The 72,089-nt window shown below is 35.9% G+C and overlaps 2 protein-coding genes and 1 pseudogene across 2 annotated transcripts in view; all 3 read left to right on the top strand.

The window, feature by feature from the left end:
- The window catches only part of ALB (albumin), an 18,866-nt gene extending 1,580 nt beyond the window's left edge, over positions 1-17,286 (top strand). The window contains exons 3-15 of the mRNA XM_023198518.2: positions 599-731; positions 3,215-3,426; positions 3,964-4,096; positions 4,961-5,058; positions 6,650-6,779; positions 8,072-8,286; positions 9,704-9,836; positions 10,932-11,029; positions 12,229-12,367; positions 13,128-13,351; positions 14,555-14,687; positions 15,302-15,369; positions 17,121-17,286. Of these exons, the coding sequence (XP_023054286.1) occupies positions 599-731; positions 3,215-3,426; positions 3,964-4,096; positions 4,961-5,058; positions 6,650-6,779; positions 8,072-8,286; positions 9,704-9,836; positions 10,932-11,029; positions 12,229-12,367; positions 13,128-13,351; positions 14,555-14,687; positions 15,302-15,343 (1,690 nt within the window). The 3' untranslated portion in view covers positions 15,344-15,369; positions 17,121-17,286. The remainder of the gene's footprint in view (positions 1-598; positions 732-3,214; positions 3,427-3,963; positions 4,097-4,960; positions 5,059-6,649; positions 6,780-8,071; positions 8,287-9,703; positions 9,837-10,931; positions 11,030-12,228; positions 12,368-13,127; positions 13,352-14,554; positions 14,688-15,301; positions 15,370-17,120) is intronic.
- A 14,868-nt stretch (positions 17,287-32,154) lies between these two features.
- On the top strand, positions 32,155-51,152 carry AFP (alpha fetoprotein). Its single transcript, XM_023198519.3, has 15 exons — positions 32,155-32,283; positions 33,102-33,153; positions 34,113-34,245; positions 36,551-36,762; positions 37,928-38,060; positions 38,985-39,082; positions 40,635-40,764; positions 42,735-42,949; positions 44,603-44,735; positions 45,312-45,409; positions 46,000-46,138; positions 47,786-48,009; positions 49,150-49,282; positions 50,619-50,673; positions 51,010-51,152. The coding sequence occupies exons 1-14, from the start codon at positions 32,199-32,201 to the stop codon at positions 50,661-50,663; spliced, it is 1,830 nt and encodes a 609-aa protein (XP_023054287.2). The 5' UTR covers positions 32,155-32,198; the 3' UTR covers positions 50,664-50,673; positions 51,010-51,152.
- Positions 44,931-45,042, top strand: LOC111531298 (annotated as a pseudogene).
- Positions 51,153-72,089: the final 20,937 nt, after the last annotated feature.

The raw sequence follows: 72,089 nt of genomic DNA, 5'->3' as shown, positions 1-72,089 counted from the left end.
CCTAGCTACCTGGGAGGCTGAGGTAGAAGGATCGCCTGGATCTGAGGGGTCAAGGCTACAGTGAGCCACGATTGTGCCACTGCACTCCAGCCTGGGTGACAGAGTGAGATCTTGTCTCAAAAAAGGAAAATTGTGGGATTTGTTTTAGTTTTAAGTAATTCTAAGGATTTTTAAAATGCCTAGTCTTGACAATTAGATCTATTTAGCATACAATTTGCTTGCCTGATCTATGTGTGTGCATCTACTGACACACACATGCATATAAACATCAGGGAACTACTATCCTCTTTGCCTAGGAAGCCACACATGCCTATCTAGGCCTCAGATCATACCTGATATGAATAAGCTTTCTGGATAATGGTGAAGAAGATGTATAAAAGATAGAACGTATACCTATACATGATTTGTTCTCTAGCATAGCAATCTGTTACATATTAAAGTTTTATTATACTACATTTTTCTACATCCTTTGTTTCAGGGTGGTGGTTGCCTTTGCTCAGTATTTTAAGCAGTGTCCATTTGATTTGTTCTCTAGCTTAGCAACCTGTTACATATTAAAGTTTTATTATACTACATTTTTCTACATCCTTTGTTTCAGGGTGCTGGTTGCTTTTTCTCAGTATCTTCAGCAGTGTCCATTTGAAGAGCATGTAAAATTAGTGAATGAAGTAACTGAATTTGCAAAAACATGTGTTGCTGATGAGTCAGCTGAAAATTGTGACAAATCACTTGTAAGTACATTCTAATTTTGGAGATTCTTCCTGCTGTTTGAAGTAATCCCAAGCATTTCAAAGGAATTTGTTTTTGTTTGTTTGTTTTCTCAATGATTATTAAACGTCCCGATTTGTAAGAAACACTCAAAAGTTGCTCATAGACTGAAAAACCATTGTTTCTTTTGGGATAGAGATGCTTTAGCTATGCCCACAGTTTTAAAATCATTTCTTTATTGAGACCAAACACAACAGTCATGGTGTATTTAAATGGCAATTTGTCATTTGTAAACACCTCTTTTTAAAATTTGAGGTTTGGTTTCCTTTTGTAGAGGCTAATAGGGATATGATAGCATGTATTATTTATTTATTTATCTTATGTTATTACGGTAAGAACCCTTAATGTGAGATCTACCCCCTTATATTTTTAGGACTTTTTTTTTTTTTTTTTTTTTTTTTGAGACAGAGTCTCACTCTGTCGCCCAGTCTGGAGTGCAGTGGCCGGATCTCAGCTCACTGCAAGCTCCGCCTCCCGGGTTTAAGCCATTCTCCTGCCTCAGCCTCCCGAGTATCTGGGACTACAGGCGCCCGCCACTTCGCCTGGCTAGTTTTTTGTATTTTTTTTAGTAGAGACGGGGTTTCACCGTGTTAGCCAGTATGGTCTCTATCTCCTGACCTCGTGATCCACCTGTCTCGGCCTCCCAAAGTGCTGGGATTACAGGCTTGAGCCACCGCGCCCGGCCTACCCCCTTATATTTTTAAGTGTACCATCTGTTATTGTTAACTATGGGTACACTGTTGTACAGCTTCCTCATCTTACTTTATTAAAACTTTGTGTCCATTGATTAGTAACCCCTCATTTTCTCCTCCCCCAGCCACTGGAAACCATAATTATACTCTTTGATTCTATAAGTTTGACTATTTTAGCTACCTCATATAAGTGATATCATGTACTGTTTATCTTTTTGTGACTGACTTATTTCCCTTAGCACAATGCATTCAAAGTCCAACCATGTTGTTGCCTATTGCAGAATTTCCTTCTTTTCAAGACTAAATAATATTCCAGTGCATGTGTGTACCACATTTTCTTTATCTAGTAATGTGTTGATGGACATTTATGTTGGTTTTCTACATCTTGACTATTATGAATAGTGTGGCAATGAACACAGGAGAGCTACTATCTGTTAGAGATGATAGCATAGTTTTTATCATCAGAAAACACCAACTGATTTCTATGCTAATTTTGTTACCTGGGTGGAATAATAATACAGCTATATATTCCTCATTTTAGATATCTTTGTATTTTTACATATAATAAAAAAGCAGAATACTTAGTCATGTTGAAGAACTTTAAATTTTTAGTATTTCCAGATCAATCTTCAAAACAAGAACAGGTTTATCTTTCTCTTACCACTCAATCTATATATACTTCTTGTGGGCAAGGTGAGTTTTTATCACTGGAGCCTTTCCCCTTCTTTTTTTTTTTTTTTTTTTTGAGGCGGAGTCTCGCTCTGTCGCCCGGACTGGAGTGCAGTGGCCGGATCTCAGCTCACTGCAAGCTCCGCCTCCCGGGTTTTACGCCATTCTCCTGCCTCAGCCTCCCGAGGAGCTGGGACTACAGGCGCCCGCCACCTCGCCCGGCTAGTTTTTTTGTATTTTTTAGTAGAGACGGGGTTTCACCGTGTTAGCCAGGATGGTCTCGATCTCCTGACCTCGTGATCCGCCCGTCTTGGCCTCCCAAAGTGCTGGGATTACAGGCTTGAGCCACCGCGCCCGGCCGCCTTTCCCCTTCTTATTATGTACCTCTTCCTCATAGCAGAGTCAGGACTTTAACTTTACACAATACTATGGCGCTGCATAAGAATTCTTAAAAATACGTAAAAAAATTGATAAATTCTGTCTAGAGTAGTATATTTTCCCTGGGGTTACAGTTACTTTCATAATAAAAATTAGAGATAAAGAAAGGACTCATTTATTGGAAAGTGATTTTAGATAACATTTCTAGAAGAAAAATGTCTACATCTTAATAGTCACTTAATATATGATAGATTGTGTTACTCCTCAGTTTTCAACAGCATATACTAAAAAATGGCCCTCTAGAAAGGGGGCAGATGAAATGAGAAACTATCTGAATGTTTTTCTGCCCTAGGTGAATTCACATGCTGCTTAGAAGCTTATTTTCCCTTCATTTCTGTTACAATGATTGCTCTTACCCTTTAGTTTTAGGTTTTGAAATAGGAGTCATATAACTTCCCTTAAAGCTATTGACTGTCTTTTTGCCCTGTTTTATTCACCATAGTTATAGTGTGACAGTTAATTCTTATGAAAATTATATAGAGATGGTTAAATCATCGGAAACTCTAAACATGGGTTGGGAGGAGAAGTGAATTTTTAAATAATTTCCTCACCAAGCTTAACCAGTATATTAAATCCTTTCTACTGTTCTTTGGCTATAAAGAAAAAAGATATTGTACAGCAACTAAAACCTGCTTTCTTCCATTTAGCATACTCTGTTTGGAGACAAATTATGCACAGTCGCAACTCTTCGTGAAACCTATGGTGAAATGGCTGACTGCTGTGCAAAACAAGAACCTGAGAGAAATGAATGCTTCCTGCAACACAAAGATGACAATCCAAACCTCCCTCCATTGATGAGACCAGAGGCTGATGTGATGTGCACTGCCTTTCATGACAATGAAGTGACATTTTTGAAAAAGTAAGTAATCGGATGTTAAAAAGCATGGAGCAACTCCATAGGCCAACACTCTATAAAAATTACCGTAACAAAAATATTTTCAACATTAAGACTTGGAAGTTTTGTTATGATGATTTTTTAGGTAAGTAGTATTTGATACCCCAAAATTCTACACAGCAAAAAATATGATCAAAGATATTTTAAAGTTTATCAAAACAGGATACAATCTTTCTGAAAAATTTAAGATCGACATATTTAATGTATTATGAAGATATGTATATATAGTTGTCATTGATTTCGTTTTAGTCAGCAACATTATATTGCCAAAATTTAACCATTTAGGCGCACACACACACACACACATGCACACACAAACTTAACCCTTTTTTCCACAAACTTAAAGAATGTCAAAGACAAGACCATCATGTGCAAATTGAGCTTAACTGGTTAATTAGATATATTTGGATTTTGGAGGTTCTGGGGAGAATGTCAATTACAATTATTTCTGTAATACTGTCTGCAATAGAAAAGTGACTGTTTTTCTTTTTCAAAATTTAGATACTTATATGAAGTTGCCAGAAGACATCCTTACTTTTATGCCCCAGAACTCCTTTTCTTTGCTGCAAGGTATAAAGCTGCTTTTACAGAATGTTGCCAAGCTGCTGATAAAGCTGCCTGCCTCTTTCCAAAGGTATTGTGTGAAAGAAGAGAAAAAAGGAGTTCATAATCCAACCTGATTTTGTCCATTTTGTGGCTAGATTTCGGGAAACTGAGTGTCTGATATAAACTTCCTGACATGGCCAAAAAAGCCTTCCTCTTATCTCTCTTGAAAATCTTTCATCTTTGAAGGCCTACACTCTCATTTCTTCTTTTAAGATTTGCCAATGATGATCTGACAGAAGTAGTCACTGTGCATATGTTTAAACATTTCACCAGTTTTTATGGCAGTGATCACTATAATGAAATACTGAAACTTATTTGTCAAATTGCACAGCAAGGGGCCACAGTTCTTGTTTGTCTTTTCATGATCATTTTTATTAGGGAGGGAATTCAAAGTAGAGACTTTTACTACATCTAGAGCCCTGAGTTCATGCATTCATTCCATAAATATGTATTATGGAATGCTTTATTTTCTTTTCTGAGGAGTTTACTGGTGTCGGTGGAGGAGAGACTGAAATGAATTATATACAAAATTTAAAAATTAGCAAAATTGCAGTCCCTGGGATATTAGCATACTCTTTCTCTGACTTTTCTCCCACTTTTAAGACTCTTTTCCCTGACAATGTTTCCAGTTGGTTTCTAACTGCGTAGGGAATTCCACTATGACCAGAATGATCCAATCTAACTGCGTAGGGAATTCCGCTATGACCAGAAAGATCCAATGATCTTTCCTTTTCTTACAGAGCAAAATCGTTATTCACCGAAAGGAGTACTTGGGAATTTAGGCATAAATTATGTCTTCAAAATTTAATTTGGCAGTTTCATCTGAGCTTATGGAGGGGTGTTTTATGTAGAATTTGTCTTCTAATTTTCACCAAATTATTCCTTTTTGTAGCTTGATGAACTTCGGGATGAAGGGAAGGCTTCGTCTGCCAAACAGAGACTCAAGTGTGCCAGTCTCCAAAAATTCGGAGACAGAGCTTTCAAAGCATGGTAAATATTTTTGAACATAGTTAGCATCTTTATAATGATGTAAATGATAATGCTTCAGTGACAAAATTGTACATTTTTATGCATTTTGCAAAGTGCTGTCAAATACATTTCTTTGGTTGTCTAAAAGGTAAAACTCTAATAGAGGTAAAAATCAAATATCAATGACAATTTGACATTATTTTTAATCTTTTCTAAATAGTCAAGTAATTTAGAGGATACTGTCCTTTTTGTCCTAAAAAAAGGGGACAGATATTTAAATTCTATTTATTTATGAAAACTTGGACTCTTATTCTAATGGTTCATTATTTTTATAGAGCTGTAGGCATGGTTCTTTATTTCATTTTTTAAAGTTATTTTTAATTTTTGTGTATACATACTAGGTATACATATTTACGGGGTATATGAGATATTTTGATACAAGTATACAACATATATAATCCCTTTATTTAATTTTATCTTCCTCCCCAATCATCTAAAACTATTTGCTTGTCCTTTTATGTCTTATAGTTAAATTCAGTCACCAACTAAGCTGAAGTTACTTATTATTTTTGCATAACTCCAGCTCTGATCTTCATCTCATGTTTTTGCCTGAGCCTCTGTTTTCATATCACTTAGTTGGTTCTGGGAGCATATTTTAATAGCCATGTCAAGAAAAATACTAGCTGCCCCCTCACCCTCACTCCTTACCTGTTAGTCAACAGCAAATCAACACAACAGGGGATAAAATGAAAATAACAGACATTATGCATGCTGTCTAGAAACTGTCAATTGAACTGTATTTGCTCATCATTCCTACCATCTACACCACCAAAATCAACCAAATTTATAAACAAAACAACCCCAACATAAAATTATACACAGATAAACAGGCTATGATTGATTTTTGGGAAAGAAGTCTTCTTTACCCGATTTTGGCAACTGTGAAATGACTAGAGAATGAAGAAAATTAGACGTTTACATCTTGTCATAGAGTTTGAAGATGGTGCTGGATCTTTTTTTTTTTTTATAAGTACGATCAATAAAAACTCCCTCATTCTGTAGAAGTTATAGGATTTCTTTTCTAAGAGATCTTTAGAAGTCAGAAAGAATGTATTTCAATTGAGAAAAAAGATAATTGTAGTTTATGTAGTAGTTCCTAGATTATAAAATGCTTTTGTATGTATTATCTAATTTAATCCTCAAAAGAATTCTTCAATTTAGCATGTTGTCATGGCACTGCAGAGGCTAAAGCTCAGAGAGGCTGAGCCCTCTGCTAACAAGTCCTGCTGCTAACAAGTGATAAAGCCAGAGCTGGAAGTCACATCTGGACACCAAACCTGATGCTTCTCAGCCTGTTACCCCTTTTAGAGTTCCTTTTTTATTTCTGCTTTTATGACTAACTAGATTTCTACCCACCACACACACTCTTAAGTGGATGATTCTGCCCTAAGGAAAAATGATTACCGTTTGGTTCAGAACTAGAACTAATGAATTTTAAAAATTATTTCTGTATGTTCATTTTGAATTTTCATTTGAGAAATAGTATTTGCCTAGTGCTTTCATATAAAATATTGCATGATAGTATCATTTTGATTGGTGATTTTCTTTTTAGGGCAGTAGCTCGCCTGAGCCAGAAATTTCCCAAAGCTGACTTTGCAGAAGTTTCCAAGTTAGTGACAGATCTTACCAAAGTCCACAAGGAATGCTGCCATGGAGATCTGCTTGAATGTGCTGATGACAGGGTAAAGAGTCATCGATATGCTCTTTGGTAGCTTGCAAGCTCAAGTTGGTAGAATGGATGCGTTTGGTATCATTAGTGATAGCTGACAGTGGGTTGAGATTGTCTTCTGTGCTTTTGTCTGCCCTATCTTCAATCTTTCCCTGCCTATGGTGGTGATACCTTCCTGTTTTTAACCTGGCTATCAATTACCTGATAAACCCATTCACTGATTTGTAACTCCTTTCACTCATGCTCTAATTGTAAATAAAGGCTTAAACTGAAGTAGAGCAGTTACAAGGTTCTACTTGGTAGAACATCTGCAAGGTAGATGTCTAAGAAGATTTTTTTTTCTTTTCTTGAGACAGAGTTTCACTCTTGTTGCCCAGGCTGGAGTGCAATGGTGTGATCGTGGCTCAGCACAACCTCTGCCTCCTGGGTTCAAGTGATTCTCATGCCTCAGCCTCCCAAGTAGCTGGGATTACATGCATGCGCCACCATGCCTGGCTAATTTTGTATTTTAGTAGAAGCGGGGTTTCACCATGTTGTCCAGGCTGATCTCGAACTCCTGACCTCAGGTGATCCACCGCCTCGGCCTCCCAAAGTCCTGGGATTACAGGCATGAGCCATCGTACTCGGCCTAAGAAGATTTTTTGAGGGAGGTAGGTGGACTTGGAGAAGGTCACTACTTGAAGAGATTTTTGGAAATGGCGTATTTTTCTTCTCTATATTCCTTCCCTTAATTAACTGTCTTTGTTAGACATGCAAATATTTGGAATGATATCTCTTTTTTCCAAACTTATAATATTTTCTTTCTCCCTTTCTTCAAGATTAAACTTGTGGGCAAATACTAGAATCCTAATCTCTCATGGCACTTTCTGAAAAATTTAAGGCAGCTATTTTATGTATGTAAGCAGGGACTATGACTATGATCTTGACTCATTTTTAAAAAATCTTCCATATTTTATTTGGTTGTTTGGTTTCAAAAGGCCTGCACTTAATTTTGGGGGGATTATTTGGAAAAACAGCATTGAGTTTTAATGAAAAAAACTTAAATGCCGTAACAGTAGAAACATAAAATTAATAAATAACTGAGCTGAACACCTGCTACTGATCAGTCTATTTTAATCAAGTGAGAATGTTTTTGTAGTCCTATCTACATCTCCAGGTTTAGGAGCAAACAGAGTATGTTCATAGAAGGCACATGTGTATGGTCTTAGAATACAATGAATATGTTCTGCCAATTTAATAAAGGTCTGAGGAGAAAGTATAGCAATGTCAATTCGTGTTGAACAATTTCCACCAACTTACTTATAGGCGGACCTTGCCAAGTATATGTGTGAACATCAAGATTCAGTCTCCAGTAAACTGAAGGAATGCTGTGAAAAACCTCTGTTGGAAAAATCCCACTGCCTTGCCGAAGTGGAAAATGATGAGATGCCTGCTGACTTGCCTTCATTAGCTGCTGATTTTGTTGAGAGTAAGGAAGTTTGCAAAAACTATGCTGAGGCAAAGGATGTCTTCCTGGGCATGTAAGTAGATAAGAAATTATTCTTTTATAGCTTTGGTATGACCTCACAACTTAGGAGGTAGTCTAGGCTTTTCTGTGGAATTGCTACAATTTCCCTGCTGCCCAAAATGTTTCTTCATCCTTCCCTTTCCCAGCCTTTAACAATTTTTGAAATAGTTAATTAGTCAAATACATTATTGTAAAATAATATATGCTCATGGCAAAAGCTCAACATTCCTTACTCCTTACGGATATTTATGAAAATACCTCTAGGGTATATATAAATTATGTATACTTCATTCATTCATTCCAGGTGTATTTCTTGAATATCTATAATATGTGTGTGACTATGTATTGCCTGTCTATCTAACTAATCTAATCTAATCTAGTCTATCTATCTAATCTATGAAATGGTAGCAAAGAAGTATAAAAAGAAATATAGAGTCTGACACCAGGTGCTTTATATTTGGTGAAAAGACCATAAGTTCAGTATAATGGCAATATGGTATACAACTCAATTACAAAATAAATGTTTATATATTGTCAGAAAGTATGGTGATAAAGTTTGCATTTTTGTTATTGGATTATGATAACATCCTATGCACTAAATAATATTTCATAAAATTATGTACCTTACAAGATTTCACTCATACAGAGAAGAAACAGAGTATTTTAAGAACATATCTCTACCCATCTATCAAAATCCTTTTGAGATGTAGCTTAAATCAAACAAAATATTAACAAAAATAACAGGTATCATTCATCAAAGACTTCATATGTGCCAAGCAGTGTGTGCTTTGTGTAGATTATGTCATATAGTTCTCATAATCCACCTTCTGGAACAGATAACTTTTTTTTTTTTTTTTTTGAGACACAGTTTTCCTCTTGTTGCCCAGGCTGGAGTGCAATGGCACCATCTTGGCTCACCGCAACCTCCACCTCCCAGGCTCAAGCGATTCTCCTGCCTCAGCCTCCCGAGTAGCTAGGATTACAGGCGCACACCACCATGCCTAGCTAATTTTGTATTTTTAGTAGAGACAGGGTTTCACCATGCTGGTCAGGCTGGTCTAAAACTCCTGACATCAGGTGATTTGCCTGCCTCAGCCTCCTGAAGTGCTGGGACTACAAGTGTGAACCACAGCGCCCAGCCGACAAATACTATTGTTATCTTGTTATCTCCATTCTACCGAGAAGGAGATGAAGGCTCTGATCATTAAAATAAGTTGCCTAAGGTGATGCAGTAATATAAGTGGCAAAGCTAGGAATTGAGCCTTGGTAACTTTAACTCTGGACCACAAGTCCTTACCTACTAAGCTTTACTGCATGGGGTTTAGTCAAATTAAGACTTTTGGAATATGAGTTATTTTTGAGGTTAGCTTTGTGATTTTTTTTGGTGCTCATTTGTCCAACAAAGTCTATTTTATTTTCATCTTAATTAGGTTTTTGTATGAATATGCAAGAAGGCATCCTGATTACTCTGTCATGCTGCTGCTGAGACTTGCCAAGGCATACGAAGCCACTCTAGAGAAGTGCTGTGCCACTGCAGATCCTCATGAATGCTATGCCAAAGTGGTAGGTTTATTGTTGGGAAAAAATGTTGCTCTTTGACTGATGATTCCAATAATGAGAAAGAAAAATAATGCAAGAATGTAAAATGATATACAGTGCAATTTGGATGTTTTCTTGAGATGGTTTCAATTCTGCAATCTTAAACATGATAGAAAAAGTAGCCTTAGAATGATTAACAAAATTTAGACTAATCTAGAATAGAAAGATCTGAGTAGAGCAATCTCTGTGAAATTTTGATCTTTTTTTTCTCTTTTTCACAATCCTGAGAACAAAATAACTTAAAGTAAATTTAACTGTTAATTGGAAGATATTTAACTTAGATGTAAAGTGAGTTAACCTGATCCCAGGACTAATCAAGTACTAGAATTAGTATTTTCAGGCAAATTATAGAACCTGTCCCTTCAGAAGATTTTCAAATCTTTTTGAGAATGTTTAGGAGTATTTCTACAGGAAATTAAGTTAGGAGAGGAAATCTGTTCTGGAGGACTTTTAGGGTTCCCACTAGCATATGTGCCAGTTTCCAAACTATTCAGAATCAGAGGAAACTCATTTTTTCCTCTATCAAGAAGCTACTATATGCCAGGCACCATGCATGACCAATGACCAAGGTAAAATCTCTCATTTTGGAGAGCCCAGAATCTAACTAGAAAGGTGAACAAATAATAATAATAATATGTATAATCATAGCCATAACTTATTAAACTTTTATTACACGCAAGGCACTGTTTAATTTTATCAGCTTAACTGGTTTACAGAGCAGCTCTATGAGATGAGTACCATCTTTGCCCTCTTTTAGGGATAGGATTCTGAAATGTGGAGATGCTAAGTAAAATTGCACAATTGAAGAATGAGTTAGATAACTTGGCTCAAATACTGGTCATTGAACTCCAGAGCCTGAATATTCTTAGCCACTTACATGATGCAAGCTCACCAAATAAATCGTTTGAATGTAATGTGACAGAGTGGCATTGATATTCATCTGTTTGTGTGGCTTTGAGTAGAAAGGAGAAAGGATATCATTCTGACCAGAGGGGTGAAAAACAACCTGCATCTGATCCTCAGGCATAATACTGTCAACACAATTCTTCTATGTTTCAGTTTGATGAATTTCAACCTCTTGTGGAAGAGCCTCAGAATTTAGTCAAACAAAATTGTGAACTTTTTGAGCAACTTGGAGAATACAAATTCCAGAATGCGTAAGTAATTTTTATTGACTGATTTTTGATCAATTTGTAATTATTTAAGACTTAATATATGAGCCACCTAGCATAAAACTTCTAAGAATGAAAATACGTTACATATTTCTAGTCACTCTGTCTCAAGAAAGATAGGAGAGGAGAGATAAAATAGTTGATGGGGTAGAGAGGCCTATATTTGAATGTAGTCTAAAAATTGTTCTCTTAAGACTGGAAGTATGTAGACTGGGAGAGTAAATACGAAATCTTGGTATATCGAACTGAGGATGTCCCTTGAAGGTTAAGAACTAGTTAATGGGCAAATAGAACATGGCAATATTTTGTAGAGCAGGAAGTAGTAGGCCTTAGTAGGCCTTGAATAGCAGCCACTCAAAAAGTAATACGTAAGCTGAACATAAAATGTAATGAATGAATTTAGATTCATATTTGGATATTAAATTCAGGTTGTTTGGGAGATGCACCTAGTCTTTGATGGTTAAACCTTGTGTTTCTGTGGAATTTCCCTCCATGGAAGAGACAGAGACAGAATGGCTTGTGGACTAATGTCCCAATTCAATAGAACCTTATCTATGAAGGTTAAAAACAAGAAGAGATATATTATACAGTAGATATTTATTGTGTGGCTCATACACATAGTGCTCTTCTGATTATTGGTTTTAGGGATAATAACAGTGAACAAGACATAGTTTCTTTCCTCAAGTAGATTACAGTCATACATTGACTTTTAATGGTGACTGGCATTCTTAATACATGATTATTATATATTAGGTACCATGTCAGATTAGTTATAATACTTTACTACTTTTAATTTAACCTTTGAACTATCCTTATTGAGTCAGATATATTTCCTTCCATTTTCTACTTGTATCTTTCAAGTTTAGCACATGCTGATATATATGAAGCTCTCTCCAGGTTTTATTGACAGAAGAAATTAATAAATTTATTAATGTCACTGAAGTAGGTAACTCACTTTCCCAAGATTATACAAGTAATACAGGTGGAACTCAAAGCCAGGTTTGACTAGTTGTTCAGGAGACAGTTTTCTCCCTTCCACTAACCCACTACTCTGCAGATGGAGATAATATGATGAATGGAATATAGGAACATCTTAGTTAATTCCGGCCAAGTGTTCTCCGTTTTATCTACTATGCTAGACAGTTTCTTGCCTTGCTGAAAACACATGGACTTCTTTTTTTCAGGCTATTAGTTCGTTACACCCAGAAAGTACCCCAAGTGTCAACTCCAACTCTTGTAGAGGTCGCAAGAAACCTAGGAAAAGTGGGCAGCAAATGTTGTAAACTTCCTGAAGCAAAAAGAATGCCCTGTGCAGAAGACTATGTGAGTCTTTTAAAAATATAATAAATTAATAATGAAAAAATTTTACCTTTAGATATCGATAATGCTAGCTCTCAGAAGCAGAAGGGAGTAATGTGTGTGTGCATATTTGTGTGCGTGTGTGTACATGTATGCATGTGTATTTGTGATATTGGCAGCCAGGGTCCCAAAGATTATATATATAGATATATATTTTAGATTATATATATTTTATATATTTATTATATATAATAATATATAATGTATATATGTATATAGATTTATTACATATAATAATATATAATGTGTATATTATTATATATTACCAATACATTATATATATTTAGTTATTAATAATATATAATATTGCATACTATTATATATTATTTTTAATATAATTAATAATATTATATATTAAGTATATGGTTAATTATATATTAATTAATATGTTAAGGCAATACATTGTTATATAAACTAATTAATAATATATAATATATAAATAATATATATTATATAATAAATATGTATATTTATTATATATAAATACATATATATATTTTTTTGAGATGGAGTCTGGCTCTGTTGCCCAGGCTGGAGTGCAGTGGTGCCATCTCTGCTCACTGCAACCTCTGCCTCCTGGGTTCAAGCGATTCTCCTGCCTCACTCTCCCGAGTAGCTGGGACTACAGGCACGTGTCACCATACCCAGCTAATTTTTTTTATTTTTAGTAGAAAATTTTCAGCTTCACCTCTTTTGAATTTCTGCTGTCCTGCCTGTTCTTTAGCTGTCCGTGGTCCTGAACCGGTTATGTGTGTTGCATGAGAAAACGCCAGTAAGTGAGAAAGTCACCAAATGCTGCACGGAATCCTTGGTCAACAGGCGACCATGCTTTTCTGCTCTGGAACTCGATGAAGCATATGTTCCCAAAGCATTTAATGCTGAAACATTCACCTTCCATGCAGATATGTGCACACTTTCTGAGAAGGAGAAACAAGTCAAGAAACAAACGTGAGGAGTATTTCATTACTGCACGTGTTTGTAGTCTTCATAGCAAGAACTGTCAGTTCAAATTAGCAACATTTTCCTGAAGTAGTGATTATATTTCTTAGAGGAAAGTATTGGAGTGTTGCCCTTATTATGCTGATAAAAGTACCCAGAATGAAATGAATAACTTTTTAAAGACAAAATCCTCTGTTATAATATTGCTAAAATTATTCAGAGTAATATTGTGGATTAAAGCCACAGTAGAATAACATCTTAGGCCATGTTCAGTAGAAAAAGATGAACAATTAACTGATAAATTTGTGCACTTGGCAAATTAGTTAGTAGGAACCATGGGATAATTTATTTCTAGATGTAAATAATTATTTTAAGTTTGCGCTATGGTGGACCCACATATGAAACAAACTCCCAAGTTGTGACTTTTGAGAATGAGACTTGGATTAAAAAGCATCTAGAAATGCAAGCCCTGAAGCTCAACTCCCTATTGCTATCACAGGGGTTATAATTGCATGAAATTTAGCTATAGAAAGTTGCTGTTATCTCTTGTGGGCTGTAATCATGGTCTAGGCTTAAGAGTAATACTGCAAAACCTGTCATGCCCACACAAATCTCACCCTGGCATTGTTGTCTTTGCAGATGTCAATGAAAGAGAACCAGCAGCTCCCATGAGTTTGGATAGCCTTATTTTCTATAGCCTCCCCACTATTAGCTTTGAATGGAGCGAAGTTTAAGGACTAACTATAAAGATTCTCATCTTTATAGATGAGAAAAATTTTAAATGAAGTCCAAGATAATTATGTTTTTAAGGATCATTTTTAGCTCTTAAATAGCTATAAAACTCAATATGACATAATGTGGCACTTCCAAAATCTGCATAATATATAATTGCAATGACATACTCTTTCCAGAGATTTACTGAAAAGAGATTTGTTGACACTACATAATGTGATGAGTGGTTTATACAAATTATTTCAGTTGATCTTCCCACCAACTCCATGAAGGTGGATTTTATTTTCCTCATCATGCAGATGAGAATATTGAGACTTACAGTGGTATGCCTGAGCCCCAAACTACTCAGAGTTACCTGGCTCCAAAATTTATAATCTTAAATGATGGGACTACCATCCTTACTATCTCCATTTTTCTTATATGTGAGTAATGTTTTTCTGTTTTTTTTTTTTTTTTTTTCTTTTTTCCATTCAAACTCAGTGCACTTGTTGAGCTCGTGAAACACAAGCCTAAGGCAACAAAAGAGCAACTGAAAGCTGTTATGGAGGATTTCGTAGCTTTTGTAGAGAAGTGCTGCAAGGCTGACGATAAGGAGGCCTGCTTTGCCGAGGAGGTACTACAGTTTTCTTCATTTTAATATGTCCAGTATTCATTTTTGCATGTTTGGTTAGGCTACAGCTTAGGGATTTATATATCAAAGGAGACTTTGTACATGTGGGACAGGGATCTTATTTTGCAAACAATTGTCTTACAAAATGAATAAAATAGCACTTTGTTTTTATCTCCTGCTCTATTGTGCCATACTATTAAATGTTTATAATGCCTGTTCTGTTTCCAAATTTGTGATGCTTATGAATATTAATAGGAATATTTGTAAGGCCTAAAATATTTTGATTATGAAATCAAAACATTAATTTATTTAAACATTTTCATGAAAAGTGGTGGTTTGTAGTTTAGTTGATTTTATAGGCTAGTGGGAGAATTTACATTCAAATGTCTAAATCACTTAAAATTGCCCCTTATGACCTGACAGTATCTTTTTTTAATTCCTTTGGGGACAACTATGTCCGTGAGCTTCCGTCCAGAGATTATAGTAGTAAATTGGAATTAAAGGATATGATGCACATGAAATCACTTTGCAATCGTCAATGGCTTCATAAATGTTAATTTTGTATCCTAATAGTAATGCTAATATTTTCCTAACATCTGTCATGTCTTTGTATTCAGGGTCCAAAATTTGTTGCTGCAAGTCAAGCTGCCTTAGCCTAAAAACATCACAATTAAGAGCATCTCGGGTAACTATATTTTGAATTTTTTAAAAAAGTAACTATAATAGTCATTATTAAAATAGCAAAGATTGACTGACCATTTCCAAGAGTCATACAGACCAGCACCAACCACTATTCTAAACTATTTATATATGTACATATTAGCTTTTAAAATTCTCAAAATAGTTACTGAGTTGGGAATCACTATTATTTCTGTTTTGTAGATGAGAAAATGAAGATAAACATCAAAGCATAGGTTAAATAATTTTCCAAAGGGTCAAAATTCAAAATTCAAACCAAAGTTTCAGTGTTGCCCATCGTCCTATTTTGACTTATATGATGTGGTACACAGAGCCATCCAAGTAAGTGATGGCTCAGCAGGAGAATACTCTAGGGATTAGACTGAACCATATGAAAGAGCGCTTTATAGGGCAAAAACAGTTGAATATCAATGATTTCACATGGTTCAACCTAATAGTTCAACTCATCCTTTCCTTTGGAGAATATGATGGATCTACCTTCTGTGAACTTTATAGTGAACAATCTGCTATTACATTTCCAATTTGTCAACATGCTGAACTTTAATAGGACTTATCTTCTTATGACAAAAGGGCCCACTTTAAAATGTAGATCTTTGAACATAAACATGTTTAACCCACTTTGTTTATAATATTTTGGGAGAATTGAAAAACAGAATAACAACAAAACATGTTTTTGTTAAAAATAAGTTATTCAACTACTTTAAAAAAAATAGAGATTGGGGGGTGGGGTGGTATCTCTATGTTGCCCAGGCTGGTCTCAAACTCCTGGGCTCAAGCAATCCTCCCACCTCAGCCCCACCCAAAAAGTTCTGGGATTACAGGTGTGAGCCACCACGCTTGGCTTCAACTACTTTTTAAATATGAATTATTTTCATATTTTCCAATTTGACTGTGATGTCTATTCCACTACTATGATTTAACTTCCTCTTTGCCCATGTGATAATACCTGCATATTATGCATTCAGGCAAGAAACAAACTTTGAATCTCCACAAATTTGGTTGTGTGAAAATGTGACTTGTTTTGGTGCTCAGTGGAAAGATTTTCTTCACAGGGTTCTAACTTTGAGAAGATACGTTTTTGGCCAGGCGCGGTGGCTCATGCCTGTAATCCCAGTCTTGGGGAGGCCGAGGCAGGTGGATCGTGAGGTGAAGAGATCTAGACTATCCTGGCCAACATGGTGAAACCCTGTCTCTACTAAAAATACAAAAATTAGCCGGCCGTGGTGGCACGCACCTGTAGGCCCAGCTACTTAGGAGGCTGAAGGAGGAGAATCGCTTGAACCCAGGAGGCAGAGGTTGCATTGAGCCGAGATTGCACCACTGCACTCCAGCCTGAAGACAAAGCGAGACTCTGTCTCAAAAAAAAAAAAAAAAAAGAAAAAAAAAATAGAGAAGATATGTTTTTGATTGTAATAACTTAGATGAGAAGTAGGGGTTGAGTAAATAAGTCCAAGGAGTGATGATGAAAAGCCTCTGACTTTGAAGCTTGAGGAGTCTGATGGCACCAATAGTGTTCCCTTTCACCAATGATGAAAAAGGAACTTAACAACATTTATTGGTGTGTCCCCTTGCCTACCCCCACAGAAGGAAAATTCAGCAGCCATAAATCTAAGGCAGGCTTAACTTGTTTTCACTTATTGCAGAAAGATGATCTAAGTAATTTGGCATTTATTTTAATAGATTTGAAAAACACATGCCATTTTACAAATAAGACATATTTGTCCTTTTGTTTTCTAGCCTACCATGAGAACAAGAGAAATAAAATGAAGATCAAAAGCTTATTCATCTGTTTTTCTTTTTCATTGGTATAAAGCCAACACCCTGTCTAAAAAACCATAAATTCCTTTAATCATTTTGCCTCTTTTCTCTGTGCTTCAATTAATAAAAAATGGAAAGAATCTAATAGAGTGGTCCAGCACTGTTATTTTTCAAAGGTGTGTTGCTATCCTGAAAATTCTGTATGTTCTGTGGAAGTTCCAGTGCTCTCTCTTACTCCACTTCAGTAGAGGATTTCTAGGTTCTTGTGGGCTAATTAAATAAAACATTAATACTCTTCTAAGTTATGGATTATGAACATTCAAAATAATATTTTGACATTATGATAATTCTGAATAAAAGAGCAAAAAGTATAAGTAAGGAATATAAAACATGACTTTTACCTTAGAAAAAACAATTATAAAATTCATATGGAATCAAAAAAGAGTCTGTAGAGCCAAAGTAAGACCAAGCAAAAAGAACAAATTACCTGATTTCAAACTACACTATAAGGCCACAGTCACCAAGACAGCAAGGTACTGGTATAAAAATAGGCACATAGACCAATGGAACAGAATAGAGAACCCAGAAATAAATCCACATACTTACAGCCAACTGATCTTAGACAAAGCAAACAAAAACAAAAAGTGGGGAAAGGACAACCTTTTCAACAAATGGTGCTAGGATGATTGGCAAGCACATGTAGGAGACTGAAGCTAGATCCTCATCTCTCACCTTATACAAAAATCAACTCAAGATGGACAGGGAACTTAAATCTAAGACCTAAAACTATAAAAATTCTAGAAGATAACATTGGAAAAACTCTTCTAGATATGGGCTTAGGCAAGGATTTCATGGCCAAGAACCCAAAGCAAATGCAATAAAAACAAAGATAAATCGCCTGGACTTCATTAAATTAAAGAGCTTTTGCATGGCAAAAGAAACAGCTGAGTAAACAGACAACCCACAGAGTGAGAAAAAAAATCTTCACAATCTATACTTCTGACAAAGGACTAATATCCAGACTCTACAATGAACTCAAACAAATCAACAAGAAAAAATAATCCCATCAAAAAGTGGGCTAAGGACATGAATAGACAATTCTCAAAAGAAGATATACAAATTGAAAACAAACATGAAAAAATGCTCATCATCACTAATAATCAGAGAAATGCAAATCAAAACCACAATGTGATACCACCTTACCTCTGCAAGCATGGCCATAATAAAGAAAAAAATAAAAAAATAGTAGATGTTGGCATGGATGCAATGAACAGGGAACACTTCTAGTCTGATGGTGGGAATGTAAACTGATACAATTACTATGGAAAACAGTGTGAAGATTCCTCAAAGAACTGAAATAAAACTACCATTTGATTCAATAATCCCACTACTGGGTATCTACCCAGAGGAAATTAAGTCATTATACAAAAAAGATGCTTGCACACAGATGTTTATAGCAGCACAATTTGTAATTGCAAAAATGTGGAACCAACCCAAATGCCCATCAATCAACGAGTGGATAAAGAAACAGTGATATATATATATATACACATACACATATATATATCACAGTTTTATATATATCACATGTATATATGTGATATATATATATCTATACATAGTGTTATATATATATCTATATATATATCCATACCACAATGGAATACTACTCAGCCATAAAAAGGAATGAATTAATGACATTTGCAGCGACCTGGATGAGACTGGAGACTATTATTCTAAGTGAAGTAACTAATGAATGGAAAACCAAACATTATATGTTCTCACTCATAAGTGGGAGCTAAGCTATGAGATGCAAAGGCATAAGAATGACATGATGGACTCTGGGGACTCAGGGGGAAGGGTGGAAAGGGGATGAGAGATAAAAGACTACAAACATGGTACAGTGTATACTGCTCGGGTGATGGGTGCACCAAAATGTCACAAATCACCACTAAAGAACTTACTCATGTAACTAAATACCACCTCTTCCCCAATAACCTATGTAAATTAAAAAAATTAAAAAAAAATAGCTGGTAATATTACGAAACACCCATATGGTGCAATGTTATACCATCACTCAATAGCATTTTCAGGGCCATTTGTCCTGTAGGTGTTAAATTTATTAAATACTTATTATATGCCAAAAAAGTAAAACATGGCTTTTCTTTACTATTCAGACACTATAAGAAATTTTAGGAACAAAGGAGATAGAGATGATGATAAGTGAGGTTGACAGAATTGGGGGAAAAAATGATCTTAGAAGAAATTTAAGACAGTTTAGAATAACAACACCCAAAGAGTGTAAGAAGTTTGGAGAAGCCTTATTGGAAGAGGGAATTAGAAAGCCTGGAGAAACATACAGTAAGGAGTGATGAAGATCTACTGAAATGATGAGCTGGAGGAGTTGGAGGGTGAACGTTTCTTGTAAAACACTAAAATATCATTCTGGGCCTCTTTTTCCTGTTCCCAGAGGTAACTCATATCATACCTTTGTCTAAAAATTTACAAGTCTATCAAACCTTTGTCTATGAATTTACAGGCCTATTAGATCTTTGTCTATTAATCCACATACTTAGTCATTTTAGCCTTATTAATTTGTGTTTTTAAAGTTTATATCAAATTTGTTTCATACTGTACATGCTATTCCACAACTTGTTCTCAGTAACACTGATTAATAATTTCATTTTAAGTGTGGTGCTTACAAAAGGTTCTAGTACCAAATTACAAAGAGTTTCTTTCTATTCCTGGAATGTTCTGTTCTGCACTCCCCACCATTCCACTCTCCTGTCCCTAAGCAGCCCCCACTTTGGTCCATGTTGAATGTATCAAACATTTGTTTTTCACATTTGTTGCAATCATCAAAAAAGTCAGAGAGTGCTCAGAAAAAGAGAAACAGAGATAGTGGGCCCTGGCTGGTCAAAGGCCTCAGAGACGGACCTAGAAAATGTTCAATAAAGCACTGTCACTGAACTGGACCCACACAGCACGGGGTCTGGGTACCCTGTATCTATAGCAATGCCACCCTGGCCAGTCTCAGGCACCAAAGAGGAACTTAAAACTTTTGGAAAAAGATTCCCCCAAATATGGTAACCCTGAGCTCCAGCTTCCCCGCTTCCTATGGAGTTGCTCGACAGTTAAGCCTATAGAACCAGACCCACTGCTCTAGTTTCAGAGAGTGGTCTGGCAAGCACATCACTCTGGCTAGCTGGCTTTTTTGTTTGTTTGTTTCCTGCATGGTGTGGAAGATTGGTACACCAGAATATACCAATGGTGCAGGCACATCGATGTGTTGTGCATGCATGTGTGTGTGTAAAACGTTGTTTTCATATAATATTGGAAGGTACATGATATGATATCAACATGATTTATCATGGGGATATTAAGATTGATCACTTGGTTAAGGTGGTGTTTGCCAGGTTTCTCTACTGTAAAGTTATCACTTTTCCCTGTTCATACTCTATTTTTTGGAAGTGAGTCATGAAATCTAGCCCACATTGAAAGACAGGGAGAAGGATAAGTTCCTGAAAAAGGGAGTAGCTACATGTCTTATTTATATTTTTGTAAGAAAGATTTGTTATTTAATTGTTCATTTATGCCAGTATAAATTCATATATATATATATATATATATATACACTTTGGGTTATAATTCCATGCCACATTATTTAGTTGCTCAAATTATCCCAGCTTTGGCCTTTGGGACTCCTTTTTGGTTGGCTCCCCTATCCCTTTGACATGTCTCTATACTTTGTTTTCTTTCTGGCACTGCAAGCTGCCTCAGGCTTATCTTGTATTTCACTTTCCCAGCCCTAGAAATGGCCATTTCTTAAGGAAGTCCTGGTTCTCTTCATTAGAGAATGGTTTTACAAAGATCTGAGTGCTGGGTATTCTTATTGCTCATGGGATATCACTGCTTCTAGACCATTTCAGGGAACGGAGCTAAGAAAGGTAGGTATGAATACTAACATTCATATCTTCATTTGAATACACACACATACATAACTGTAATTATTTCTCTGTCTATGTAGCTACCTTTCTGGTTAATGATAAGTGCATACTGATGTCTCTGACTCTAATCCAGAGCCACGGGACTTATTCTAGGCTTCCCCCTTGCCTCTATGACAGCAAAAACTTCTCTTCCACTGTCTAGCCTCCACCTACCCATTTGTTCAACCTCAGGATGCATGTAAAGGAGTTTCAGAGTTATAAACCCATTCCTCCATGAAAGTCAAATTTACTAACTAGAGTGCAGTATTTATGTACGGTTCCTTTTGTCTTTAGCCATATGGTTTCCAGTCAAAACATGATTCTCCAAAGTCACGTAGGTCAGCTCCATTTTTGCCCTACCACATTCTGTGAAGTTATGACAGGTGACTTTGGGTGGCTCATTCACACTGAACACAAGATAAGTTTAGGGCTCTGGCCTTTGACTTGCCTTTGGGCTTGAGCTGTATGTGTGGGCCATCCAGCAGCTCTTTCCACCTAAGTAGCCTTTGCCTACAATTCATAAAGGTAGCAGCAGTGGTGCCGGGTATCCTTTACCCTGTGCGTTCTCTGCCACAGGTACCCAGGGTGGTCACTCCATTTCTCTACAGACTCCACATCAATTGTCATGCAGTTTTTGAGGGTGACCATACCTATCTCTTCCAAGGACTTTGAAGATCATGGGTCTGCAATGCCAGTGGATCCTTCCAGTGGATGTCCTCCCTTACCTCTATCAATGTGCTTACATTATGCTTCCCTGGCTTGGTTTTAAAGTCCTGCCAAACATTTCTTGGAGGAATGTGAACACTCTTTTTGTTTCACCTTAGGCCCCTCACTTATTCTTTCTGTTAGTGGTTGTGTGTGGAAGGCAGGGGTGTTAGGTAACATTAAAATAGGTCACATTGTAGAAATGCTGTGATCACATCCTAAGAGTTTAGGAGAAAACGTGGTCAAAAGATGTTTTGTTCTGTTTATGTTAAGAAAGTCTGAGTAGTAAATTTAACATGACAGAGATTTGCATTTGTGCTTGTTATCAGTAAAACACAAGAGTCACTGGAAGCCAGAATTGAGGGTGATGTGATGGATGATGCAGCATCATAAGTAATGATGTAACCAGTTTTAAATTAAATAAATGGTAATAGAGAACTGTAGAGGCAAGAAGATTTATTTGTTTCAGTAAGAACAACCTCCAAAGAGACATTGTGTCTTGAGTAATAACAGCATTGCTACTTTTTTCCTGAGATGGGAGACAGAGAGTTAGCCAGGAATGAGATACATTTAACAATAAAGAAAATAGTGCCAACAGGGTATGGTACCTGGACCTGCACAGGAACAGATGGTGCGTGAACATTAAGAAGAATCTTCATGCGCACCAATTGAACAGTAAGCAACTATGTCAGTCTGGCTTCTACACTCATTATTCTAAATCTTAATAGATTAAATTAATATACTTCACATGAGTGCATGCTGGTGTTGCATAAATCAGAGGGCACTATTAGCGTAAAATAAAATGTGAAAGGTGCCTTCTGGAATTTAGCAACATGGGCTATTTTTATTACTATTATTAGCATTTTAGGGATTTGGTTTATGAAAGGGCAGCTGAGATTGTGATAAGACAGCTACTTTGTGACAGATGTGCTGAATACATGGAAACTACACGTGGAAGCCCATCATTCCTGCCGTTCCCTTCTGACCTAACAAGTCTCTTTGCTCTTCTTAATTACTTTACTTTACAAAGTCCAGACTGACTACCCTTCCAATCTCTTTTTTTTTCCTGCCTTCAATGCCCTAATCAGTTTGGACTTCATACTATTCATTAGCACACCATGCTTTTCATGACTCCCTACATGGGTTCCTATTATCTGGAATATCTTTCTTTCTCTTTTTTATCTGTTTATCCAGCTGGAAGTTTACCTTCTTTGAGGAAACTTGTCTGAATAGAGTTGGTCATTTCTTTCCTGATGGTCCTTCATTCTTTGAACCTGACTTATTATAGCACTCACATTCTTTTTTAAAAATTCATACTAATATCCACATTTATATTTTTATTGTGGATTTTATAGCTACTTTAAATATAAACAATCTGAGTCCTAGGGCTTGAATTTGAACACACAAGGTTCTGACCCCTGAAAGCTGACTCATTTAGTGGTATCTGTTCATTACATATCTCTCCCTTCAACTAGATAGTGTTTCTCATCAGAAGGAATTAGAAGTCCATATATCTCCCCTGGTAGTTAGTATAACCTGGTACATAGTGAATATGCAATTAAATTAGATGAATAAATTAATTTATACCATGGGCTTTAAATATTCTAAACTACAAATCACAGAATCTTGACTTACAATGATTTCCTGGACTTCCAAAATAGCATATATAGTATATCGAATTTTATAAATATTTGAATCATGAACATTTGCACTTTAAGAAAATAACCATGATTCATTTTATTTTTAAATTTTATTTAAAATGTGAATAATAAAAATTTCCCCAAATTATGAAGCATCAAGAACTGCACGTCCAAAAGTGGCAGACTTAGTAGTGTCTCATATGGTGGTGTCACTTTTGTATCACTTTAATTGATTTAGAATTATCCAAATTGTCTCTCTCCTGTGAGTAACTGATGAATAAATACATGAATACATGGGTGGCACCAAAAAAGAACTTTGACATTTTGAGATTTATCATTTGGGAAAGGTAGAATCTTCTGACCAATGAAATATTTTATGTTAATAAAATGTTATGTGTGATGGTCGATATACAGGGAGAGTAATAGTCATTTGCCCATTTTACTTAATTCATGTGTATGCTGTGTAATGTCTTCAACACTAGAGTGTGAAGCAGTTACTTGGACAATATCTGAAAAATACTGCATACAAATGAACAAATTACTTTTCCATATTTACTATCTCCACTCAGGTTTCACTCAGTTCTTTTTGTTGCAAAAATCTTTATTCATTTGGTCAATTGATATATGTGCTCTGGAGAATGGTTTCTTAAAACCCCAGCTAAGAGTCTCAAGGGAAGAATTGAAGTAAGGAGCTATTTGAAATCAGAATTGAAATAAGCGGTGTTGTAAGTACCAAACAGAGGGAGTCCATCCTGTTTGTGTGGGGAGAGGTCCTCATCTACCTTAGGTGGAGTAATTTGGTTGGTGACTTGAAGAGCCATCCAGTTAAGTATTAGGAGTCACACATATCTTCAAATGATAGAAGAGGACACCTGCAAGGCACACACATGCTCCCAAGCTTCCAGTGAGGTTAGCCCACGTCTTTGGGCTTGGCACTGGGACATTAGAGCAGAGGCTACAAAGGAGCAGAGTGCAGAGTTTAGCTCCAATGGCTGCCATGAAAAATATGTGCCAAAATAAGGATGCTTTGCACTATAGGAAAGATGATCTCTTGGTTTTAAAAACTGTAATAGAAAAAAAAATTTGTAGAACACCACAAACAACACCAAGATACTAGCTCTGCTTATTCTTTCCATTGCCTGAAGGAGTGGCTCTTCTATACTCAGGACAGTCTTGGATGATACAGCTGGCCTACCTAACTTTGTGATGGGGCAGACAACGGATGCCTTATTTGGACAATACTGACTCAATGCAAAGATGACCGGGAGGCATTGAGAATGGCAGTGGAGATTTCTTCTGACCTAGCTTCTGACTTTTTTTAATGACAGAAATTGTGAGGCCACAGTAAAATCCACTCACAAATTTCTTACATCCCACAGAATACAAGAGAGCACATATGTTCTTATTCTTTTTTAGGAACATCAAAAATAAGAGCATTTCTCTAAATAAAACAGAGCTTGTTTAGAAATAGATAGTCTATCTTCTGGGAAGTGGCATGACTTGCTTAAGAATAATAAATAATAATTCTAGTTTTTATTCTATGTATTTTCTATCATAAGAATATATATTGACAGTTCTCTCTCTCTCTCTCTCTCTCTCTCTCTCTCTCTCTCTCTGTGTGTGTGTGTGTGTGTGTGTGTCTGTCTGTCTTAGTCTTCTCAAGCTGTCAAAACAAAATACCATAGCCTGGGTGACTTAAACAACATCATTTATTTTCTCACAGTTCTGGAGGCTGGAAAGTTTATCATCAAGATTCTGGCAAAGTTTAGTTTCTGGTGAGGACTCTATTCCAGACCTATAGTTGACCGCCTTCTTGCTATGTCCTCATATAGCAGAGAAAGCAAGCAAGCTCTTTGACATTATAGGGGTAGCAATCTCATCATGAGGCTCCTGCTCTCATGATCTCATCGAATCTAATTACCTCCTAATGACTCCATCTCCAAGTATCATCACATTGGGGGTTAGGACTTCAACATATGAATTTGGTAAGGGCAAGTGAGAGACAAAAACATCTAGTCCATAGCAGACAGTGAAATCTCTTGACCAAGTAAAGGATTTTTTCTGAAACTTCTATAACAACGAGCCATCAGTCAACCTTGTGAAATGCTATAGTTTGAATGTATGTGTCACTCCAGAATTCACAAGTCGGAACATAATAACCAGTGTGATAGTAGTAAGAGGTGGGGCCTTTTGGGACGTGATTAATCCACCCTCATGGTTGGATCAATGCTTTTATGAAAGAAGCTGAAGAGTGCCCTAGTGCCCTTTTGGCATTCCCTTCCTTCTGTGGCTTGTGGGGACACCTAGATGAGAAACAGTCCTCACCAGGCACAGAACCTATTGGTGCCTGAATCTTAAGACTTCCTGGTCTCTGGAACTGTGAGAAATACATTTCTATTGTTTTCCACTTACCCAGTTTCAAGTGTTTTGTTATGGCATCACAAATGATGTAATGGACTAAGACATTAAGAAAAGGGAATATTCATATTTAGCAATGAGGCTGATGATGGCAGATGGCCATGGACCCCCTTTGTTGTTTCTCATACCCTGTCATTGCTATAGAAGCTGGGAAGAGAAGGAGTCCATATGAAAAAGTCATTACAAAATGAACATTTAGAAGTGTTATTTTCTGTCCAAATTATTGTTCTAGGAGATGCTTTAAAAGTGTGTTTCTCTCAAGTAGTTGACAGTCTATTTGAGCATGTGGAGCAGTTAGGCTGTTTTAAGGAGCTATGCTCAGCTTAGCATAGGCAAACAACACACAGAGGAAGAAATGCTGTTAATGGAACATAGATTTTTCATTTGGCCCTTGACTTACTTTGCTCTATCTCTGCAAGACCTGTATTGATGTCTTAATTCACCTTGCTGAACTTGAGGGACTTCTATCCTTTTAAGTTTAGGAGGCAAGATCGGTTGCCTAATCTGACTGACTCCTTTGAGTTTGTTCCTGTGTGGGAGGGAGAAAAAAATGTGATTTTTTTCCCTTTACAAACCAGGGACAAAATCTCTTTGATAAAGGGAAATAATCTTCTTTTTTAAGCAAATACTTTTTTATTTATAAGTAAAATAACTCTTGGGGGGCAGCAAATGGGAAAGGTGAAGTCTCGTACTCTAGAGCATGATTCAGACAGATAGACGCAAATTAAACAAAGGGAAGGATAGTTTGTTCTGCCTAAAAACAGTAATAAGAGCGGAATATAGAAACTGGGGCTGGATGGGAAGATATTAAGAAAGAAGAGGGCGAGAGAGCAAGCAAGAAGGAGGTCGGTCAGGGCTCTACAAGAAGAGAGTCAGGTGGTGTTGACACGAGTGGAAAAGATCCTTTTATGTTTTATGTCTAGTTCCTTGATACAAACTTGCGGTGGGGGATTTTTGAAAAAGTGATTGGGGGCTATCTGACCTGGGGTTTAAGGCAGGGAGGAAACAGCATGTAAAGGAGAAAAGACAGAGTATTTGGTAAACAGAATTTAACAGCAATAGGAAATAAGAACCAATGATGCCAAGGATAAATGCAGTCCTTACTCCCCTATCACTGAATTCTTGGAAATATGGGGGTAGGGGTGGTGATGGTAATTCTGTTTTCTCCCCACAGGTAGGAAGAGCATTGGGCTAAATGTGCTTTCTCTCTCTCCCTCTCCTTTCTTAAGTATTAAAGGACAGACTTTGAGGATGTCCATCTCATGACATTTGGGTTATATCTGTTCTATGGGGCTTATTTTAAGCTCTGCCACTTGCAACAGGGTTCACTGACTTTCTCCCAAGACCTTAGGTACTGTCCTCTTTTCAGATCTGTTTTGGTGCCTCTGGGTCTTGAATATCTGAGAAAATATAAATATAGACATTTCAATAATTTTCTGTGGTGAGACGAGTATGAGAGATGTGTCATTCATTTGTATCAATGTATGAATGAGGACAATTAGTGCATAAATCCCGAGTACAACAATCTGGGGGTAGGGGTGGTACCGTTCAATTTCTAGTCATAAAGCTATTTATTTCCATTTATTTATGCTTGTGACAAATGTTTTGTTTAGGACCACAGGAATCACAAAGATGAGTTTTTGAATTTAAGAAGTTAATGGTCCAGGAATAATTACATAGCTTACAAATGACTATGATATACCATCAACAAGAGGTTTCATGAAAAAGTAATCTGAAACGTTTAATAAGTTGCCAAAGGTGAGAGGGCCCTTCTCTAGCTAGCGACTAATCAGAAATACATTCATGGATAATTATTTGAATAGACCTTAAGGGTTGGGTACTTTTTCTCAAGCATTGATGGAGAAGGAGAGTGGAGATTTGAAAACATTTTCAACCAATCAACCACCCAATCCAACAAACAAAAAATGAAAATGATCTCAGAAACAGTGAGGAAAAAGAAGGAATTTTCTCACAACCCACATGTATAGCTCAACTGCTCTGAAGAAGAATATATCTAATATTTAACACCAACATCATGCTAACAATGATAATAATTACTTTCATTTTTTAATGTCTGTAGGTACCAGGCAGTTAGAAGATATTATTCCATTTATTATCAAAATAAACTTCAGGGGATAGATTGTTTTCATGATATATGAGAAAAATTAAAAATCAGGTTAAATTATTTGCCTAATGTCATATAGCTAATAATTGACCATAAGACAATTAGATTTGAATTAGTTTTGCATCTTTCTAATACCAAAGTTCAGTTTACCGTTCCATGTTGCTTCTGAGTGGTTTCACGGACTTATGAAAAAGTAAGCGGAATCAGAATTACATCAATGCAAAAGCATTGCCGTGAACTCTGTACTTAGGACTCTCAGCAATAACACATACAGATTGAGGGTTGTTTGCCATTAGTATACAAACTCTGGTACAAAGCTCCTCTTTATTGCTTGTCTTGGAAAATTTGTTGTTCTTCATGGTTTCTCTTTTCACTGCTATCTATTTTTCTCAACCACTCACAGGGCTACGATAACTGTCTACGAACTTATGATTCTGAAATGTCTATCTCTAGCCTCAATCTTGTTCCAGAAGATGAAAAGTAGCATTCAAATGCACATCAACCTCTTCACTTGGAGGGCTTAAAGACATTTCAAAATGCAAACCAGGGAGTTTTGCCTAGAATGTTTCCTAAAATGTGTCCTGTAGCACATAGGGTCCTCTTGTTCCTTAAAATTTAATTACATTTAGCCCAGTGCTCATCCCACCTATGGGGAGATGAGAGTGAAAAGGGAGCCTGATTAATAATTACACTAAGTCAATAGGCATAGAGCCAGCACTGTTTGGGTAAACTGGTCACTTTATCTGAAACTCAATATATCTGAAACTGAACATGTACTTAGTTACTAAGTCTTTGACTTTATCTCATTCATACCGCTCAGCTTTATCCAGCCTACTTATTTGACAGTATTATTGCGAAAACTTCCTAACTGGTTTCCTTATCATAGTCTTATCCCCTTTTGAAACAAAAAAGACAGTTTCAAAATACAAATATGATTTTTATTAGCTCCCTTTTGTTGTCTATAATAGCCCCAGAAGGAGGTCTAAAGTCCATTTAAAAAGTCTTTGAGAGGTGGCCCTTGCCAACTTTGCCAGGAATTTGCCAATATCTAGTATGTTCTACTATTAAACTTTGTGCCTCTTTGAAACTGCATTTTCTCTCATTCCTTAAGTGTGCATTGTTCTCCCTTACCAGTTGGCTTTTCCACTGCCTTTTACTTTTTTCTGGAACACTATATCCTCCCTCTTTATTTGACTCACCTCTAATTTTCTTTCAGATCTCCACTAAGATGTTAGTTCCTCTAGAAAGCCTGACCTGATCCCGCTAAAGATGCCCGGAGTTCCTCTTTTCATTCTACTTATCACAGCATCCATCACACCATGTTGTGATTACTGATATAATTGTCTGTTTCTCTGATTAGGCAGTAAGCTCAACAAGAGCTAGATGGTGCCTGTCTCTTGTTGCTGATTATTTCCATCCAAAAACAGTGCCTGGAATGCAGACTTAACATTTTGTTGGACGAATAAATAAAACCCCATCTATCGAGTGCTACTTTGTGCAAGACCCAGTTCTGAGGCAATTATATTTATTGATGTATTTAATTCTCATTTAACCACGAAGGAGGTACTATCACATCCTCATTTTATAGATGATAAAGATAAAGCCCAGAGAAATTAATTAACTCGCCCAAAGTCATGTAACTAAGTGACAGGGCAAAAATTCAAACTGTTTCCCAACTTTACATAATTAATACTGTGCTATACTGCCTCTCTGATCATATGGCATGGAATGGCAGACATCTGCTCGGTAAGGCAGAATATGGAAAGAGATTGGAGGACGACACAAATGCAGCATAATATCAGAGGAAAAGTCCAAATAGGACCTGGACTGATAGAAAAGTTATTACTCCTGGTGTAGTCTCATCGACATCTTGATGAACTGGTGGCTGACACAACACACATTGGCTTGATGTGTACATATTATTTGTAGTTATGTGTCTATTTATATATATATATATATATTTGTAATATTGAAATAGTCATAATTTAGTAAAGGCCTACCGTTTGCCAGGCATTTTTGCATTTGTGCCCTCTCATCTTTTGATGAGATGATCAGATTGGATTACTTGGCCTTGAAGATTATATATCTATATCTATATCTAATCTATATATATCAGAAAACCTGAAATATGTTTTGTAAAGTTAAAAAGATTTCAGATGTTATAGAATCTGGGATTTGCCAAATGTAACCCCTTTCTCTACGTTAAACCCATGGTTGGAACAAATGCATTTATTATTCATTCAGCAAATGTTGCTGAGTCCTGACTATGAACCAGGCACTGTGAAAGGCTTTGGGATATTTTGCCCATGCTTGGGCAAGCTTACGTAGTTTGCTTCATAAAACTCCATTTCAGTTCTTCATAACTAATACTTCGTGACTATTGCTTTTCAGGTATTCCTTCCTAACAAATACTTTGGCTTTCATATATTTGAGTAAAGTCCCCCCTGAGGAGGAGTAGAAGAACTGCACTTTGTAAATACTATCCTGAAATCCAAATGGATAGACAAGGATGGTGCTACCTCTTCCTGGAGAGTATGTGAGCAAGGCCTGTTTTGTTAACGTGTTCCTTAGAAGACAAAACCTAGAAGAGCCACACATAGCAGAAAATGAGAAAAACCTAATAAATGAATGGGAATTTTACTCGATTAGCATTGAAGACCTTGTTTATACTATGATAAATGTTTGTATTTGCTGGAAGTGCTACTGATGGGAAACCCTTTTTGTTTAAATGTGTGCCCTAGTAGCTTGCAGTAGGATCCATTTTTTGAGTACTGTACTTAGCTTATTTAAAAATTTTATGTTTAAAATTGCATACTGCTCTTTCACTGCAGAAGTTTTGAGAGAGAGATAGAATTAAATTCACTTACCTTACCATCTAGAGAAACCCAATGTTAAAACTTTGCTGTCCATTATTTCTTTTATTGAACACTTTTTTTAGAGGGTGGGAGGAGTAAAGAGGAGGTACAAAGATACACAAATGAGACCACTCTATATATATTGTTTTGTCCTGTTTTTCAGTTAGCAATATATTATGAGCACATTTCCATTTCATTAAATATTCTTCCACAAAGTTATTTTGATGACTGTATATCATCTTACTTTATGAATGTACCATATTAATTTATTTCCTGGTGTGGGTCATTTGGTTTTATAATCTTACCTTTAGAATAATGAAACACCTGTGAAGCTTTAGAAAATACTGATTCCTGGGTCCCAACTCCACAGATTCTGATTTAACTGGTCTGGGTTACAGACTAAGCACTGGGAATTCAAAAAGTTCCCCCAGTGATTCTAATGTGTAGCCAAAATTGGGAACCCTCATAGACAGGGATGATAGGAGGTGAACCACTCTTAGCATCCATCATTTAGTATTAACATCATCATCTTGAGTTGCTAAGTGAATGGTGCAGCTGATCCACTTCATAAAGACACATGTGCAAATAAAATTATTATAGGACTTGGTTTATTAGGGCTTGTGCTCTAAGTTTTCTATGTTAAGCCATATATCACATACTAAATACTTTAAAATGTACCTTATTGACATACATATTAAGTGAAAAGTGTTTTTGAGCTAAACAATGACAGCAAAATTATCAAGCAATGATAATTTGAAATGAATTTATTATCCTGCAATGTAGGGACGAGTCATCTCTTTGAATTTTCTGTAGCTTGAGAATATTAGTTATATTTGCAAAATGAAGAGTCTGAATTGGTCAGACCATGTCTTGTGTGTCTGGCATGTAATAGGCATTTGATAGTTTTAAAGAATTAATGTATTAGATGAATTGCATACCAAATCTGATGTCTTTTCTTTATGGCTTCATTGACTTCTTAATTTGAGAGGAATTAATTAATCTGCAACTTAGGGACAAGTCATCTCTTTGAATATTCTGTACTTTGAGGAGAATATTTGTTATATTTGCAAAATAAAATAAGTTTGCAAATCTTTTTTTTTCTGTCCCAAAGAGGTCTGTGTCCTTGAACATAAAATACAAATAAGTGCTATGCTGTTAATTATTGGCAAATGTCCCATTTTCAACCTAAGGAAATACCATAAAGTAACAGATATACCAACAAAAGGTTACTAGTTAACAGGCATTGCCTGAAAATACTATAAAAGAATTTCAGCACGATTTTCCATATTCTGCTTCTACCACTGCCAATAACAAAATAACTAGCAACCATGAAGTGGGTGGGATCAATTTTTTTAATTTTCCTACTAAATTTTACTGAATCCAGAACACTGCATAGAAATGAATATGGAATAGGTGAGACATTTTGTGTTTTTCTTGTCTTTTCTCTATATCAAAATTTTTAAGATTATAAAATTTGCATGTATTCATTTGTCTTGATTTATTTATCATGTTTATTATTCCACATGGAGAAAAAATATTTAACTGGTGGATATATTTAAATGAAAGATAAACTTGTAACTTTACAAGAGGTTTACAAAATTATAGCAGTGTTTAATGTGACGAATGGTTTGTATGTTTCATGTTGAATTAATTTTTACACATTTATTTAATTGGTATGCATATTAACTTTGAAAAATTATATATATACATATATGTACCTATATGTGAATGTAAATAAAATTTTATATGTGAAGAAGCCAGAATTGTGCTCCTTCACATAGAAAACTCCCTCAGACTAGTAAAATAAGTAACATCTTTATTTTTAATACAGAAAATACGTCATTATTTGATGGTCTGAAGAAGAAACACTGTGACTGGGATGTGAATGGCAAACTGTACTATAACTATGTTCAAAAGAATGCCTGAAATATATTTTTAACCATTTAACTTTCAGGACAATTACAGCACTACAGTACAGGGAAAAACCAAATAACTGGAAGACAAAATCTGGGTTTTAGTGATAGGTCTACTATAAATTATGCCTGTTAACTTCATTCCTTAGTTTTCCAGTTTTCTCAAGTATAAAATTAAGATGCTTAGGTTATGCCTAATGTTCTTTTAGCTCTGAAACTGTACAGTTCTAACTGAAATACAAACATTCTTATGTAACAATGATTACTTTCCTGGTTGCAGTTGAAAATATGTTTCATAAAGTTTATTTTGCTTTCCAGCTTCCATATTGGATTCTTACCAATGTACTGCAGAGATAAATTTAGCTGACCTGTAAGTTTTGCTTATAGAAATCTACTTTAAACGTGTAAAGCAAGGATAAGTAAATACTTAAATAAAATTGGGTAGCCCTGTGAGTTCTTAAAAGCACAAAAGCAATTTGGACAATTTCAAGAAAAGTTACACATACTGAATATCAACTTGATGTTGAAGATGTTAAACTGTTGACTAATGTCTTAGACATTAACTTCTCGATTCCTTGAAATCCCATGAGGCAAACCAAATCAGATTTCCGAAACTGAAGATTAGTGTCTGATCAGTGACAGCCATATACTAACTCAGGAATTTTTCTCATCAGTATCAACAGGGTGATATTATAATGTTTTCTTTTCTGTATACTATTTAAATCTTACCAGCAAACCATAGGTGATAAAATATTCTATTTTCCATTATTTGTGGAGAGTATGTTAGTCTCTTGGATGTCTTTCCATCCCACATTTTTAAAATTTCTAACAAAGAATTTAAAGTAGTGTGTTGCTGTTACTCCTTGCACATCCTAACCTGCATAAAGACTGCTTTGAGTCAATCCATGAGCACTGCAGTCTCGGGTTTTAGACCTTGCTCATACTGGGAGTAGACACTGTTAGAGGTCTGTCTAATTACCTTTTTTTTTTGCTTAAATTTAAAAGTAACCGTAAGGAATATAGATCCCCTCAATTATGGGTGCATTGCAGTAGATGGATAGTTACAGAAGGAGGAACCACTCTTATGGGAAATCCACATAATTATTTTAGCCTTTAACATCTATATATATATTTATGGGAAAAGAAAACAAGAAAAAGACTGAAGTTTCTTCTCAGATGACTAGAAGCTAATTTTACAAATCAAATGTCTAAACAGATTACAACATAAATAGAAAAGAAAACAAACCAAACAAACAAAAAACTATACTTGAGAAAAATAAGCTTGCTACAGGTCTGTTCTTTAAGGATTCACATGTATTTTTGTTTCAGGGCTACCATATTTTTTGCTCAGTTTGTTCAAGAAGCCACTTACAAGGAAGTAAGCAAAATGGTGAAAGATGTATTGACTGCAATTGAGAAACCCACTGGAGATGAACAGTCTGCAGGGTGTTTAGAAAACCAAGTGAGTGAATAATTTCAAAAAAGCATTGTGACATTTGACTAAAATTTGGCATGCTGAAGAGAAGATACAAAAATAACAATGAAAAATGCATTTAAATATTTGAAGAGCTATTGTATGAAAGAGGGATTAGGTTACTTCTGAATTGCTAAGGAGAGCGGAAGAGAACAATAGGTAGCTATTGTAAAGAGAACATATAAATATGATGACTAAGAGCTAAGGTTCTGAAATAAGATTATCTTGATGACTATGGGCGTATTAACTTTTTTGAGCTTTGGTTTTCTCGTCTATAAAATAAGGGATAATAATAGCTCCCATTTCAGAGTTAGTATGGAAATTGATATAACAATAGTAGTAACTAACTTTTATTATACACACAATGTGACTGGCATTATTCTAGGAAACATAATGTGTACATTGATAATAAAAATATTTTACGACATAGGGGATAGATAGCAGTGATGAATCAGAATGGTTGTCCAGTGAGTCAAGAGATGCTGGCTGGGGCTTCTGGGCAGGATATCAGCTTTGCTTACCTATATTCATTTATTAAACATTTAAAATAATGCTTGAAGATAGATGCTAATCTTCCATTTGAGGAAGTTGAGGTGCAGAGAATTTAAGTGACTTTCGTAAGGGAACCACCAAATGGCAGAGCCAGGAATTGAACTAGACCATCTGGCTTGAAATTGACAGTCTTAGTAGCTTCATTACACTATAATTATAGTGAATGTAAGATGCATAGCACATCGTTAGGGTTGCGAGGGTTAGCAAACAACAACAAAACATAATACCCAGTTCAATTTGAATTTTATATAAACACTAAATACTTTTCTTAGTATAAGGATATTTCAATGTAGAAACTCAACAAATAATATTTATTATTATTTATTTTATCTTAACATAGAAACAAACTTTATAGTGATTAGAACTCTCCAATTATAAACCAACATGCCCAGTGAATACTTTATTACGGTGGGATTAATTAGGTGGCCGAAAGACAATGTACCTGGAATATCATAGAAGAGATGCCCTTTTAAATATATGGTTTAAGTACTTTCCAATTTTGAAATTTATGATTTGACAAAGATTTCTGTTTTGCATCTCTATTTTTGTCTTGTTCTGATAATCTTTTCAAAATGTGCATAAAAAACACAAAATACATTATCTATTGCAACTTTACATCCAATTAGAGGTTCGAGGTAATGTTACAGATTGCTGATTTATTCTTGTAAATTTAAAGGTCTACCTTTTAAATGAGGATTGGGAATTAGAAATCTTATGTAAGCATTCCAGGATTCTCTAAATATTACTGTAGCAGCTATAAAAGCTACATAAAAGTTTCCTCAGATGCATGAAACACATGTATTCATTGAGGCTTTCTGTGGAATATTGGTGCTGTCATCTGAGTTTGGTAAGAGTAAGTCACAGACAAGGAAGCACATACATTTTAACACATTTTCGCTAAATCTGCAATTACGACCAAGAAAAGTTTTTAAAAAACTTTTTAAAAAATTTTTAAAAAAATCATTTTTCCAGTTTAAAATCCAACGATTTCATTTCAAAATCATTTTTATTTCTAATTAAAAATAATATGCAGTTTTTTATTGCCTTGTAAGGATGGCATGTAAAATGAGCATTGATGTTTGAAATGTGGTATGTGTATATGAATATATATGTATATACCATAACATATACATATGTATTTGCAATTCCAAAAGTTACATCTTTAATGAGAATAATGAAAATATTATTTTGCTCAGTTTTTTATTATTTATATTTAAATTTAAAGTTCTGTTGTACACGTGCAGGATCGTTACACAGGTAAACATGTGTCATGGTGGTTTGCTACCAACCATGACAACCAACCCATCACCTGGGTATTACGCCCAGCATGCATTACCTATTTTTCCTCCCTGCACCCCACCCCCTGACAGGCCCCAGTGTGTGTTGTTCCCCTTCCTGTGTCTATGAAACATGGTTTATATATTTACAAAACTTATATATCTTATTCCAAATTTTTGATAACACAAAAAGGAAAAACAAAATAATTCAAAATTGAGAAAGAGAAACAAAATATTGCATGGCTTTTTTCCTTTTATTGTTTGGAGATTAAAGTTTCATTTTCCATAAGGCAGCAAAGAAATCTATTTCATCAGGCGGCTAAAACAAAATACATTAGAATCTGTATGGAAAATTTTTCAGAATCTATCGTTCTGATTTTAGACATTAGAAAATGTTTCATGTGTCTTATAGATTTTTAAAGCAAAGTTAGTGTATTTCACTAAACATAAAACATTTCTTGTAGCTACCTGCCTTTCTGGAAGAACTTTGCCATGAGAAAGAAATTTTGGAAAAGTACGGACTTTCAGACTGCTGTAGCCAAAGTGAAGAGGGAAGACATAACTGTTTTCTTGCACACAAAAAGCCCACTCCAGCCTCCATCCCACTTTTCCAAGTTCCAGAACCTGTCACGAGTTGTGAAGCATATGAAGAAGACAGGGAGACATTCATGAACAAGTAAGGATCTGGTTTAAAGGTAGATGCAAACCTCAGAAACACAGCAATGGCAAGCCTAATTTGGTATTTTTGCAATGTACTCATGTACTCCCAGCAAGAGGTATAATGTTTGTTTGGTGTTGTGTCTGCTGAGGTCCCAGGCAAGGTAATTAGGAGAGCAACATTGAGTGTAACTTTGTTTCCATAGCATGCTAGATGTAGTACAGACCACAGGACAGACCTACCAGAGGTTCCATTAGTCCCTTGAGAGATATACACTTTGTTTTCTTCTTCTTTTTCCTTCTTACCCCTTCTACTCTCAATTTTACCTTGTTCAAGAATATATTAGTATTGCACAAAATTGATGCTTTCCTGAGCCATATATTGGTGTTTTGTATTCACCTAATTGCCTAGAAATGAAAGTTAGAGATCCAAGCATGGTCAAGATACATAGACATGGCAAAGGTTTACTGAACACTTAGGATGTTGTGGAAACATGTCTGCTTGCACAGAGGATCGGATTAACACTCACAAACAACCTTGGAAGCCTCCTTCTTCTCTTCCTCTTCATTCTTCTTCTTTGCCCCATTTCGTTGATAGGAAATTGAAGGTAGGAAGGCTAAAACAACTGGCTAAGGGCACACAGCTAGTACATTTGAGCCCATGTTCTCTGTTGGAGAAGCCTGTATGTAACTCTTCAGCACTTCTGCCTTCCATGTTACTTCCTAAACCAGATAAATAGAGAGACTGCCCTTAGAACACCTGTGCTATGGTGACTATCCAGGTGCATAACCCCATTCTGCACTGACAAGGGATACAATGTGCATCTTTCTGTTGCACTTAGCAGAAGTCTGGCTTTGCTGATCCTTGAAACATATCTGAGTAGGCTTATTGAAAAGGACCTTTTAATAAGAATCATAGTTAGCATGTCTGCCTCTTTACTCCTCATAATAGAATCTGGTACCATCTGTCAGATATTTCTCCCCCCAGCATCTTTAGTGAGGAAACTTTGGCAACATGTGGAAAAAATATAACGATTTTCCCCTTAGAAACACAGTAAAGACAAAGTCAAATGCTTTTGTTGTTGTTATTTGAATCTTTAAGTAAATCCTAGAGTCCAGTTCCAAGCAGTAGTAGTCCTATTTTTAGGTGTTTATAAATCTTCCAGCTCTATTCTATTTCACAGATTCATTTATGAGATAGCAAGAAGGCATCCTTTCCTGTATGCACCTACAATTCTTCTTTTGGCTGCTCGCTATGACAAAATAATTCCATCTTGCTGCAAAGCTGAAAATGCAGTTGAATGCTTCCAAACAAAGGTATCATATTTGTGTGGATATCTGAACCAATACTGTAGTCTGATTATGACTCATTAAAAAAAACAAAGTTAAAAATGAAAATGTGCTTAATGTGAAGAGTTTCATTTTTGGAATAGAGAAATAGTTCAGCAATCTGATACTCTTTGTGTGAACAAAACTGGATTTGCTGGTTTTTATTATCTATTCATTAAGTCAACAATAATTTTATTATTAGGGAAGTGAGTTTGATGGGATAAAGAAGGAAAGACAGAAAGAGAGAAAGAGAAAGAGAGGGTGCTATAAATGGGAGCGAGTAAGTGAAAGAAAACAGAGAAAAGGAGAAGCAGAGGAGAGAGAAAAAATAAAGGACAACTATGATAAATGCTTTATACTCACTGTTTTTTTAATCCTTAGAACAAATTTGAGGTGTAAGTATTTTTGTCCTTTAACAAACTAAGAAAGAGGTTTAGAGAAGAAAATATATTTTTAGGTTTAGAGAGGTAGAATAATATCCACCATCAACTACTTGCCACCAGCAGTCCTACAACAAAAATTTCTTAAGAACTGTGACTACTCTTAGTGTCAAGCTGTGATACAATTGTATTTTTTGTAACTGAGAAGACATTTAAGAAATTAGCAGGCTTCAATTTGTCTTTAAGCTGTTTAAAAGTACAGTTTTTCATTGATGATCCCCAGTATAAAGGTTATGTTTTTGTTTCAAGGTATTTTGAGTAAATTTGTCTGGCACAGACGCATATAAACTAACCTAAAAGAATAAATGAGTCAATAATATTCTGCAATAATGTATGGCATTTATAATTTTTAGTAAAATACACATTTTATGGAATTTCATTTTACCTACACTTATTGTTTTTCTAAATATTAGAGCTCGTAAAGAAAATATTAGTATATGCTTTCATGACATCTTGTTTCTTCTACATCTAGGCAGCATCAATTACAAAAGAATTAAGAGAAAGCAGCTTGTTAAATCAACATGCATGTGCAGTAATGAAAAATTTTGGGACCCGAACTTTCCACGCCATGTAAGTTCAAGCTCTATCTAGGGAAGAGGGTGAGAGCTATAGAACTACCCTTTTGCAATTTGGATTCGTTTTTCTAGTTGTTGCTGTTTTAGAGAATGAAGACCCCTTTGAGACCCCTTTGATGAGGGCTAATGGGATTAGGACCATTCACTCGTAGGATCAGAAGGAAGCCAATGGATAAGTCAGTTTAACACTTACTAAAGCCTAGCTGAGATAATACGTGGAAAAGACTTTTAAAGTTTATGTTATTTACCTGTTCTTTAAGACACTTTAAGTTCTGGTCTGCAGTCAAATTATACTTCATCACTAGATCATATTTTTCTAGCTTTTCTACAAAATAAGTCAGCCTTCACTGAGTATCATTTAAAACTTTTGCCTTAACAAGAAATTCTTTACATTAATTGTGTTTCTTCACCTTCTATAAGGTTCTTTATAGCATTTATTGCTTCCCATAAAAATATTCCCTTGAAGCAATAATATTAGAATCTAGTGTCAGGAGAAAAGAACATTTTAAATTATATAACTGATTTAAAGTACTCATCAACTCTCTTATGATGAAACATTTCTAGTATATGAAAATATCTGAGCTGCTAATCAAATAGTAGTACGTATATATATTCAGAGTTTAGTTGGTTGCTGTTTGGTTAAATAACACTTTAAAACATATTGTAGACAATGGAAATCTATAATGAAGTTTTTATTAATGGAATTAGTTCTAAAGACTGAAATTTCTTCCTGTAAGAAGTCAGATTTATGCCTTAACTACCCTCCAACTCAATTAGAAATTGAAAGATTAATTTACTACTTACTTCATTTAAATTTATCTTAGTAATAAAATAGAAATTGAGATAGTATTATAATAACCTTATCATTTGCTATCCATAAGTGAAAGGTAAGTGGTCTAAATTTATAGAGAAGATCCATCTTTATCAGAAGCAGGAATAGCACTATCTTCTCTAGGAGCAGTGGTTTTACAAAGACAACTCTTAAGATTTAATGAAATATGCAGAGGAAACCAGAATTTTTATTTCTTACTTCTTTTTTGGCCACATTACTCTCTTGGCACAATGGTATGCCTGAAATGTTTAATCTGCTCCACTTTCTTGTCCCATTTCATTGATTTGCACATACGCCTCCTTTCCTGGATTCTCAGAAGTATTTTTTACCCCAGTAAAAAATGGTTCTCATTTCCATGGAGTTTTCCATTTCTTAATTGTTTATTCTTTTAAAGTTTTCTGTCCACTCAATACAAATGCTCAGCATCAGAGTAGAATGGCAAAAAGAATTTACCTTAATTTTTAAGACATGTTTTAGGAAGAGATAAATTACTTCTAAACCATTTGTGAGGCCAGGTCACAGTTTACAGAGCTACCACCTTGAAAGACACAGCTGGAATCAAGCCTTAAAACATGTTTCCTTTTCTTTTTAAAAAACAAGGGAATTTCACTTGTTTCTCTTTGAATCTTCTATTGTAGTAATACTCTATAAATTCTATTTCATTTTGACAGATAACAAAGAAATTAATTTCTAATTTTTTTTTTTTTTCTCCTAGAACTGTTACTAAACTGAGTCAGAAGTTTACCAAAGTTAATTTTACTGAAATCCAGAAACTAGTCCTGGATGTGGCCCACGTACATGAGCACTGCTGCAGAGGAGACGTGCTGGATTGTCTGCAGGATGGGGTGAAGAGTCTTAATTCTTAAAAAATATAATTTTCACTTCCTTTTCTTTCTTTTTGTCTCATTCTGAAAGGGAGAAGGTTGTCTGACTTGAATTGGTTACAGGGTATGGAAACTAGGTGACTCCGTACATTTGCAGACTTGTTGGTAGTAAAACTTAAACCATCTTTTGTTGATCCTGGTTTTCACTTTAGCTATACCCCCTTTTGTGAAACCAAGGCCCATCTATTTCTTACTTCTAAAAAAACTATGAGAACTTCTCAGAAGGCTTCTACATGGTATCTTAGAGGACAGGAGGAAACTAAGTTTTAATGCATTTGTTTTTTCGTTCATTTATTCTTTCATTTGATGAATAAATATATGATAAATACTTTCTATCTGATTGCCACTGTGACAGACACTTGCTATAAATGCATAGGCTGACCTCTAGGAATTCACAGTCTGATAGGAGAGATAAGACAGTGACCGGTTTACTGTTATCTCCATAGCACAATACCTGGCACATGGAAGGCATTCTATAATAGTTTGTTAAATGAACAAATACAATAAAAATAGCACAAGAAACTGTTCTACAAGGTAAAAAGCTAGCAATGCCAAAAAAAAAAAAAAAAAAAAAAAGCGTGAATAAAGGGGTCTCAGCGAATTAGAAAACGACGTTTAAAAAACCCAGTAACAGTTTCCTGAGTGTTCTCTAGTCAGTGGTGACTTAAGCAGTGTGGCATTGGCTTACTTTGGCTAATCCTAGACTTTCTAGATATTATAAGAGAGGCTTGTGGACTCCCAGATTACTCTCTCTCTATGGGCCCCAGGACACACCAAAGAGATTAAAATCCAAGGAGCTTAAAAATTACTACTCTTAGGTACTCAAATGGCTTGATAACTAGCACTGGACTATGGTTTCCAGAAGGCTGAAAGTGAAGACAAAATGCTCATTTCAGCCTACTCCAATGGAAATTCAGCTGAGATGCTTGAAGTCAGCAAGAAGCCGAGGCTGCAGGGGAGACCTGAGAGTGACAGTCCCTGAGGAGTTGGGGAAGAAGTGGGAGGAGTCAGCCTGACAGGCGACTGTACTACTTTACTTGTTTTCCTTCTAGAAGTATCTACCTGCATACTAGGAAAACCAACAAGAAATATTTTGATTTTCTTTGAGCTCAGTGTTCCCATTTTGAACTGACAATGTTACTGTTTCTCATAGTCATTTTTTAAAGTTAGTTTTTTCAATTTTTGGAGCTCATAACCACCCTTTTCCTTTAAAGTGGAAACATTAATTTCAGTATGATACATAAGGTGGATTTTGATAGCTGAAGAATGGGTTCTAATTGTCTTTGCTGAGAATGTGCAGAATTTTCAGTACCATGGCAGGTATATGTAAGCTCTGCCTCTCTCTGGCCACTTAGGTGCACTGCCGTTTTATTATCTACAGACTGCCCTCTGAAGGTCATAGTCAGTCACTGCAGTATGTTCTGATAAAGATGATTATCATTCTTACGGAATTTCTCATGGAGCAGAAAGTTTGCTCTCCATGTTATGACATCAGTTGCAAGTGTTGTTTAGTGGCAAATTTGAATGCTAATAGAAATATGTATAGCAACATGCATCCCATTTTATTTGAGTACATTTCCCACTTATTTGTAAAGGTTTTTAATTAAAATAAAATAGGGTTTAGCTTACAAGTATGGAAAGAAGAATTGAACAAATAGGTAAGTGGATAGGAATGAGAAAAGGCAAAAGTGGGGAGAAAGCACTAAAATGGGAGACAAGTTAAAATGTCTTCTTTCTTCTTCTTTCCTTCCTCCTTCCCCCCTCCCTCTCTATTTTCCTTTCCCTTTCCTTCTTTCCTGGCCTTTTTTCCTTCTTTCCTTGTTTCCTTCTCCCTCGCTCTCTTCCCTTTCTTCCTTTTTCTAAAGCTGGCTTTGAGATCCTTTATTAAAGAATAAACCTTTAAAACTTATACTTTATTTTCCCTGTTGCAGGAAAAAATTATGTCCTATGTATGTTCTCAACAAGACACTCTGTCAAACAAAATAACAGAATGCTGCAAACTGACCACACTGGAACGTGGTCAATGTATAATTCATGCAGAAAATGATGAAAAACCTGAAGGTCTATCTCCAAATCTAAAGAGGTTTTTAGGAGATAGAGATTTTAACCAATTTTCTTCAGGGGAAAAAAATATCTTCTTGGCAAGGTAACATACTCTGTAAATGTATGTTCATACAAGTAAAAATGATTATGTAGCTGACAGATTTGCATTGTTGAAATGGAAAGTGATGGTTATGGTTTTTGAGTTCAATATGTGAAGATGTTTGGCTAGAATGTTCTGAGCTAAAATAGATTTAAGTAGATAACTAGGGAATAAGTAATGGGATTTGGTGTATAATGGTGAAGCTTTCACCATTGTGACTCATTAACTGCTTTGCTTATGAAGCTGGATTTTATTTCACGTCAATTTCTCTGGAACCAGAAGCATTGTCATCCTGTAAAGATTACTCATATCAAGGCTGCCATTGAACTTTCCAATAGGATATGGATATTTTTGTAATAGGAAGAGTTCATGATTAAGAATGTACCCTTGCTACGCATGTTAAAGAAAAACTGTTCTCCAAAAGATAGCACAATAGATAATGCTAGATAGAAGAGCTTTTATAGGAATAGTTTATTGGCTATGTATTAAATACATGTTTTATATTTTTTAAGAAAATCAAAACAAGTTTAGAAGCATTTGCAGTACATTAGTTTGTTTTAATACAAATGATAGGTCACGTTCTCACTCTATTTGCCTTTAAGGGAAGCAAGTAATCAAGTTAATACATTTTCTTTTATTGTATAGTATGTAACTATAGACGCTACTAGAGGAGGGATTTGTGCAGCACTTAGGACATTACATTTGATAATTTCCAAGGGTCTTTCTAGATATGAGAGTCTGATTCTAATGTAGTAATAAAAGTAATGGTCCAATTTTCTTTTTACTATTGCCTGAAGATATTACTCTATTGTTGCATTAAAATTAAACATTCACACATTGTTTGCACTGCTAAATAAAATTATGTAAGCTAGAATAAAGTTCAGATTTAAGAGGCACATAGTGACAATTTATTGGTGACAGAACTAATCCTATAATCTGGGAATACCATTAGTAAAGTCAAGAATTATCTTTAAGTTTACACATCCATGCACATCCAAAGCTAATTATGTAATAGAAGCAGTTCTTCGGTTGCAAAGGTTCTTTGCAGTAGAATTTTCTCAGCCAGGAATGATCTTCCCCCAGATACTTGCATGGCTTCCTTCACTCAGCTGATCTCTGTTCTGATATCAGCTGCCTAGAGAGACTTTTCTTGACCATACGCAAAATTAGTGGCCTCTCCACGCTGAGTATCAACCCTTTCCCTCTTTTTCATCTTTATTTTCATTGATTTATCACTAACTGAAATGAGATGGCCTATTTTTTGTTTGTTTGTTCTTCCTCCCTATAATGTGTGCTTTTCAGAGGGCAGGTATTTATCTTACACATCATTGAGTCCATTCTGCTTAAAGCAATGCTAGCAGAGAGTAAACCCTGGAAAAATATCTGTTGAATAAATGAATATAAAGTCCATAATTGAAAAGTCAAACTGAGAGATGCAAGAGAAAACAAAAAGCCATTTTACAGGACAATTTGAAGGATCACAGTCTTCATGAACAGTTTTGCCATTCATATAATTCAAATCATATTTGATTTTCAGGTTTATTTATTTGAATTTAACTTCCACATGCCATATTATACAGGAATAACCAGAGAAGTGAGGGCTCCTTTTGTCTCTTAGTTCCAATAACTTGAAATATTTTTCTCCACATATTTCAGTTTTGTTCATGAATATTCAAGAAGACATCCTCAGCTTGCTGTCTCAGTAATTCTAAGAGTTGCTAAAGGATACCAGGAGTTATTGGAGAAGTGTTTCCAGATTGAAAACCCTCTTGAATGCCAAGATAAAGGGGTAAGTTTCTCTAGAATTTTAGGGGAGTGTGAAAAACTGGATTGATGTCATCTGTTAAAAATGCTGTTTGTTTGAAAGTCTCTAGTTGTTAACTAGTTGTTAGCCAGTTATATCTGTTAACTAGTTGTCTAGATATTAAACTGTTATTAATTAGCAGTCAGCAGCTAGTGGTTTGCTTTAGAAATAAAAATGTTAATCGCTTCTTGGCCTTTTGGCTAAGATCAAGTGTAGAAATAAAAATGTTAACCAAAAGTTCTATGATCCACAAATAAAGGTAGTATTCATTATTCATTTTTGGATAACTTTAGAAAGGCAAGAATTTGGTACAGAAAGAACTGTAATCATTTATCCAAAGATTGAGTTTTGTCATTAAATGATTTTGTGATTCATAAAGTTTTAAACTTAATCTCCCCAAAATCCATTTTCTTTAATTATCAAAATTTACACTTTACCATCTTTAATATTAACAAATCTCTGATTGGTTTTATAATAGTATATAATATTGATCAACTTTTATATACAAAGTTATGCATCCAAGAAGAGAAAAATGTATATGTAATAATTCTTCATTTTCAGGAAGAAGAATTACAGAAATACATCCAGGAGAGCCAAGCATTGGCAAAGCGAAGCTGCAGCCTCTTCCAGAAACTAGGAGAATATTACTTACAAAATGCGTATGTTTTTGTAAATGATATTTTTAGTGAATTAAAATTATTAACAGACAAGGGAAATATAAATACAAATTAGTAACTCCATAGCTACTCTAATTTCAGTTCCTATTTCAGATTGGAAGTCAGTGTAATCTGACTACCCAATATTCTGGAAGAGAATGTAGCCTTCCCCATTCTCCTCCTTTGGAAGCAACAAGGATGACCTGTGAGGTCTGATCTGTGGTATTGACTTTAAGTTCCCCATACTGTACAAATTTTTGCAGTAAAGATATCTATTCTGTCACAGTCTGTCCTAGTTAAAGCACCAAAAGATCACAGTTAACATCAATGAAGCTCTGAGGTTTGGAATAGAAGTCAGCCTTCTGCCTGGAGTTCGCTTTTTCGTTGTGACGTGCTTCTATAGTAGGAGTACAGGGAGTGGTTGTTAGAGTAAATGCATCTCAAAAGTTGGTTCAAATACCATGTAGATGAAATAAATGAGCTGACCTCATGTCTTCTGACATCAGAGAAGAGAGTCTGTGAGAAGAAGCAAGGTGGCTGAAAACTCGTGAATGACTTAGCAGGACTTAGTAAAAAAAAAATGCTTCTTTCAGATTTCTCGTTGCTTACACAAAGAAAGCCCCTCAGCTGACCTCATCGGAGCTGATGGCCATCACCAGAAAAATGGCAGCCACAGCAGCCACTTGTTGCCAACTCAGTGAGGACAAACTATTGGCCTGTGGTGAAGGAGCGGTGAGTGTCTGCTTGGTTTAGTCCCATCTCATTTCTGCCCTGTTTGACTTGAAATAGCCTCATAATTCCCCTCTAGGGAAGATGGTAAAAACCAATGGAGAGATGGCTTTAGGAGGCTTGTTTGATTAGTCACAGTTGGAAGGTGTGAGACTCAGCTCTGGATGGCAGGCATGTGGCCAGGCTTCCTGTTCTTTCAGGATGGCTGGTGGAAGTGCAGCCAGTTTAGTTAACAACATCCGAGCCAACTTTATATATCGGAAAGACAGAATGACTAAATGTAGCTCATAATTCATAACTTAATTCATAATTTGTAACTTCAACTCACAATTTCTGCTTTTTGTTCATATATTTACTTTGGTGTTTTAAAAAACTTTATCTTTGATTGATTTAAATTAGTCATGCTATTTTAGCCATACGTACATTTTTACCTTTTGTAGTATAATGTTATTATTGTGACATTAAGAATAATTTGTTCCCTTTGACAGGGTATAGGGTACAGCACAAGATAAGTATCATGTTCTGAATAGTAAAATGACTTTCGAGTCAGTAATGCCAATATTCTTTACTTCCTAATGTCACTAGTGTCATACATAAGATTACAGGATGAATTAAAAATATTTTTCCCATAAAGTCATAATTGCAAATGAAATTGTCTATTTTATCACTTTTCCTCTTGTTCATAATGGGGAGTTATTTGCTACTTAGTCTTTATGTAGTAAAATTTTTCCCCGAAGGTTAACAGTAAAAGGAGAGTTTCCTGTGATTAAAAGTCACCTCAATTGTTTCTTGAATTCCCCCTGTTGGGAGGCTGCAGGGATGCAGGATGGTGTAGTGGTTCAGGAGTGTATGTTCCAGAGGCCACCAGTCTACAGCCGCATTCTACTTTCACTACTCTTTAGCTGTATCACAGTAGGAAAGCTACTTATGTCAATAAGTTTGAGTTTTCTCATCTGACATTTGAGAATAAAAATTATACCGCCCTCACACGACAGCTGTTTTAAACAAGATAATCTGAGTAACTCACACAGCACTAGTCTGATATATAAAGTGAACACAAAACATATTATTTCTTATACAAGTTATTAATAGGTGATTAAGAAGTATCTCTGAAGTAGGCAAGGTAGCAAGATTCTACATTAGGAAAGTCTTAAAAACCCGCAAAATTGGTCCTATTTCTTTTCAGTTAGGATGATATATTAGCTGCAAGTGTATATACATGTGTATATGTATATGAATAAAAGGGGTAAGTTTGTGCTATTCTTACCTTCAGATAGTGATTCTCAAAAGAAAAATGGAAAGTTCTACTAAATACACATGGGAAACATAAAGGCAGAGATATTTTTGTCCTTTAGAAGTGTGTATGTAACTGGAAGCATGTTTTGAATAGCTGACACAAATAGCTAAATGACTATCCTCAACATCACATATGGACTACCTGCTGCTACGTGCTAAAGCTTAGCCCAAACAAATGGGTAAATGCTGGAATTTATAATATAGTGTCACATGATCCTACATAGCAAATTTTCCTGTAATATTAATTGTAAATTGCTGGACATTGAAATTATTGCAGCAGTTTTCTGAAAAACTGGACCAACTTTGAGACTAATGCCCAATCTCTTTGCTTTTTTTTCTCATTCTCCTAACCAGGCTGACATTATTATTGGACACTTATGTATCAGGCATGAAACGACTCCAGTAAACCCTGGTGTTGGCCAGTGCTGCACTTCTTCATATGCCAACAGGAGGCCATGCTTCAGCAGCTTGGTGGTGGATGAAACATATGTCCCTCCTGCATTCTCAGATGACAAGTTCATTTTCCATAAGGATCTGTGCCAAGCTCAGGGTGTAGCGCTGCAAACAATGAAGCAAGAGTAAGAAACTGTTACTTGCTAGCATGGAAATGAATGACAACCCCAAAGAGCAACTGAGACTTCTACCTCACTCACCTAACACTATTGGGCTCACTAACAGAGCATTACTCCCAAAGCACTTAAAATGTCTTTGAAAATAGTTTTGTCTCAGTGTCTTCCCAGCCTCATTGGGGAAGCAGGTCTAGAAAAATTCATGAGGGCAGACAATTTCCTGTTTGTAAAAATAATCTCTGTTGTAACTATTATCATGATATGTATTTGGAGGTTGAGGAAAAGTGGGCAATCTGTTCTGAGGAATTCGAGTGTATCTTTGCAGCAAATTTGGGTACTTCCATTCCAAGCACAGGAAACACATCATTGAATCTTTTTTTTCACATTATTTATACTTTGAAGAGAATAACTATCTTATTTAATTCAACCATGCCGTTTGGGTGTTAAGAAATGACATGTACATTTCAGTTCATTGTGGGAGCTCTTTTGTAATGGTGATGGTCATGCAAGTCAATGGAGCTTATGTTCTTCCAACTCCCATGCATTTTAATCCTCACTTGTTTTGTAAATAGTCTTCCTTCATTGGAAAACCCATTCTTCTCTTTTTTCCTCTATCACAGTCTGAGGTATGTTTCAAGGTATGATGAGAATGTTGCCTCTTCTGGCAAGCTTTTCCTATTGCTCTGATCTACTCCCTATTGCTCTGGTCTAAGTCCAACATGAAAGGCTTGCTAAATAAGTGGCGCAGGCAATTAGTGCTGCCAGTGCCTAGATAAGGGTGTGATAACTGGATGGGCAGGATGCGGAGATCTGGGTCTTCGAGTGTGGATAAGACACAGTTAAGAAGAGAGGACAGGAAAGGATATTCCTAGGGGGTGGGAGGAGATTGCCTTCCACTACACATAAGTATGGTCAAGTATGAAATAGTGTTCCATCCATAACCTGCACAACTCCAGGCCGGTGGAACATTTGGCGTGTTTTCACCCTCAGTCTTTCTACTGAAGAACTAGACAAGGTGTGTGTGGTCAGTCTGGTGATAGGTTGATGGAGTAAGGGTTTAGGCTCTGAGAATTCTCTACCAGCAAGGCTGTAGAAAAATACCATTGCATAACAGATTTCTCTTGTATTTCGTTTTGTTTTAAATCACAGGTTCCTCATTAACCTTGTGAAGCAAAAGCCACAAATAACAGAGGAACAACTTGAGGCTGTCATTGCAGATTTCTCAGGCCTGTTGGAGAAATGCTGCCAAGGTCAGGAACAGGAAGTCTGCTTTGCTGAAGAGGTACATGCAGCTCATTTCATACTCAAAATACTTGCTATGGAATTTTCTGTAGTGGATAATGAAAGGAAGACCCCACAAATTTATAACTTTAAAATATTTTCAGAGAGATTTAAATTTCATTGAGAAACAGATTGAAGGATTTTAGAAGATTAAAAAAAATCTCATTTTCTTAATATTAGGAAGAATTATAATATTAAAATATATTGATAGAATTAGTAATTTTAATTTATTTCCTAGTAGAGAAACCCATAAAGTGAATGTATAAATAATTGATGGTAATTTAGATAGTTTCTGGCCTAAAATTGATCAATTCAGCTAAATGGATAAAAGGATTTAATAGCAAATTAATTATGCAAACAGAGTATTAGGAGAATATTTGTAGAAAATGTTTTTGAACTCATTTAGAAGCTTGCTTTCGTACATCAACAGAGTAGTACTTAGGAGTTATTTTAATTACATAGTAATTTTAGATGGATAATTAGCTAGGTTTTTTTTAACTCGGGAATTCTACCTAACATTTAAAAAAATTACCTTTTTTCAGCTTTATTGAGGCATGATTGACAAATACAAATTATATCTGTTTAGGGTATACATGTGATGTTTTGATATATTTATACATTGTGAAATGATTATCACAATCAAGACAATTGGCTAAATTTTACAAATTTTTAGTTTGTATTGCTACATATATTTGAATATAACAACACTATGCTTTAAAAAGATATTCTATAACTTAGCCTTTTTGTCAATTTTACCTTTCTCGCCATGTAAAATTCAAAGACAGATGTATTTAGAAATGTAGAGTTTTTCTGTAAATAATATAATTAGATGCATTTGAGTATGTGCATTTATCAGTATATGTGTGTGTTTTTGGTGGGATCAGGTGGGGTGGGACATAGATAATCAAATTAGATAAAACTGGTAAAACAGATTTGATGTAAAGCATTTCTGAAAAACATGACACAAGAAGATTAATGTTCTATAATCTGAGAAAACATTTATTTAGATATAGAGAACATGAACAAATAGTAGCAGTACTTTATCTGCAAACCTTTTCATTTCTAATAACTTGTAATTTGTAGAGGAAGGGAAAAGATTGAGTCAGAATAGGCACAGATTTGGAGATTGTTATTAAAAAAAACTGTTGATATGAATGAATATTGTTTTCTCCCTGGCTTTTACTATCCTAGATTGTTGGCATCAGAGATGTATTTCTTCATTTTTAACTTAGTTAATCTACAAACCTGTAAATTCACCCCAGATTGTAGAGTGTTAACTGTATGATTGGTATAATAATCCATTTCTTTATCTGATTATGTTTATTCTTAATTTTCAGGGACAAAAACTGATTTCAAAAACTCGTGCTGCTTTGGGAGTTTAAATTACTTCAGGTAACAAAACATTCAGACAAGACTGAATATAATGTTGATTCTCCGGAAATATCAATCCATAATGAGACAGATCATGAGGATTGCCATTAATTCTCTTAAAAATAAATGGAATTCAAGAAAGAGTTTATATTAAAAGCACTTGAACAAAATTATGCACACAATGTTAAATTAGTGGCTCAACTATGCAAAATCCTTTTAGGTTATTTAAAAGGCTTAAACAAATGCTGTCAGAAGGCTTTCCTATGTGTACAATGTTTCTCTGATATAAAATAATAGAATCAGTTACTGCACTTATTAGTTTAATTAATATTTAATATATTTTTGCTCATATTGCAGGGGAGGAGAAGACAAAAGGAGTCTTTCATTTGGTGTGAACTTTTCTCTTTAATTTTAACTGATTTAACACTTTTTGTGAATTAATGAAATGATACTTTTATGTGAGATTTCCTTATCATAGAAATAAAATTTCTCCAAATGTTTCCTTTTCCAAGTCTGCGTATTTATGAAAAGTTATAGATAATTTCTTTAGTTTTGTATATCATTGTCTGAAGCAGATTCTGTTAAAATAGCATTAAGTATTATAGGAGATTAAAGTCATCCAAGGATGGATTTACAGTACTAGATCACTTGGTGAACTGAAAACATGTTCCCAAGTTAAACACTATTTGATGCTGCCAGGGCATTTTGTTCATTAAATGGCCATCACTGAAGTATTCTAACAGATAATCTGGAGATGAGAAAAGAAATTATTATTCTTCTATGGGATCTATGAAAATTTCACAACTACTTTTTTTCTCTATCTTACACAGTTCTGTATTCACAGACATTTTAAAACAAATATATTGTAGCTTTGATTGAATATAATTAATATTTTCATAAATTGATTTTTTATTCCACAAATGTTTACTAAGCCCTCGCTGAGTACCAGGCCCTGTGCTGGGTACAGTCACTGTTCTCCAGTCGCTTCAGTAGAGAAGGAAGCAACACAGAAAGAATGCCTCAGATTATGACCACAAGGAGTTGACAACAAATTGTTGAGGGAAACAAAGGGTGGGTGACATCGGTTCTGACTAGAGAAGGTACCATAAACATGTAAGAAGAGTCTTAGAAAATGAATGAGCATTCATCAGTTCAAGTAAAAGAGAAGTCCATTTTATGAAAGAGGGGAACATGATCAGAGGTACCGGGTATGACAAAGCATGATGAATAGTTTTAGAGGAGTACAGGGTAGGTAGGAAGGGTAGAGATGTAGAATGTCAGGCAGGATGTGGAAGCTATGCAGGGCTAAGCCAGACTCTCATGGCTCTATTCTAAAGAGGTTGGACAATATCTTGTGAGTAACAGAGGACCAAAGTGATATCTAAGCAGAGATGTGCTGTTAATAATTAGCTTTGAGGAAGATAATCCATGAGATATGGAGAATGGGCAATGGGGCAGGGAAAAGGGTAGAGAGGGGCAAAGTGAGCAAGAGGTGACAAAAAGACCAGTCCACCAGTAGGGAAGCTGTTTATCTTATTAGCTTTGAATAGAAATCTAAATATTACATGCATGCTTGGCCTGCGCTCTGGGACAAAACAATGGCTTCAGAGCAATAAAATGTGCTTTCAGTTCTTTCTTTCTTTTTTTGTTTTTGAGTTGGAGTCTCACTATGTTGCCCAGTTGGTCTCAAAATCCTGGGCTCAAAAGATCCTCCTACCTTGGCCTCCTGAGTAGCTGGGACTATAGCCATGAACCATTACACCTAGCCCTTTTAGTTCTAACTAGATCACTTTCTACTTGACATTTTGCTTTCAATTGTACTACAACATCTATGAACTTTGTCTGATTTTGGTGTAATTCTAAAAGGTATTAATTTAAAGATCACAATAAGATAAAATCACATTCAGTATAAAAGCATTAAACAGGAAAATATTTTTAAGGGAAAAGCACAATGAAGGTAAAACTGTTAAGATTTATGAGTCAAATGATATTTTGTTGAAATATATAAAGAAAAAATGATTGGAGGCACAAGGACAAATTAACATAAGTACAATTGTAAATTCGGGATTTTTTTTTTTTTTTTTTGAGATGGAGTCTTGCTCTGTTGTCAGGCTGGAGTGCAGTGGCGTGATCTCGGCTCACTGCAAGCTCCGACTCCCTGGTTCAAGCGATTCTCCTGCCTCAGCCTCCTGAGTAGCTGGGATTACAGCCACATGCCACGATGCCCAGCTAATTATTGTATTTTTAGTAGAGACGGGGTTTCACCACGTTGGCCAGGCTGGCTTCAAACTCCTGACCTCGTGAGCTGCTGGCTTCTGCCTCCCAAAGTGTTGGGATTATAGGCGTGAGCTACCATGCTCAGCCAAACTGGAGATTTTAAAACATCTTTACCTCATTAACAGAACAAGTTCGGCAAATAACAAATAAAGACTCAGGGTATTAATCTGCTGTAGTCAAGATTACCAACAACTTTCACACTGCAAAATCCAATAGTGGATTCTTAGTCTTCAGCTTATCTGAGTTCTCTCGGTAGCATTTGACACAATTGATCACTCTCTTTTCCTTGAAACATTTTCCTCACTTGGTGTTCGGACTTTCTTCCAACCTCATTGGCTGTTTCACCTCAATCTTCTTTGCTATGTCCTCCTAACCCTTTGACCTCTAAATGTTGGAGTGTCCCAGAAGATTTCTTCCTTGACCTAAATTCAATCATCCAGACTCAATGCATTAAATGCCATCTAGATGTTGACAACACATGTTTATAGCTCCAGCCTGGATTTCTTCCTCGACTTCCAGGCTCTTATGTCAGCTTCCTCCCTCACATCTCCATGCTGATAATGTATCGACAATACAAACTTAGCACATTACAAATTGAATGTGAATCTACTCCTTGTCCGAAACTTGTACCACCATCTTGTGCATCTGTCTGTTTTTATGAGTCAGACATTTTGGATTTGTTGATGACCCTTCTCTTACACACCACCCTCACATTCAATCTATGAGCAAAGCTTGTCAGCTCTACCTTTAAAAAGTATCCAGAATTTGACTATTTCTCAATACTTTGGTACCAGTCACAGTCATATGCCTCACTGGGGTTACTGCAATAGATTCCTAATTGGTCTTTTTCAAATGCTCTTGCTCCACCCTCAACCCTATTCTCCAAAGTGAACATTATGTCACTTTTCCACTCAGAATCCTCTAGTGGCTTCCCACCTCTCTCAGAGTAAGATGCAAAGTCTGTCCAATGACCCTACATGATAATATCTTTCCGACATTTTTTGTTACTCCTCTGCGCAGACACAGAGGTCTCCCTGCTGTTCTTCAATTACCAATCAATGTCCTGCTCAAGGTTTTGCCCTCATGTCCCTTCTGGTGTAGAAGACCCTCAGATATGTGTGAGGCTCCCTTCATCACCAACTTCAAGCTTCTACTCATAGTCATCTACTAAATGATGATGTTTTCCTCAACTACCTTATTTTAATTCAGAAGTGCCATTCCCAACCCCCACAATGCTTATTACCATCTGACAAACACTAGATTTTACTTGTTTAGTATCTGTCTGCCTCACTAGAGTGTAAGTTTCATGAGAACAGTAACTTTTGTCTACTTTGTTCACTTCTGCTATCTTCAGCATATAGAACAGTGCCTGAAACATAATAGCCATTCTATAAATATTTATTTGAATATGTGAAGGAATACTACATGCCATGGGCTATATATATATATATATATATATATATATTTTTTTTTTTTTTTTTTTGAGACGGAGTCTCGCTCTGTCACCCAGGCTGGAGTGCAGTGGCCGGATCTCAGCTCACTGCAAGCTCCGCCTCCCGGGTTTACGCCATTCTCCTGCCTCAGCCTCCTGAGTAGCTGGACATAAGGTGGTGAAACTAGAGGGTTGCTAGCTCCCTCTAATAAAATCCACACTAGAGAAAGAAAAAAGCACAGGCCTAAGAAATTAACATAAAAGCTATAATATACCACTGAAGATGTTAAAGACTGGTGTGTGTGTGTGTGTGTGTGTGTGCGCGGGTGTGTGCATGCGCGTATGGGTGTGTATGCATGTGTATGTGTTGTGTAGAATGAGAATTAGGGAGTAGTGGCATTCTAGAATAGCTGGCTTGAAAGATGGTATGTAGGTTTGGGGGACAGATTTTAACTTGCACTTTTGTCTATACACTAAGTTACAAAGAAGACTGCCACTTGCTTCACTGCCACTGTGAAACATAAATCAGAAGCAGTAGCTCAAATTACTTGGTGCCCACAACATAATATTGGGATAAGGCTAAACTAAACTTCAGCTGGGGCAAAAGACTGGTGAAAACAGGTGGGTGCAGAACAGCTACTGTTAAAAATTAAGTCTTCCAATTTCTTTCATGCCTACTTTCCCAGAACTTGTGGATTACTGTATAAGGAATTTGTCTTCTCCAATGATGCTGCTTTCAAAGAGTTAAGGAAAGGGCGGGCGCAGTGGCTCACGCCTGTAATCCCAGCACTTTGGGAGACCGAGGTGGGTGGATCACGAGGTTAGGAGATCGAGACGACCCTGGCTAACAACGGTGAAACCCCGTTTCTACTAAAAATACAAAAAATTAGCCAGAATGGCGTGAACCCAGGAGGCGGAGCTTGCAGTGAGCTGAGATCGCGCCACTGCACTCCAGCCGGGGCGACAGAGCGAGACTCCGTCCCCCACCCCCGCAAAAAAAATAAAAAACAAAACAAAGAGTTAACGAAGGGTCCAGAGAATTACTCCATAGTATGGAATTAAATTAATAATCAATAACAATATATCTGTAGAAAGTCCCCAAACATCTATTAACTAAATAACATGCTTGTAAACATTCATGAATCAAAAAAGAAATCAAAAGCATATTTAAAAAACATTTTGCCCGAATGAAAATTGAAAACATGGCAGAATTTATAGAATGTCACTAGAACAGTGACATTTAAATTAAAGGAAATTTATAACGCTAAAAGCCTATGTGTTATAGAAAGGAAGGAAGATCTCAAATCAATGACATTAGCTTCTTCCTTATGAATCTAGAGATGAAAGAGCAAATTAAAAACAAACTAGTCATGAGAAAGAAGATAATAAAGATCAAAGGAGAGTCAATGAAATAGAAAACAGAAGAAATCAATAGATACAATCACTGCAACCAAATGCTGGTTCTTTGAGATCAATACTATTAATAAACCTCTACCCAGATTTCTCAGGGAAAAATGTTACTAATGTTGGAAATGAGAGAGCTGATAGTATTACAAGTATTAAAATAATGAGAAGAAAATGTTGTGAAGAAAACATTATGTCAATAAATTCAATGACATGAAAAGGACAGATTCCTTGAAAGACACACCTACCACAGCTCATGCAAGAACAAATAGTTAACATGGTTATTTATGTATTAAGGAAATTGAAATTTTAATTAAAATCATTCCCACAAAGAAAACTCCAGGCTTCATGGTGAATTCTACTAAACATTTAAGGAAAAATAATATTAATTCTATACTAACTCTTCCCAAAAAATCGAAGAGATGGAAATATTTTTTGATTCATTCTATGAGGCTAGCATTACCCCAATACTAAAATAAGATGATGATAATGCACAAAAATAAAATTATGGACCAATAGTCCTTATGAACAGGGGTCAGCAAATATTTTCTGTAAAAGGTTCGATAAGTATTTTAGGTTTTGCAGCCTATTTACAGTCATCATCATCCCCCCTCCCCCTCCCCCTCCCCCTCCCCTTTCCCTTCCCCCTCCTCATCCCTCCCTCTTCCCCCTCCTCCTCCTCTTCCCCCTCCTCCTCCTCTTCCTCCTCCTCCTCTTCTTCTTCTTCCTCTTCCTCTTCTTCCTCTTTTTATTCATCTTCATCTTCTTTTGCCTCTTTCTCTTCTCTTTCTTTTTCTCCTCCTTCCCCTCTTCTCTTCCTCGTGGTCTTTCTCCTCCTCTTTCATTCTCTTCTTCTTGAATACTTTAGAATGTAAAAACCTTTTTAAGCTCATAAGCCATACAAAAATGAACTACAAGCTGAATTTAGCACGTGGGCCATAGTATGTTGACCCCTGCACATGAACATAGATAAAATTAAATCTAACAAAATGCCAAAAAGATAATATATTATGACTAAGTGAGATTTATTTCAGAAATACAGGATTGCTTTAACATTGAAAAAATCAATGAATGTAATTCAATATGTTTATTGTTTTAAAAAATTTATAATGATCTTAATAGATACAGAAAACATATTTGACAAAATCCAGTATTCATTCCTGATAAAAACTGTCAGCAAACTAAAAGCAGAATGGAACTTCCTAAACCTGATAAAGAGCGTAAATGAAAACCTACAGCTAAGTTTATATTTAGTTGTGAAAGACTGAATTCTTTTTCCTAAGGAAAGGAAAAGAGATAAGGTCATCTGCTTTCATTACTTCTATTGAACATTGTAGTAGAGGTTTTAACAATAAATCATGCAAGAAAAAGGAACAAAAGGCATCTAGAGTGGAAATAAAGAACTAAAATTGTCTTCATTTGAAGATAGCTTAATTTTTGGTGTAGAAAATCCAATGGAATCTACAAAAAAACAAATAGAACTAATTAGTGAGTTTAGAAAGGTGCAGAATAATATACAAAAATCATTTGCATATTATATACTAGTAACAAAAAGTTGGAAATTTAATTTTAAAAATATTATAATGACATCAAAATATGTTCTGCTTAGAGATAAGTGTTATAAAAGATGTGAATAACTTATGTACTACAAAATATTGCTGAGGAAGATTAAAGAAGACATTTAGAAAGAGTGAGTTATATCTTATTCACAGGTTGATAAACTTAATAATTTTAAAATATCAATTCTTTTTAAGTTGATCTGTAGATTTAATGCAAGCTGAATCAGAATCACCTAATTTCTTTTTAGAAATTAATAAATTGATTCTAAAAGTCATATGGAAAAGTAAAGGATCTAGGATAACCAAGACAGCCTTGAAACATAAAGAGAAAATTGAAAGGCTAACACTAACCTAAGACATATTTATAATCAAACTCTCAAAGGTCAAGGACCTTTGAGAGTTTGATTTGCTTATTTTCTCTTGCTGAAAGCAACAAGAGAAAATAAGCAAATAACCTAAGAGAGATGCAATATACCTGGCAGCTGACATCTCCATGGAAACCTTCCAGGCCAGGAGGGAGTGGGATGATATATTGAAAGTGCTGAAAGGAAAAAAATTTAACCAAGAATACCTTATCCATAAAAGCTATTCTTTAGAAGCAAAGGAGAAATAAAAACTTGCCCAGGCAAACAAAAACTTGCACATTTCTGCAGAGCACAGGGGCTGTCCCTACTCAATCTGGAAGTCATAACAGCAACTTGACCCAGCCTCAGAGCTCATCTTAAACTTTTACCCAGAAAGCCAGGCAAATTTCAACTATGCACTTCTATGACTCATAGGCTCTGTTAATGACTGTTCCAAGCAACAACTCTGCTTAAACACGGGGCCCAGTGCACAGCTCTGTCCGATGGAAGAACGCAAACAGCAGTACTGCCTGGACAGGAAACACAGTCTACAAACCTGCCTGGTCATAGATAATAGCAATGCCTTTCTATCAGTTCTCCCTAACTGAAGTGCCTACCCAGTAGTTACACAGAAAGTGCAGCCCAGTTAGCAGCCCCATCTGATGTCAGAACAAAAGTCCAGTCCAAATAGAGAAGTCACAGCAAACTCTGCCTGCCTGTGGTAATTACCAGCTGGCCCATTCAGAATCCCAGGCTAGACTAAATAGTGAAGTTCTCTCCATGCCAAAGAACACCTGTAAATTCCAAAAGAGCTGGCTGCTTTTTCAAATGTACATAATGCCAACACACCAGGATTATGAAGTATCAAGGAATTACACCACCATGAAAAGAAACTAATTAAGCTCTATGGAAATTTTCAGAATCAAAATAGAGTCATATGCATTAAATACTCTGAAAAATAGAGCTGAGAAGGCCATGAAGAGATGGTTCTCATATATGAATATATAATAACAAGACCTATCACAAAATACTCTGCAAAAATTACAACCTTGCACAAAGGCCACTACAATCGTACACAAGAAATACTTCTGTGAGGGCACTTGCCCAGTGTAAAATTCACTATAAAAGTAAGCAAAAGTCAAATTTAGAATATTCTAATACTGTAATGATGGTGTGTAAATAAATAATATTTCTAGCATGGAGGTTAAAAGTCAAAACTGTTAAAAAACTACAGCTACAGGCTGGATGCGGTGGCTCACGTCTGTAATCCCAGCACTTTGGGAGGCCAAGGTGGGTGGATTACAAAGTCAGGAGTTCGAGACTAGACTGGCCAACATGATGAAACCCCGTCTGTACTAAAAAAAAAAAAAAAAAAAAAAAAAAAAAAAATGCTGGGTGTGGTGGTGTGTGCCTGTAATCCCAGCTAGTGGGTAGGCTGAGGCAGAAGAATTGCTTGAATCCGGGAGGCAGAAGTTGCAGTGAGCCAAGACTGCACCACTGCACTCCAGCCTGAGTGGCAGAGTGAGACTCTGTCTCAAAACAAACAAACAAACAAATCTACAACTACAATAATTTGGGAAGAGATATATATTATGAAAAGATGTAGATGATGACATCAAAAACATAAAATATGTGTGTGGAAGTGAAAGGGTAGAGTTTTGGCATGCAATAAAAATTAAGCTGCTATCAACTTCAAATAGCCTGTTTAAAGTGTATTATGTTTATATAAGCCTCATGATAACCACAAAACTACCACCTATGGTAAATACATGGAAGAGAAAAAGAACAGAATCAAAGTCTATTATTACAGAAAGTCATCCAACCACAAAGGAATACAGCAAAAGTGGAACAAAAGAACAATAGATCTACAAAACAACCAGAAACCAATGAACAAAATGGTAATAGAAAGTCCTTACCCATCAATAATTACCTTGAATGTAAAAAGATTAAATTTTTTAAAAAATGTAGTGTTGGAATGGATAAGAAACAATAAGACTACATGCTGCCTATGAAAGACTGACTTCCCTTTTAAGGGCACACATGGACAGAAAGTAAATGGGTAAAAGAGATACTTCATGCAAATGGAAACCAAAAGAGCAGAGGTAGCTAGACTTATTTCAGACAAAATAGAATTTAAATTAAAAACTGAAAAAAGAGACAAAGAAATCATTATATAATGATAAAAGGGTCAGTTCATTAAGAAGATATAAAAATGACAAATATATATTTACCCAACATAAGAGAACCTGAATAAATACAGTAAAATTAAAAGATCTGAAAGTAGAGATACGTTGCAATACAACACTACTAGCCCTTTCTGCAATGGACAGATCATCCAGACAGAATTAAGAAAACACTGGATTTGAACTACATGTCAGAGCATATGGACCTAACACACATATATAGAACATTCCATCCAGCAGCAACAGAATACACATTCTTCTCAAATGCACATGGAACATTCTCCAGGATAGATCATACTTTAGACCATGAAAGAAGTCTTAACAAATTTAAGATTGCAATCATGGCTTTTTTTTTCTCTATTTTTTCTGATCACAATTATACAAATAATATATAGTATTGTTTCTGATCATAGTATAAAGCTAGATATCAATAGCAGGAGGAATCTTGAAAAGTAACAAATGTGTGGAAATTAAACAACGTGTTCCTGAACAAAGCCAAGGGATGAAGAATGAAATTAAAGAGAAATTAAAACATGTCTTGAGACAACAATGAAAACACAATATACAGTATTTATAGGTTGCTGCAAAAGCAGTTCTAAGAGGAAAGTTTGTAGCAATAAATGCTTACATCCAGAAACAAAAGAGAGCTCTCAAATAAATAATGTTACACGTCAAGGAACTAGAAAAAGAAGGAAAAATTAAGCCCAATGTTAGCAGAAGAAAGAAAATCAACATCAGAGCAGAAATAACAGGAATAGAGACTACAAAAATGATTAAAAGAATAATGAAACTAAAAGATAAGTTTTTGAAAAGATAAAATCAACAAATCTGCAGCTAGACTAACAAAAAGAGTCAAATAAACAAAATCAAAAAGTAAACAGGAGACATTCAAACTGATAACTACAGAAATACAAATAATAAAAGACTATTATGAACAATTATATGCCAAACAATTGGATAACATAGAGAAATGTATAAATTCATAAAACATATAAACTACCAAGACAGAATCATGAAGAAACATAATATCTACAAAGACCAATTATGAATAAGGATATTGAATCAGTAATGTAAAAGTCTCCAATTCAAGAAAATTCCAGCACTGAATGGCTTCATAGCTGAATTCTACCAAACACTTAAGGAATAACTCATGTTAATCCTTCTCAAACTCTTTCAAAAAATAAAAGAGAAGAAAATACTTCCAATTCCATTTTAAAAGGCCAGAATTACCCTGATACTACAGTCAGACAAGGATACTACAGCCAGACAAGGATACTACAGCCAGATAAGGATACTACAAGAAAATAAAATTATAGTTCAATATCCCTGATAAATATAGATGCAAAAATCCTCAACAAAATACTAATGAACCTTATTCAAAAGTACAATAAAAGAATAATTCATTATGATCAAGTAGAATTTATCTCTGGAAGGAAAGAATATTTCAACATATGCAAATTACTAAATGTGATACACCACATACTACAGAATAAAGGACAAAAGCCATATTATCATATTAATAGATACAGAAAAAGCATTTGATAAAATTTAACATCCTTCATAATATAAACTCTCAACCAACAAAATAGGTATAGAAGTAATGTACCTCAGAACAATAAAGACCACATATGAAAAGTCCACAGATACTCTCACCTTAATAGTGAAAAATGGAAAGCTTTGTCTGTAATATCAGGAACAAGACAAGAAAGCCCACTCTCACCATTTCTATTTAACATAGAAATTAGGCAAGAAAGAGAAATAAAAGATATGCAAATAGAAAATAAGTGAAATTGTTTTTCTATCCTGCCACTTTACCAAATTCATTTATTATTTCCAACAATTTTTCAGTGGAGTGTTTGGGGGATTTCTATATGTAAGATTATGTTCTCACATGTAATCATATATAATCAATATTTACTGAAAACTACAAAATATTCATGAAGAAAGCACAGACAAATGGAAAAATATTTCATATTCATTAATTGGAAGAATTAATGTTAAGATGTTCATACTTCACAAAGTAATCTACAGATTAAATGTAATCCATATTAAAATGGTCTTTTTCACAAAAATAGAAAAAGAACTCCCTACAATTTATATAAAACTATAAAAGAGCCTGAATAGCTTAAACAATGTTAAATACAAAGGACAAAGCTGCAGGAATTGCACTATCTGACTACAACATTTATTTCAAGGCCATAGTAATCAAAACATTTGATACTGTTCAAAACAAAATCAAAACAATAAAACAGACACATCAACCAATGAAACAGAATAGAGAACTTAGGAATGAACCCATGCATTATGCTCTGTTGATATTTGACAAAGATGTTGGGAACACACAATGGCAAATGGACAGTCTCACACAAAAGAATGAAATTAGACCCTTACTTTACACAACACACAAAAATAAACTTAAAATGGTTAAATGCTTTATGTAAGATCTAAAACTATAAAATTACTCGAAAAATACATAGAGAAAAGTCTTTATAATATTGTTCTGGGCAATGATTTTTTGGATTTGATTCTCAAAAAGCACAAGCAATAAAAGCAAAAATAGATAAATGGGGTAATATCAAACTATAAATCTGCACAGCAAAGGAACAATTAACAGAGTGAAGAGACAACCTATGGACTTGGGAGGAAATATTTGTAAACCATACGTCTGATAAAGGGTTAATATCCAAAATACATAAGGAACTCAAATCACTCAATAGAAAAAAAACCCCAAATAACTCAGTTGAAATGGACAAAATACCTGAATAGGAATTTCTCAAAACAGCATATACATACAACCAACAGATATATTAAAAATTATCAAGACCTCTAATCATCAGGAAAACAAAAATTGAAATCACAATGAAAGATATTACCTCACAACTCTTAGGATGACTGTTATTAAAAAGACAAAATACAGTAAGTGTTGGCAAGGTTGGGGACAAAAGGATATGGAGATACGAAGAATAGCATGGAGGTTTCTCAGAAAAGCAAAAATAGAATAACCATATGATCTAGTGATCCCTCTTCTACTATACATACAAAGGAGATGAAATCAGTATGTTGAAGAGTTATCTGCCCTCCTATATTCACTGAAGCATTATTCACAATAACTAAGATACGGAAGCAACCTTACTGCTGGCCAATATACAAATGAATAAAGAAATTGTGGGATGGGATACTATTAGCCTTAAAAAAAGAAGGAAATTTTTCATTTGAGACAACATGAAGAAATCTAAAAGACATTATGCTAAGTAAGCCAGGTACAAAGAGACAAATACTGTGTGATATCACTCGTAGGTGAAATCTGAAATAAGCTGAACCCACAGAAGTGGAGAGTAGAACGGTAGTTACCAGAGGTTAGGGGTGGGGGGAAATGTTTTTGAAGTCTATTGCACAGCATGGTGACTATAATTAATAATAATGTATTGTTTATTTCAAAATTTCTAGTAGTAAATTTCATATGTTCTCACCAGAAAAATAGATAAGTATGCGAGGGGATGGATTTAATTAGCTCGATTTAATCATTTCATAATGCATACATGCATCAAAACATCACGTTGCAGCCCATAAATATATATAATTATTATTTGTCAAAATTTATTTGCAGCTGTTTTCTCTGAGAGCATATTCAACTAAGAATTTACGGTGAAAACACTGTGCCCTAAAATAATTTAAAATAATTTTTTTGTTTGTGCTTATGTCACAAATTTATAGCTACCTAGCTTCATTTGTTTTAATTTGTTTTCAGATTGCTTTCTTTGTTTTTTTAGATTTATTTGATTTTTCATATTTGTAAAATATATGATTTTAAATGTAGGGGTATGTGTATAGGTTTGCTATATAGGTAAACTTGTGTCATGAGGGTTTGTTGTACAGATTATTTCATCACCCAGATATTAAACCTAGTACCCACTAGTTATTTTTCCTGATCTCTCTTCTCCTACCCTCCCTTCTCTGACAGGCCCCAGTGTATGTTGTTCCCCTCCATGTGTCCATGTGTTCTCATCATTTAGCTTCCACTTATAAGTGAGAACATGGGGTATTTGATTTTGTTTTCCTGAATTTGCTAGGGATAATGGCCTCCAGCTCCATCTGTATTTTTGCAAAGAACATGATCTTGTTTTTTATGGCTGCATAGTATTCTGTGGTATATGTAGCACATTTTCTTTATCCAGACTACTACTAATGGGCATTTAGGTTGATTCCATGTCTTTGCTGTTGTGAATAGTGCTGCAATAGACATACACGTGCATGTGTCTTGGTGATAGAATGATTCTATTTCTTTGAGTATATACCTAGTAATGGCATTGCTGGGTTAAATGGTAGTTTTATTTTTAGGTCTTTGAGGAATCACCACACTGTTTTCCACAATGATTGAACTAATTTACACTCTCACCAACAGTGTATAAGTGTTACTTTTTCTCTGCAACCTTGTCAACACTTGTTATTTTTAAATTTTTAATAATAGCTATTCTGACTAGTGTTAGATGGTATCCCACTGTGGTTTTGATTTGCGTTTCTCTAATGATGTTATCAGTGATGTTGAGCTCAATCAGTGATGTTGAGCTTTTTTTCATATGCTTTTTGGCTGCATGTATGTCTTCTTTTGAAAAGTGCTTGTTCATCTAATGCCCACTTTTGAATGGGTTTATTTCTTTTCTTGTAGATTTACCTAAGTTCCTTATAGATGCTGGATATTAGAACTTTGTCAGATGCATAGTTTGCAAATATTTTGTCCCATTCTGTAGGTTGTCTATTTACTCTGTTGATAATCTTTTTTCATGCAGAAATTCTTTAGTTTAATTAGATTCTGTTTATCAATTTTTTTCTTTTGTTGACATTGCTTTTTGGTGTCTTCACCATAAAATCTTTACCCGTTCCTGTGTCCAAAATGATATTGCCTAGATTGTCTTTCAGGGTTTTTATAGTGTTGGGTTTTACATTTAAGTCTTTATATCTATTTTGAGTTGATTTTTGTATATTTTGTAAGGAAGGGGTCCAGTTTCAATCTTCTGCATATGGCTAGCCAGTTATCCCAGCAACATTTACTGAATAGAGAGTCCTTTCTCCATTGCTTGTTTTTGTCAGCTTTGTCAAAGATCAGATGGTTGTAGATGTGCAGCCTTATTTCTTGGCTCTCTACTTTGTTCCATTGGTCATGTGTCTGTTTTTGTACCAGTACCATGATGTTTTGGTGACTGTTGCTCTGTGGTATATTTGGGAGTCTGATGGCATGACGATTCCAGCTTTGTTCTTTTAGCTTAAGATTGCCTTGGCTATTTGCAATCTTTTTGTTTCCCCATTAATTTTAAAATAGTTTTTTTTCTAGTTCTGTGAAGAATTTCAATGGTAGTTTGATAGAAATAGCATTGAAACTATAAATTGCTTTGGACAGGATAGCCATTTTAATAATATTGATTCTTCCTATCCGTGAGCATGGGATATTTTTCCATTTGTGTCATCTCTAATTTCTTTGTGCAGTGCTTTGTAGTTCTTGTAGAGTGTGGGGAAAAGAAAGAAAAATCAGACTGTTACTGTGTCTATATAGAAAGAAGTAGACATAAGAGACTCCATTTTGTTCTGTATTTGAGATGCTGTTAATCTGTGACCCTACCTCCAACCTTGTCCTTGCAAGAGACATATGCTATGGTGACTCAAGGTTTAAAGGATTTTGGGCTGTGCAGGGTGTGCTTTGTTAAACAAGTGCCTGAAGGCAGCTAGCTGGTTAAACGTCATCACCATTCTCTTAATCTCAAGTACCCAGGGATACGCACACTGCCAAAGGTCGCAGGGACCTCTGCCTAGGAAAGCTAGGTATTGTCCAAGGTTTCTCCCCATGTGATAGTCTGAAATATGGCCTCATGGGATGGGAAAGACCTGATCGTCCCCCAGCCTGACATCCGTGAAGGGTCTGTGCTGAGGAGGACTAGTACAAGATGAAAGAAGGCCTCTTGGTGGTTGTTGGCGGTTGAGATAGAGAAAAGCATCTGTCTCCTGCCTGTCCCTGGGCAATGGAACATCTCGGTATAAAACCCGATTGTATGTTCTGTTTACTGAGAAAGGAGAAAACCGCCTTAGGGCGAAAGGCAGGACTCACTAGTGCAATGTTGCTCTTTGTACACTAAAAATGTTTATGGAGATGTTTACATATGCATATCAAGGCACAACACTTTTCCCTAAACTTATTCATGTCACAGAGATCTTTATTCATATGTTTTACTGCTGACTTTCTCCCTACAATGATCCTATTATCCTGCCACTTACTTTTCTTTAAGATGGTAAAGATAATTATCAATAAATACTAAGGGAACTCAGAGACCGGTGCTGGTGTGGGTCCTCTGTATGCTGAGCGCCGGTCCCCTGGGCCCACTTTTTCTTTCTCTATACTTTGTCTCTGTGTCTCATTTCTTTTCTCAAGTCTCTCGTTCCACCTAACGAGAAACGTCCACAGGTGTGGAGGGGCAGGCCAGCCCTTCAGTAGAGATCTTTTACATCTCTGGTTAGCTGTATTTTCAAGTATTTTACTTTACTTTTTGGCACTTGTGAATGGGATTGCATTCCTGATTTGTCTGTCAGCTCAACTGTTGTTGGTGTATAGAAATACTAGTGACTTTTGCATGTTGATTTTGTATCCTGAGACTTTGCTGAACTTGTTTATCAACTGAAGGAGCTTTTGGGCTGACACTACAGGGTTTCCTAGATTGAGGGCCATGTCATCTGCAAAGAGGGATAGTTTGACTTCCTCTCTTTCTATTTAGCTGACATTTATTTCTTTCTCTTGCCTGATTGCTCTGGCCAGGACTTCCAAGAGTATGTTGAATAGGAGTGGTGAAAGAGGGCATCCTTGTCTTGTGCAGGTTTTCAAGGAGAATGTACCCAACTGTTGCGCATTCAGTATGATGTTGACTGTGGGTTTGTCATAGATGACTCTTATTGTCTTGAGGTATGTTCCTTTGATACCTAGTTTATTGAGAGTTTTTAACATAAAGTAGTGTTAACTTTTATCAGAAGCCTTTTCTGCATCTATTGAGATAATCATTTCGTTTTTGTCTTTAGTTCTGTTTATATGATGAATCACATCTTTTGATTTGTGTATGTTGAACTTACCTTTCATCCCAGGGATAAAGCCTACTTGATTGTGCTGAATAAGCTTTTTGACATACTACTGGATTCAGTTTGCCAGTACTTTGTTGAGAATTTTTGCATCGACGTTCATCAAGGATACTGGCCTGAAATTGTTGTTGTTGTTGTTGTTGTGTCTCTGCCAGGTTTTGGTAGCAGGATGATGCTGACCTCATAGAATGAGTTAGGTAGGAGTCCCTCCTCCTTAATTTTTGGAATAGTTTCAGTAGGAAGAGTACCAGCTCTTTTTTGTACATCTGGTAGAAATTGGCTGTGAGTCTGTCTGGTCCTGGGCTCTTTTTGGTTGGTATGCTATTTATTACTGATTTTATTTTGAAGCTCATTATTGTTCTGTTCTGGGATTCCATTTATTCCTTGCTCAGTCTTTGGAGACTGTGTGTTTCCAGAAGTTTATCCATTTTTTCTAGATTTCCTAGTTTGTGTGCATAGAGGTGTTCATAATATTCTCTGAGATTTATTTATATTTCTGTGGAGTCGGTGGTAATCTCCTCTTTGTTGTTTCTAACTGTGTTTATTTAGAGCTTCTCTGCTTTTTTCCCTTTATTAGTCTAGCTAGGGGTCTATTTTATTACAGTTTTCATAAAACAAACTCATGGCATCATTGATCTTCTAAACAGTTTTTCATGTTTCAATCTCCTTCAGTTTGGCTTTAATTTGGTTATTTCTTGTCTCCTCTAGCTTTGGGGTTGGTTTGCTCTAGATTCTTTAGTTCTTTTAGTTGTGCTGTTAGGTTGTTAAATTGAGATCTTTCTAACTTTTTAATGTGGGCACTTAGTGCTATAAATTTTCTTCTTAACACTACCTTAGCTCTGTTCCAGAGATTCAGGTATGTTGTATTTTTGTTCTCATTTGTTTCAAATAACTTCTTGATTTCTGCCTTAATTTTGTTATTTACCCAAAAGTCATTCAGAAGCAGGTTATTCAATTTCTATGTAACTGTATGTTTTTAACTGAATTTCTTAGTCTTGATTTCTAATTTGTAAGTGCCATGGTCAGAGAGAGTGGTTGTTATGATTTCAGTTCTTTGCAGTTGCTGAGCTGTATTTTGTGTTAGATTATGTGGTTGATCTTAGAGTATGTGTCCCATGTGGTGATAGGAATATATATTCTGTTCTTTCATGGTGGAGAGCTCTGTAGATGTCTATCAGTTTCATTTGGTCCAGGGCTGAGTTCAGGTCCTGAATATCTTTGTTAGTTTTCTGCCTTGATGATCTGTCTAATATTGTCATTGGAGAGGTGGTAAAGTGTCCCACTATCATTGTGTGGGAGTCTGAGTCTCTTTTAAGTTTCTAAGAACTTGCTTTGTGAATCTAAGTGCTCCTGTGTTGGGTGCCTATATATATTTAGGATGGTTGGGTATTCTTGTTGAACTGAACCTTTGCCATTATGTAATGCCCTTCTTTCTCTCTCTCTTTTTTTTACATCTTTGTTGATTTAAAGTCTATTTTGTCTGAAACTAGGGTTGCAACCTATGCTTTTTTTTTTCTGTTTTCCATTTGCTTGGTAGATTTTTCTTTATCCTTTTCTTTTGAGCCCATGTGTGTCATTGCATGTGAGATAGATTTCTTGAAGACAGCATACCAATATTCTTGGTTCTTTATCCAGCTCGACACCCTGTATCTTTTAATTGAGGCATGTAGCCTGTTTACATTCAAGGTAAGTATTGCTATGTGCAGATTTGATCCTGTCATCATGATGTTAGCTGGATATTTTGCAGACTTGTTTGTGTGATTGCTTTATAGTGCTATTGGTCTGTGTATTTAAGTGTGTTTTTTTGTAGTGGCTGGTAATGGTCTTTCCTTTCCACATTTAGTGCTTTCTTCAAGAGCTCTTGTAAAGCACTTGGTGGTAACAAATTTTCACAGCATTTGCTTGTCTGAAAAGGATCTTATATCTGTTTTGCTTATGAAGCTTAATTTGGCTGGATATAAAATTTGGGGGTTGGAATTTCTTTTATTTAAGAATGCTGAATATTGGCTCCCAATCTCTTCTGGCTCGTAGGGTTTCTGCTGAGGGATCAGCCACTAGTCTGATGAGTTTCCCTTTGAAGTTGACCTGCCCATTCTCTCTATCTGCCTTTAACATTTTTTCTTTCATTTCAACCTTAGAGAATCTGATGATTACTAGTTTTGGGGATTATCTTTTTGGGGAGTGTCTTACTGGGGTTCTCTGCATTTCCTGAATTGAAGCTTCTCTAGCTAGGGTGGGGAAGTTCTCATGGGTGATATCCAGAAATTTGTTTTCCAAGTTGCTTATACTCTCCCCATCTCTTTCAGGAACACTAATGAGTTGTAGATGTGGTCTTTTTACATGATCCAATGTTTCTTAGGGGTTTGTTCATTACCTTTTATTCTTCTTTCTCTTTTCTTGTCTGGCGGTCTTATATCAGAAAGTCAGTCTTTAAGCTCTGAAATTTTTTCCTGTGGTTGTTTTTTTCTGCTATTAATACTTGTGAATGCATTATGAAGTTCTTGTAGTGTGTTTTTCAGGTTTATTGTACCAGTTATTCTTTTCTATACTGGCTATTTTGTCTGTCAGTTCCAGTATCATTTTATTGTGATTCTTAGTTTTCTTGGACTGGGTTTCAACATCTCTTGCATCTCAATGATCTTTCTTTCTATTCATATTCTGAATTCTATTTCTGTTATTTTTGCCATCTCTGCCCAGTTCAGAACACATGGTAGAGAGGTAGAGTAGTCATTTTGAGGAAAGAAGGAACTCTGACTTTTTGAGTTATTAGAGTTCTTGTGCAGGTTCTTTCTTATCTTTGTGGGCTGATATTTCTTCAGTCTTTGAAATTCTGACCATTTGTTGGATTTCTTTTTCCTTTTATCCTGTTTGATGACCTAAAGGGTTTGATTGTGGTATAAAGTAGGTTCAGCTGACTTGCTTCATTTATGGAAGATTTTAGGGGGCCAACACTCAGCTGTCAACTCCTGGACTGTGTGCTCTAATTCAGGAGGATTTGTATCAGGCTCTGACTTCATTCTCTGGCTCCTCAAGGTTAGGAATCTAACTGTGCTGTGGAGGGCTGAGGTGCTTCTGGACCGCTGTTCACTACACTCAGATGGGTGGTGTCTTAGTCCATTCTCACACCGCTATGTAGAAATACGCAAGACTGAGTCATTTATAAAGGAAAGAGGTTTAATTGATTCACAATTCTGCATGTCTGTGGAGGCCTCAGGAAACTCACAATCATGGCAGAAGGCAAAGGAGAAGCAGCACCTTCTTCACAGAGTGGCAGGATGGAGTGAGTGTAAGCAGGGGAAATGCCAGATGCTTATATAAAACCATCAGATTTTGTAAGACTCACTCATTATCACCAGAACAGTATGGAGAAAACTGCCCCCAAGATTCAATTACCTCCCTCTATTCCTGCCCTTGACATGTGGGGATTATGGGGTTTACAATTCAAAGTGAAATTTGGGTGGAAACACCAAGCCAAACCATATAATTCTGTCCCAGTTTCCTCCCAAATCTCATGTCCTCATATTTTAAAACACAACCATGTCCTTCCAACAGCCTCTCAAAGTCTTAACTCATTCCAGCATTAATGCAAAAGTCCAAGTCCAAAGTCTCATCTGAGATGAGGCAAGTTCCTTCCACTTATGAGCCTGTAAAATCAAAAGCAAGTTAGTTACTTCTTAGATACAATGGGGGTACAGGCATTGTGTAAATACAGCCATTCCAAATGGGAGAAATTGACCAAAACAAAGGGGCTACAAGCCCCCATGCAAGTCCAAAATCCAATAGGGCAATCAAAAGCAAAGGGGCTACAAGCCCCATGCAAGTCTGAAATCCAATAGGGCAGTCATTAAACCCTAAAGTTCCAAAATGATCTCCTTTGACTCCAAGTCTCACATCCAAGTTATGCTGATGCAAGAAGTGGGCTCCCATGGCCTTGAGAAGCTCCACCTCTGTGGCTTTGCAGGGTATAGCACCCCATCTGGTTGCTTTCATGGGCTGGCATTGAGTGTCTGTGGCTTTTCCAGGTGCACAGTGCAAGTTGTTGGTGGATCTACCATTCTGGGATCTGGAGGTCAGTGGCCCTCTTCTCACAGCTCCACTAGACAGTGCCCCAGTGGGGATGCTGCATGGTGGTTCCCGCTCCACATTTTCCTTCTGCGCTGCCCTAACAGAGATTCTTCATGTGGGTGCCACCCCTGCAGCAAACTTTTGCTTGGACATCCAGGCATTTCATACTCCTCTGAAATCTAGGTGGAAGTTCCCAAACCTCAATTCTTATCTTCTGTGCACTCAAAGGACCAACACCACATGAAAGGTGCTGAGGCCTGGGACTTACACCCTCTGAAGCAATGGCATACACTGTACCTTGGTCCCCTTTAGCCAGTGCTGGAGTAACTGGGAAGCAGGGTACCAAATACTGAGGCTTCACACAGCAGGGGAGCCCTGGACCCAGCCCATGAAACCATTTTTCCTTCCTAGGCCTCTGGGCCTGTGATGGGAGGGACTACTAGGAAGGTCTCTGACATGCCCTGGAGATATTTTCCCCATTTTTTTTGGCAATTAACATTCATCCCTTCATTACTTATGCAAATTTCCACAGCTGGCTTGAATTTCTTCTCAGAAAATGGGATTTTCTTTTCTACCACATCATCAGGCTGCAAATTTTCCAAACTTTTATGCTCTGTCTAGCTGCTTAGAAATTTCTTCTGCCAGACACCCTAAATTATCTCTCTCAGTTTCAAAGTTCCATAGATCTCTAAGGCAGGGGTAAAATGCCACCAGTCTCTTTGCTAAAGCATAACAAGAGTCACTTTTGTTTAAGTTCCCAGGAAGTTTCTCATCTGCATCTGAGACTATCTCAGCCTAGACTTCATTTTCTATGTCACTATCAGCATTTTGGTGAAAGCCATTCAACAAGTCTCAATGAAGTTCCAAACTCTCCCACATTTCCTGTCTTCTTCTGAGCCCTTCAAACTGTTCCAACCACTACCTGTTACTGAGTTCCAAAGTCACTTCCACATTTTTGGGTATCTTTATAGCAGCACCCCACTCTCTGCAGTACCAATTTACTGTATTAGTCCATTCTCACATTGCTATGAAGAAATACCTGAGACTGGGTAAATAAAGG

This window comes from Piliocolobus tephrosceles, chromosome 3 (genome assembly GCF_002776525.5).
Source record: "Piliocolobus tephrosceles isolate RC106 chromosome 3, ASM277652v3, whole genome shotgun sequence".
NCBI classification, from domain to species: domain Eukaryota; kingdom Metazoa; phylum Chordata; class Mammalia; order Primates; family Cercopithecidae; genus Piliocolobus; species Piliocolobus tephrosceles.
This window is presented reverse-complemented; position numbering and strand designations above follow the sequence as displayed.

Coding starts and splice junctions, on each gene's coding strand:
- AFP (XM_023198519.3), top strand. CDS start 32,199: ATGAAGTGGGTGGGATCAATTTTTTTAATTTTCCTACTAAATTTTACT. Junction 39,083..40,634: donor ACCCGAACTTTCCACGCCAT/GTAAGTTCAAGC, acceptor TTTTTCTCCTAG/AACTGTTACTAAACTGAGTC. Junction 42,950..44,602: donor AAAAATATCTTCTTGGCAAG/GTAACATACTCT, acceptor CACATATTTCAG/TTTTGTTCATGAATATTCAA.